Here is a 70950-nt window from a genome sequence, read left to right as displayed (position 1 = left end):
TACTTACCAACGTGCAGCAACTGCCTTACTCCATGACATGATGCACAAAGAAGTCGAAGTATATGTCGACGACATGATCGTAAAATCAAAAGACCGTCCAGGCCATCAAGTAGCCTTAAGGAAATTTTTCGAAAGGCTAAGAAAATATAACATGAGGTTGAATCCATCAAAATGTGCTTTTGGAGTCACCTCAGGCAAACTCTTGGGATACGTCATAAGCTCTAGAGGAATAGAGGTAGATCCAACCAAGATTAAAGCAATCATGTCAATGCCACCGCCCAAGACTGAGAAACAGATTCGAGGATTTATTGGCCGGTTACAATACATAAGTAGGTTCATATCAAAACTGACGACAATATGTGAACCAATCTTCAAGAAGCTCAAAAAGAATGTACCAGTAATATGGGATGACGAGTGTCAAAAAGCTCAAGACTGAGAAACAGATTCGAGGATTTATGAAGCTCAAAACTGACGACAATATGTGAACCAATCTTCGAGTGTCAAAAAGCTTCAAGAAGCCCCAGACTGAGAAACAGATTCGAGGATTTATTGGCCGGTTACAATACATAAGTAGGTTCATATCAAAACTGACGACAATATGTGAACCAATCTTCAAGAAGCTCAAAAAGAATGTACCAGCAATATGGGATGACGAGTGTCAAAAGGCCTTTGAAAAGATCAAAGCCTATCTCGCAAATCCTCCCGTATTAGCACCAGCACTCCCCGGAATACCTCTTAGGTTATATTTGACGGTTACGAAAGAGACAATGGGAGCCATGCTAGCACAAGAAATAGAAGGCAAAGAGAACGCAATCTATTACCTAAGTAAAAAGATGCTCGAATACGAAACACGCTATACACCGCTCGAGAATTTGTGCCTCGCCTTGGTGTGGGCCACAACTAAGTTAAGACATTACATGTTGGTGCATACCGTTTTCGTAGTCTCCCGATTAGATCCACTCAAGTATCTATTTGAGAAATCTACACTCAATGGACGCATATCAAGATGGATAGTCAATCTAGCCCAGTTACGTTCGATGTAAGGTTTATGCCACAAAAAGCTATTAAAGGATCTGTGGTGTCAGACTTTCTAGCAGACTTTCCAATAGAAGACTCGACGCCAATGCAAGATAATGAATTTCCAGATGAAGACCTAATGGTCACTGAAGATGATACTTGGACCTTGTATTTCGACGGAGCCTTAAACCAAAAGGGATGTGGCGTTGGAGTACTACTAGTATCACCTAAAGAGGAGCATGTTCCAATCTCCATAAAGCTTAATTTCGACGTTACCAACAATGCTGCTGAATATGAAGCATGCACGGTAGGCCTTAAAACAGCTTTGGCATTGGGAGTAAAGAAGTTAAGGATATTCGGAGACTCTTCTTTGATCATCAATCAGATATCTAAAAGGTGGAAAGTAAGGAGCGAAAGCCTAGCCCCTTACCAAACCTATCTGGAAACTCTTATCGATCAGTTAGAGAAGGTAGAATATACATATCTACCTAGAGAGGAAAACCAATTTGCCGATGCCTTGGCAAGATTAGCCTCAATGGTTAGGATTTCCACAGAAATCGAGCAAATGCCTCTAACTATCGAAAAAAGGCACAAACCAACATATATCCAGGCTATAGAAGACGACCACTTAGTCCAAGAAGAAGAAGAAGAACCGTGGTACACGGACATACTCAACTATGTCACCAATGGAGAATACCCTCCTCATGCTGACAAAAGAGCAAAGCGAGCATTAAGACTTTTGGCTTCTCAATATGTACTCATAGACAACGAGCTACATAAAAGGGTACCTAAAGGTCGAGCTCTCCTATGCGTAGGAAAGAAGGATGCACAAAGATTAATGAGAATAGTTCACGAAGGAATCTGTGGCACTCATGTAAACGGCAAAATGTTAGTCCAAAAAATAATGCGAGAAGGATATTATTGGACTACAATGAATAGGGATTGCTATCAATACGTAAAAAGATGCCCTAAGTGCCAAATTTATGCCAATTTACAACATGTCCCTCCATCTTTGCTATACACCTACACATCGCCATGGCCATTCTCTACATGGGGAATTGACATCATTGGCAAAATCACTCCCCCAGGAACAGGAGGCCACGAATTTATTCTAATAGCAATCGATTACTTCACAAGGTGGGTCGAAGCGCAATCATACGCCAAACTCACTGCAAAACATGTAGCACTCTTTATCGAAAGAAATATTATTTGTCGATATGGAGTCCCACATGAAATGATAAGTGATAATGGAACTCACTTTCAAGCTGAATGTGAAGAATTGCTACAAAAATACGGCATTCAACATCATCATTCTTCCCCTTACAGACCTCAAGCAAATGGATCAGTCGAGGCAGCTAATAAAAATCTAAAGACTATCATCGAGAAAATGACGGAAAATTATAAGGATTGGCCTGACAAGCTTCACTTCGCATTGTGGGGTTATCGCACGTCAATCCGTACATCAACAGGAAATACGCCATTTTCCTTGGTATATGGAATGGATGCCGTACAACCTGTCGAACTAGAAATACCATCTCTACGCATCGCGTTAGAGAGTAAACTCGATGAAGTCGAATGGACTAGGGCAAGATACGAAGAATTGATTCTACTCGATGAAAAATGACTAGAAGCTCTACATCACACTCAGTGTTACCAAACTCGTATGGCTAGGTATTTTAATAAGAAGGTCAAGACAAGAAATATCAAAGTAGGAGATTTGGTATTAAAAGCACTAAGGAAAAATGTTTTAGACCCAAGGGGTAAATTTAGACCTAATTGGTTTGGACCCTACATTGTCAAAACAATCCTGTCAGGAGGTGCAGCAAAACTAATTGATATGGATAGCAATGAATTCTCGAACATGACAAATCTTGACCAACTTAAGAAATACTACCCATAAGTACTTGAGTAGGATACTCAAGAGAGCTACGTTCGGCCTGATTCCTTAAGAAAGGATACGTAGGCAACCCTTTACGGGTGCGACCACTTTATTTTTCGACATCTCCGCGTTCCAGAATTGATTAAAAATTCAACAGAAAATCGGCGAATTATTGGCGTCGCATAACAGAACCTGGCGCCAGACAGAAGTCATCAGCGCCAGCCGTTGGAATTGGCGCCTGGCGCCAGACTTCAATGGCAGGCGCCAAATGCCAATAACTGGCGCCAATCTAGAAATAAGCTCTGGGCGAATTTCGGTGTTTTTCGGAAAATTTTCGACTTCCGTACTCGAAGAATTTCTGGACAATTAATTTTTTTCGATTTTCATTGCTTTAATAAAATAAATTTAAAGTGAATAATTTAATTGAAAGCTGAAATTTCATTAATAAAATAAACTTACATTGTTGATGGAATTTTAATAAAGCTGAAATAAATTAACTTTAAATAAAAATAACAATCTAAGTCTAATAAATCTAAAGCTAAGCAATGCTCTTAATCTTTTTTTTCCTTTCTAGCTCTTTTCCAATTCTTGTCTGCTTCCTCCTCTTCATCCATAACTTTAGCTAGTAGGCATCCTTTAGAGGACCTACATTCAATTTTGGAGTAGATGGTCTCCCCTTCAGCTACCACTCCATGCTTCTTTTCCACCCAAGCTTTTTTATCTGTGGTGTTAGCTTTCCTTTTTCCCTTTGTCTTTGGTAGCACCTTTCTTCCTAGGCATTGCAGGTGTTTTGAATTCAATTCTTGCACCTAAGCGTTCCTTGGCAGGAATCACCCTGTCACCTAGACGATTCTTCACATCGGTTCTACCCTGATCAGTCGAAGATTTCTTCAGCAACCACTTCTTTACATCATTGGGCAAAGAAGGAGGAACCTTTTGGGTAATCACTTCCCATAAAGGTCTAGCACCCCAGTAAGCATCGAATCTATCTACTTCTTGAGATACAGGGTACTCATAGGGAGGACGAAGATCCCCGGAAGGAATATTCTGAAGCAGGCCGTATTGTCTTTTTACCCTGCAGGGGTAATAATAAGTTACACGAGATAAGCTTGGAAGACGGCAGAAAGGTTGCTTGTTAACACCAACCATCCTTTCTATTTTCCACCATGGGACGACCCACTTGATAGCAAAATCACGTGATTCGAAGACTTTTCTCCACCCACGGCGCCCAATTTTAGGAATGCGTTTCTTCCTTCTCACGAAGCAATTGGGAGTATATTTCTCAATATCGTCCGGAGGGCTAATTAATCCTAGCCTCTCCATTAGCCACATCTGTTAAAAAATTGCAATGCAAATAAATTATTATTACACTACAAAAATATAATTTTTTATTTCTGTAATTAAAAATATTATTTTTCTAACTGTAATAAAATTGGAGAGCCGCGAAGAGGCACTTTTGGGTCTCTTTTCAATTCATCTAGACTAATCATAGTCTCTCCAACTATTAATGGCATTGGATTTCTCCCTGATTCAATTTGTTCTAAAACAGTGGTTGTAATTGATTGGCCCTCATTATTTTTACCACTACTAAGAAAAAATTGATTAAGCATGCAAAATAGGAACGCCCTTCTTCTATATATATGAAAAGATTCAGAAAGAGGTTTATCAAAATGATGGCGTGCAAATTCTTTCAAATTAACTATGTTGACATCTACTATTTTTGATAAATCCCTTTCCTTCAAATTAAAGAAGCGCTCAAAATCCTTTTAATAGTATGCGTCTACTCTAGGGATTGCTATAAGGTCTATTGCAGGGAAGCCTAAGATAGCACCAAATTCGTCCGGCAAAGGGCTAATCTCATCATACCCTATTCTGAAACAATGAGTATCAACATTCCAAAATTCTAAAGCGGTATATATGAAGTCTAGGTCAAGATCTACCCCTTTGATGCCATAAATTCCCCCCAGGTGAAATAAATCTAATTCTTTTCTCTCCCTCGCATTAAGAGATCGACACCATTCAGGAGTGTATTGGGTGAAGGTTTTGGTAGCTAAAGACATAATTATTTTTTTTATATAGAAGAGAATTATTTATTCGCTGGAATTATGAGAAGAATCGGCTGGGAAGGGGGATTTTTATACAGAAATTGCGAGGAATTTTAATCAGATTAAAATACAGCATCAGCGTCAATTGGCGCCAGCCGCCAGCGCTTGGCGCCACACGCTAATTGTAGCGCTTGGCGTCACGCGCCATAGTGTGGCGCCAGCTGGCGCCAAGTTGCCAAACCAGTCGCGCGTGCTCAACTTGCGTTTTTAATATTAAACTCGAGTCGGTTAATGACTTTATGGCTCCGTTTATTTTTCCTAAACATCTTTTTTTATCCTTTTTCTTAATTAATTAAATATAGCTATTATTTTTAATTTATATTATTCTTTTTGGACTTTATTTTAAATTCCAAACACCCGACATTTTATTGGATTTTTTTCCTTTTTTATTTTTTCTTTTTTTGGGGGAGAGAGTCGGATACCCTCCATCAATAATGAAAATGACGGAATTTTTGCGCAAAATTGTTGTCACACTTTTCTTGCACACACTAACATACACATAATAATAATAAACTCATAATAACATAAATATACAAAATGTGTCTATAAATAATGAGTCTAAGGCAAAGTTCTATAAAAAAAGTCAAAATAAAATATGCACAGGAACAAACTACGGCGCTGGAGGACGTAGGCCCATCATATCATAAAATTGTGTTGTACGAGGAGTCACCTCTCCACCAACTCCAGCTCCAGCTTCAGTCTCCGTAGGAGGAGGAAGACTCAATATAGGACCACTCCAGCCAAGATCAACCTGAGGCTGAGGCCGCGGAGTCTGATGCGATGACGAGCCAACCTCGTACATCCCACCACCTCTGAAAGCCGAGGTAGCCTCTCCTACTGGTGCAGCATGAGCACCCTCAGAGGAAGATCCCGAGCCCTCTGCAACGTCAGCTCGAGCAGCCTCAGAGCGACCGCCTCTACCCCCTGACGAAGTGCGACGACGTCTCGAACTGGACCTCGCCGGATCCCTCCGCCCCTTAGGTCTCGTGCGGGTGTGAGAAGCAATAGGCTGGCCCTGCAAAAAGAATTAAATAAAAAACAAAATAAAATTGAAGCAGCAATGCAAAAATAATGAGTAAAGAAAGGCTACCTCTCAGACGACGTCATCCCGACGGCAAGTGGCCGCGTTCCTCATCTGGACGAGCTGGCTCCGGAAGGCATCTATGCATCGTGCCATAGCCGAAACCACCTCGCGTGAAAACTGTCAGAAAAATAAGTCAGTAAATATGCATGATATATGAACACAAAAGTCTGAAAAAACTAGGCTTACTCGAGTCTGGTGGCGAGGAATCGACCGCTCTACGAAGCGCTCGCCCTCGGGAGCCGGAGAAATCATCTCCTCGATCGGCCCGTACATCCCCTGGTAGTGGGTGGACATACGGGGTGGCACGAACTCAGCAGCACCGTCCTGATAAAACAAAAAGGTCAGTAAAACATTACTTGGGGGCTACTTAGTGGAAAGTAAAGCTAAGAAAATCTTACCCTCACATCCTCAGCCGGTATGGGGGCTGGAGCTAACAAAGGTAGTAGCTCCTCAGCATAACACCGCCCGAGGATCACATAGGACCGCCAAGGGGTACCAGCTCCCTCAGACATGCTCGACAACCGCGCCTCGTCGAACATATGACGTGGTGGAGCAGCAGGAACAACGAAGACATCAGAAGAATGCTGTCTAGCAACCCTCTCCCCTAAGTACGCGACCGCTCCATAAGTCCCCAGGAAATAGCGACGCTCAGTAGAATATTGTGCGGCTAACCCAGGGACTGTCCAACCGCCCCACGGCCGGTATACCACCTCGGGTCCCTATAAAAAGCATCAATCAGGCAAGAATAAGTCTAAAACACCGCGGAAAAGCAAGATAAACAATAAAAATCGTACCGAGATGATCCGGTTCTGGACATGTGTAGTAGACATATCCACATGATGACCGCCCTAAGAGGCGCTCACTGGAAATCCTCGCGGCAATGGTCTCGCCGGCGCAACAGAAGGAAAGTACTCGTAGAACCAGATCTACAAAGAGCTAAAGTGTGAGTAAATGCTAACTAATATGTAGAGCTAAACTTTATAGGGAGTAAATGTTTACCTCTACGACCTTCCAAAAGGCAGACAAAGCAACGTTCGTCCCAAAGGACCGGTGTCGACACGAGTCCCTCAGCGCACGAACAAAGTCAGCATAGGCCAAGCTGGCCCAGTCATAAGTCCCGATCCGGTGAAGATCACGGACAACAGGAAGATAGTAAAGCAACGCTCTACTACCCTTATCAGGGGAGAATGTCCCTGACAACAACATCAGCACAAAGATGCGCACCCGCTGCTCTCGGGTGGTCGCATCGTCATCAAGAGCCGCTGCCAGCGTCGAGCGGCGAATTCCTCTAGCACTAAAATGAGTCGTCTCGACCTCAGCTCGGGCCCGAATAGCGATCGGCCCCAACAGCTCCTCGACCTCCGAAGAGAAGACGTCGATTCCACTGTCAAACGGCAGTGGCACAGAAGTGAACTCCAGTCCTGTGATGAGACTGAAGTCCGTAGGGGTGACCATCATCTCGCCCCAGGGGAAATGGAAGGTGTTGGTGGTATCCCAGAAGAAATAATTACCTAATAAAAAATAATTACCTAGCCTCAGAGGTCTCGAACAGAGTAGCTAGCCCGCAAGACTCCTGACAGGGTAAAGTCGTATCCCCTAATAAAAAATAATTACCTAAATCACTAACTACAGTAGATAGGGAAGTAGGGTCGAACTCCACAGGGAAACAAGTCTTTTTAATTCTAATTAATTATTATAATCTAAATTATCCAAGTAACCAATATTTTTAGGTATGAATTCTATACTACGAAGAATAAGTTTAGGGAGAAAAGAATCAATAATAAGGAAACCTAGGGTCACAGGTTCACCAATAATTAATATTCCGGGATAAACGAAGTAATTAATAATTAACAATGCACAGATAACACGATTAACAGGCTCTCGCAATTTATTAATCAACATAGATCTAACAAGCTCTCGCAATTTACTAGACCTAAGTTCCTATTAAAATTAGCCTTTAATATTAAATCAACATCTACTCGATTCATCAATTCAATATTGCTAAACATTCACAATCAAATTACATCTGCTCGATTCATAATCTAATTGCAAAGAATTAAAACAATTCAATAGGAAATTATCATGCAATATCAATAATCAATAATAACAAACTATCCCTTCATATTAATTATGAATCCCCATAAACCCTAGAATGGAACTACTCACTAATCATCATAACTAAGCCAATCAAGTAAATAATTAAAAGCATAATCAAGAAAACAATTAAAATAGCTGAAATTAAAAAGGGAAGAAATTGTACCAAAAATAAATCTGGAATTAAAGGAAATATTAAGAACAAAAGTTTAGAGAGAATTTAAGAGAGAGAAAAATACTAAGTAGAGAGAGAAAGTCTAAGAAAGAAGGTGACTAATAATTCCGTACAAAAACATATTTAAACCTCTCCTAAAACAAGAATTAAAACTAAACTAATCAGCTTCTAAGAAAACACGCGCCCGATCAGGCGAAGGGCCGCCCGATCGGGCCCGCCTTTTTTACAGTGCCCTTTACTGATGTGCCGCGCCCGATCGATCTTAGCTCACCCGATCGGGCGCGCCTCTTCCTTGAGGGTCCTTATGCGCGCAGCCGCCCGATCGGGCGTATGCTTGCCCGATCGGGCCCGGTCTTCTTCTTCGAGGCTTGAACTTCGATTGGGCTAGATTTCTCGGCCCAATCCGGATTTCCTCTCGGGTCTCGAATACTTGGTCCAAATGCCTCGTGATCCCAATTACCGAGCCCTTAATCACCGGCTCTCACCGATCCTGGGCTCCAAAAGTGGTCGTGTCCTTCTAGCTTCCGTAGTCGATCCAATAAAGCCCGGGAAAATGCTCCAAGAGTGCAATTTCCTGTAAAATACAACTAAAACTACGAAAACACTAGAACACACAAATTAGTAATAAAAGTGGCCCGAAAGAGCCAAAAACACTACTAATAACGACCAAGGGACGGGGATAAAACACTATATAAACTAGACATATCAAACTCCCCCAAGCCAAACCTTTGCTTGTCCCTAAGCAAAGAGCTCATCAATGAACACATAAAACATACTTCACCCCAATAATCAAATCAAAAACCAACGATTCAAGGCAAATCTAGTGAACACGCTTCAACATCAATCAATCTTATTCATCTAATCACCCTTCCTCCCCAACAATTGTCAAGTAGAGCAAACCACAAGAGCATATAGAATTCAAGACTAGTGCTCACACACTCAACTCTCATTTATGTGGCGAGTAAAGAATGTACTCGATCGCTCTCCAACCAACCCCTTTAATGTGAACAATGCCCTCCCAACTCACACTCTCGTGTGTATAAAAACATTGAACGCTCATCCTACTAGTCGACTCGAAATATGCCAAGTCATAACTTGCATTGATAAACAACACTTTCACATTTACATAACTTCTATGCACAAGGTCGGAAGGTCTTTTAAGCTTGTAATGTAAGGCTAGGGGAAAGGTAGGATAAATTTGGGATTATGTGAGAGAAAAGCTATGCTAAAAGGGAGCCAAATCCTAATAAACCCATGATAAAAAATAATGATCATACACATCTCCAACATAACCAACTCCAAACAACAATCCACCAAATATACTCCAAACAATATAAACAATCCCAACACTTACAATTTCACTCATAAGAATATAATAATATGGAATAGAGTGAATTGAAACAAACTTTGAACCACTTATTCTTTTTCTTTCTTTTCTTTTGATTAACCTTCACTTAGAACATTTGAACATCAAACATTTTTTTCTTTTTTTTTCTTTCTTAGAAGTTCACCTTTTTTTTTCAAATTTCTCACTTTTTTTTTTGAACTTCTTTTTTTCATCACACTTTTTTTTTTCTCAAAAATATACAACTTTTAAACTCAACAAAACAAAAATATGATCAAGAATGAATTACTTCTCAAAACCCACCCAAATTGTGCAAATAATGTGCACACTACAAACTCCCTCACCTCACTCACTAATAGCTCCCCCAAGCCAAGCTTGGGACTAGTAACCAATGGGGCTCATGTAGGCTTGTAATGTGGCTAAATAAACAATAAAAGGGCACAAGCAACAACATGGGTAACAAGAAGGGAACAAATGTATCCAATACTCTGAAGGCTACCTAAAAGAATGAACGCCTTCGTCCTCCTCACGTGCATAATAATAAGTCATGAAACACTACTCATAGTTGCAAATCAATACTCAAATTCATTGACATACCAGGAATTATGGAACTATCACACATTTCCTAACCAAATCAACTAGTCAAGCACTATATTCACAAGTAGTTGGACAAAATTGACGCATGTTTAGGAATCCAAGTAATCAAACTTCAAATCATGACCAACAAATCCAAAATATTCATCATCAAATACCAAGAATCAAAACAATTTTTCTCAAGTACGGGGCACAGGGAAGCATGATTTACAATTCATTGGAACGTATTTTTGAATTTTTTTATTTTTGAATTTTTTTTTATTTTTCATATATAAGAAAGCAATAAAAACTACACTAGGAAAGCAAATAAAAACTATACTAGAAAGCAAATAAAGAGAGAAAAGGAAGAGAATTACCAAGTGAAAGAACACCCCCCCAAGCCAAATCAAGCAATGCCCTCATTGACTTGGGAGAGTAGCCTACTCCTCATCCTCATCCATCCTCGAATAGCCCCCGCCGTGGCTAGAACCGGCTCCTCCGTGGCTAGAGCCACCACCTCCATACCCCGAACCACCTGCATAGTAGTTAGGGTCCACATTCCCACCCATACCCCCAAAAGGAGCATCACCCCCATATCCGTGGACCGAAGAGTAGTCCACATAAGTACCATATGCACCGGGGTGAGAATACCCTCCTTGGGGGTATTGGAACCAATCGGGAGTAAGTGAATCGGGAGGAATAGCCCCCCGACGGGCGTAATCATCATACATGGGATAAAGGCCCCTCCCTAGGTTCCTCTCTATGTAACCAACCCGCCCATCTAAGGTGCTTAACCTAGAGTCTAGGTTTCGCATCATACCCTCAACTCTCCCTTGCCCCGTCTCTATGCGGTCTAATTGGCTCCTAAAAGCCGAAAAGTCATATGGGGCATTGGGGTCGACGTTGTAATCGACCGAGGAAGTGGGCATGCCATAGGTGAAGGGTGGAGGTGGTTGGTAGTGTGGTGAGTGGTGAATGGGGGAATGGTGGGGTTGTGGTGAGGGGTGAAGTGGTTGAACCTCACCTTGACCATTTATCTCGAAAGTATAAGAGGGCTTCCCCCTCTCAAATTTGGTCAAGGCGGGGTTGGGTAAGGTAAAGGCTTAGTCTCTCCTACCCGATTGTCGGTGGACTATCCACCAAGTATCACTCCCCACAGGTTGCACCCAGTTCAAACTCCCTAAATAGGGTAGGTCCATGAGGTTCGATCCCACAAATTTCCTATGCCCATCCGGCTTCCAACCTAGGTGTTTCCTAGCAATGTGGGTCACTAACCCCCCAAAGTAAATAGGTGCCCTAGACCTACTAGCCTCGGCCGCATTGGCCGCCCTTTGGAAGTGATTGGCTATCCTATGGGGTATGTTCAATTTTTCAGCAGTAGGAATTATATAGGATGCCAATAGTTCCAATTCATCTCTCCTAACATTTGTCGGTTTATGCCTCCCAAAAATAGTGAGGCCGGCAAATCTTTGCCAAAGTTTTGGGACGGGATGTTGAATCCACGTCCCTTTGGCATGCTGGAGGTTCACTAAATCCTCCCCAGTTAGCCTCTTATAGACCACGGCGGTGTGGTCTTGAGAGGGTTCAATAGGTTTATCCGATTTTAAATCAAACAACTTTCCAAATTCTTTAAGAGTTAGTCTCACATCGTTGTTTAATAATCGGAATTGTACATGAGTAATTAGTGCATTCATTTTAATAACATTAAAACTTGAGATAAATTCCAATGTTAAGTAATCATATGTATCATGGCACATTTGAAAAAAACCACTCATGCCTATACCTTTGAACAATTTTTCCACATATTTATCTAGGCCTAACCTAACTAATGTGGGATGATGAATAAAACGGGTAGAGATTACCTGACGATCGATGAGGTTGACCATCCTAACCCGTTGCTCCTCCGAGGTAATGACAACCTCCTCCCATCCCGGAATTTGAAGATTTAGGTTGATTGTTGGTTGTGGTGCCCTCGAACTCTCACCCCTTTGGTTCCTTGAACGCTTTGAGGCCATCTTCTTGTAAAATAGTGGCAAATTGAAGGTTTCTCTCTCTTAGGGTTTGAGAAAATTTGAGAGAAAATAGGGGAAAATTAGTGTAGATTGTAGAGGAGGATGAGGGGAGATGGAATATGTAAGAATTTTTGAGTTTGGATGGAAGAATTAGAGGAGATCTTGGATTGAAGTGTAGGTTGGAGGTTTGAAAATGGAGGTTTTAGAGAGAGAAAGTGAAATGAAGAAGATGAAATAAGGAGAAAGTGAGGAAAGAAAGAAGAGAAAAGAAGATAAAGGGGGACGGGCTGATGGCGCGCCCGATCGGGCGAAGGGTGGAATTTCCAATACTCAAGTTGCGCGCCCGATCGGGCGCGAACGCAAAGAGAATTTTCTCCCTTTGGTCGCCCGATCGGGCGAGCTTCGCCCGACATATCTTTTCCTTCTCACTCGATTTTCCACAAAAAGTGCCCGATCGGGCAAGCTTCGCCCGATCGGGCGAAAATGCCTCTGAATTCAACCCTGTTTGCGCGCCCGATCAGGCGAAAATAGGTCCGATTTCAAGCTTTCTTGCGCGCCCGATCGGGCTGCGTCGCCCGATCGGGCGAATTTGCGGCTGAATTCAACCCTGCTTGCGCGCCCGATCGGGCGAGCCTCGCCCGATCGGGCCCGAGCAGCCCTTTTTCTCTGATTTCTATTCTTCTTCAAATTTTTCTAAGTCTTTATACCTGTCAAATTCATACCTGTACAACAACACTTATAACTGGTGAAATATCACTCTCCTCGCCTCTCTAAAATAAAAATCAAAAATAAGGAAAAGGGAAACTAGCCTAGAAAGCATGAAATACGGGTTGCCTCCCGTAAAGCGCTGGTTTATCTAGGTCCCGCACGACCTTCTTACCAAGTACGATATCTAGGACCCTTGGCCTAACGCTTGATCGGGTGGTTTCTCACCCGGTCTAGCGGTGTTCAGGCTGTGATTCAGCTTTCTGACATACCCTGTGGGACGCCTAACCACCTTATCTGGTGGATCCTCTTTGACTTGGATTGGGGGATCTTCGATGCTACGCACTAAAAATCCTTCTTCGATCGAGTGTTGCTTCAAATTGTCGTTGCGTTCAACACTTGCAACTCGATCTGGCGGAACACTTACCGTAGGCTCGATTCGCACAACTTGCTTTAACGGTTCCACCTTTTCACCCTCAAAACCAAGACCAACATTGTAGAGTGCTCTTTCTATTGCATCGACTTCCTTCTGCCATGTGTCTATCTCATCTGAAAAGGATGCGACACAAGATACCGCCTCCAAGGGATCTTTTTCAAGAGCTTGGGGCTTATTAGAATAATTTACAACCACATTAACACTGAAACATTTCTCCTCAGTCATGGAGCTTTTAGGGGCATTATTCAGATTAAAAATAATTTTATCATCCCCTACTGATAGTGTTAACTTACCACTTCGTACATCTATGACTGCTCCTGCAGTGTTAAGGAATGGTCTACCCAAAATAATTGGGGTTTGCATATCCTCAGCCATGTCAAGAACAACAAAGTCTACAGGTATATAAAATTTACCTACTCTAACGGGGACATCCTCTAAAACACCTAAGGGGTATTTGAAAGAGCGGTCGGCCATTTGTAGAGTTATATTGGTGGCTTTTAATTTACCCATATTCAACTTAGAACACACAGATAATGGCATGACGCTAACACTAGCACCCAAATCACATAATGCATCATCAATCAAGAGATTGCCAATATGACAAGGGATAGAAAAACTACCCGGATCTTTTAATTTAGGTGGAGACTTATTCTGAAGTACGGCACTACACTCTGCAGTGAAGGCTACTGTATCTACCTCACTAATAGACCTTTTTCTCGTCAATATTTCTTTCATAAATTTTGCATATGAGGGGATTTGTGTGATCAATTCAGTTAAGGGAACTGTTACCTTTAAATCTTTTACCACCTCCAGGAACTTACCAAACTGCTTATCCAAGTTTGTCTTCAATTGACGATTGGGGAAAGGAAGTTTGATAATTAGCTTTGGAACATTATTATTCTTGTTTGGAGTAGCCACCTTCTCTAGAGTTATACCTTGCAATGTAGAATTAGATATGTTAGTATTATCCTTTAGCCCTGCAGGGCTATCAACTACATTGTTTGGTTTAATGGAATCAAGATTAGCATTATTTGATAAAATAGGTTCATCAACTTTGGGCATAGAGGGCCCTTCATAGTTTGAACCACTCCTTAGAGTAATTGCAAATGCTTGATCCGTAGGCCTAGTAGGTTGTGCCGGCAAGGCTCCCTGTTGGCGGGCTTGTAGAGTAGCGGAGAGTTGCGCAATTTGATTATCCATAATTTTATTATGCGCTATAATTTGTTCAATTGTCGCATCTCTGATCTCCATGTGCTTTTGCATATTAGCCAACATTGCTCTAATTTCCACCAGAGAAGGGTCAGAAGATGGGGAGGGTTGTTGTGGCTGGTTCTTCTGGCTAGCGTTGGGATGATAATATTTTTTATGCTGTTGTTGTGGCGCCTGTGGTTCTTGTGGTGGTGGATTTTGAACATTAGTGCTTCGGTAAGAAAGGTATGGATGATTCCGATACCCAAGATTGTAAGTGTTGGAGTATGGGTTATTCTGCCTGTAAGCTTGGAAGGCATTAACTTGCTCCACGGAACTCCTGCAATCCTGCTCCCAATGACCTACAATACCACAATTTTCACAGAAAGCCTAATTAGAATTATTACTAATCGCAGAAACATTAGCTACATTAGCAGTGCTCAGATTATCTAATTTTTGGCAAATAGAGGTTAGTTGAGCTTGCAAAAAGGATACAGAGTCGACACTATGCTTCCCCTTGTTAGCAAATCCTCTGGGATTCCCATATTGGGAATTTTGTATCGCCATATCTTCAATAACCTGACCTGCATCATCAACATTAAGATTCATGAATCTCCCACTAGCTGCAGAGTCTAAAATTATTCTAGAGGAATTTCCAATGCCGTTATAAAAGGCTTGGATTAACTGCCATTGCGCTAAATTATGGTGAGGGCATTCTCTTTGTAAGTCCTTGAACCTCTCCCAAGCCTCATATAAAGACTCATCGGCTTCTTGGGCAAAGTTCTGAATCGCACTCCGTAGTACTGATGTTCTCTCTGCAGGATAATACTTGTTATAAAAATTCAACACAAGAGTTTCCCAGTCAGTTATACCAAGTGTAGTTCTATTTGAGCCATTAAACCACAATTTAGCCTTTCCAGTTAGAGAGAAGGGAAAGAGAATCTCCCTGATTTGGTCCTGAGTGACCCCGGCTTGCCTGATGATGTTGCAATATTGACAATAGTCGGCAATGTGAAGATTCGAGTCTTCACCCTTGGCTCCACTGAATTGCTTCCTCTCTATCATCGTTATAAATTGAGGTTTTATTTCAAATTGAACCCCATCAAGAGCCGGAGTAGGGGTGAGATGTGGAAAATCCGTAAGCTTTGGTTGTGAATAATCACTAAGCTTCTTTAGAGTCGTCATCTCTGATTCTGCGTCTGATGATGCCTCTAAATCGCTAGAATCAGTTGGAGGATCGCGGTAATTATTGTTATTATCACCAGAATCCGCCAGGATTTGCTTGTAGAGATTTTTCTGTTTATGGAAGGAACGTTCGATCTCAGGATCGAATGGGATATAACCTGATCTGGAACACCTGGGCATAAACAAAAACTAGAAGCAAATGTGAGATTTGTCTCAGAGAACTATCGCTCTCTGAGACAAAAAGGGAAATAATCTAGACTACAAAAACAATTAGAAATAAAAATAAAACCGTTTCCCCGGCAACGGCGACAAATTTTGACAGGGTAAAGTCGTATCCCCTAATAAAAAATAATTACCTAAATCACTAACTACAGTAGATAGGGAAGTAGGTTCGAACTCCACAGGGAAACAAGTCTTTTTAATTCTAATTAATTATTATAATCTAAATTATCCAAGTAACCAATATTTTTAGGTATGAATTCTATACTACAAAGAATAAGTTTAGGGAGAAAAGAATCAATAATATGGAAACCTAGGGTCACAGGTTCACCAATAATTAATATTTCGGGATAAACGAAGTAATTAATAATTAACAATGCACAGATAACACAATTAACAGGCTCTCGCAATTTATTAATCAACATAGATCTAACAGGCTCTCGCAATTTACTAGACCTAAGTTCCTATTAAAATTAGCCTTTAATATTAAATCAACATCTGCTCGATTCATCAATTCAATATTGCTAAACATTCACAATCAAATTACATCTGCTCGATTCATAATCTAATTGCAAAGAATTAAAACAATTCAATAGGAAATTATCATGCAATATCAATAATCAATAATAACAAACTATCCCTTCATATTAATTATGGATCCCCATAAACCCTAGAATGGAACTACTCACTAATCATCATAACTAAGCCAATCAAGTAAATAATTAAAAGCATAATCAAGAAAACAATTAAAATAGCTGAAATTAAAAAGGGAAGAAATTGTACCAAAAATAAATATGGAATTAAAGGAAGTATTAAGAACAAAAGTTTAGAGAGAATTTAAGAGAGAGAAAAATACTAAGTAGAGAGAGAAAGTCTAAGAAAGAAGGTGACTAATAATTCCGTACAAAAACGTATTTAAACCTCTCCTAAAACAAGAATTAAAACTAAACTAATCAGCTTCTAAGAAAACACGCGCCCGATCGGGCGAAGGGCCGCCCGATCGGGCCCGCCTTTTTTATAGTGCCCTTTACTGATGTGCCGCGCCCGATCGAGCTTAGCTCACCCGATCGGGCGCGACTCTTCCTTGAGGGTCCTTATGCGCGCAGCCGCCCGATCGGGCGTATGCTTGCCCGATCGGGCCCGGTCTTCTTCTTCGAGGCTTGAACTTCGATTGGGCTAGATTTCTCGGCCCAATCCGGATTTCCTCTCGGGTCTCGAATACTTGGTCCAAATGCCTTGTGATCCCAATTACCGAGCCCTTAATCACCGGCTCTCACCGATCCTGGGCTCCAAAAGTGGTCGTGTCCTTCTAGCTTCCGTAGTCGATCCAATAAAGCCCGGGAAAATGCTCCAAGAGTGCAATTTCCTGTAAAATACAACTAAAACTACGAAAACACTAGAACACACAAATTAGTAATAAAAGTGGCCCGAAAGAGCCAAAAACACTACTAATAACGACCAAGGGACGGGGATAAAACACTATATAAACTAGACATATCAACTCCCATAGGAGTCTCGTCTCAAGATCCCTGGCAATGTACATCCTGTACAAATCGCCTAAACCATCACAGCCAGAGCCGTGATGCCGTGTCCTCCCGGGCTCGGTGCCCAGTCTCACCCTCTCAGAAATATGGTGGACAGGGGCGAAGAACAGGGTCCGCTCATCCCACTCCGGAAGCCGACCAAGTGAAGTGGAAGGCGTGATGTCATCCTCTACGGGCTCATGCTCCCGTCTAGTGTTTCGGGACCGTGAACCCGAGCCTCGTTGTCTAGCCATGATACATTGTGCAAAATTATCATGAATTAAGGTTCTATAGTATCTAAGGTTCGCCTAGCCACATGATACTATGTTCGCAAAAACAGAGTACGCAGTACTAAAACAGAGCACAAATTCAAATTGAGCATGACAGCATTTTTCAAGCAATTAAACAATTTCTTGCAACACTATAGTGATTATTGTGACAAATTGGACAAGAATTGCTAGCAAAAACATCAAGAACGAGTCGCATTGTTCTTCACGACCTTAAGAGGTCCAACAATGGCAAATTGCTCATTTCTTCACCAAATTGAGTCAAACAAGTCTCAAATTACTCCCAAAGCAATATATAAACATAATCAAGCAATTTCATGGCATAAAACTTGACAAACAAAGCAAATTGAGCATTATAAGTTTTGAATTTTCATGAAATTCGTGAATAAACATGCCAAAAATTCATAAAAACTGATGTGAGTTTGAAGAAAACTTACATAGATCAGGAAAATAGATGAAAAGAGCTTTGATTTGCAACAAATTTGAGCGAATTCGATTGAGAAACGAGCAAGCAATGAGCAATTGAAGCTTTCGGGTTTCTTCGAGCAGTTTCGCGACGAACAAAGCAGCGAAATGAAGAGGAAAGGGGTATTTAAGGAAATCCCCGTGCTGGCGCCAGGCCCTATGCATTGGCGTCACAAATTTGGCTTGGCGCCTGGCGCCAATATCAGAGCCTGGCGCTAACGCTAATAAGGTGGCGCTGATGGTTTTTCAGCGACGCCAAAGCACCCAGCCACCTGATGAGGTTGAGCTAGCCTTCTGCAACATATTTTTTGGTTCCTTGGTACGCCAGTTAGCCCCTCTAAGCAATTTGACATGATTTAGTAATCGGCTTGATTATATAAAGTGATCGACCTGATCGTCTCACTTAGCTTAAAGCGCCTAAGCATTGGCTCATTAGCAAAAAGCACCGACATATAAGTTCAAGAACAAAAGAGCACCGACGTACAGGTTCAAAATAACAGAAGCGCCGACGTACAGGCATAGCGGAAGCAAAGTTCAGGCGAACTTTTAAAGATCGACAGGCGTGGATCTTCGGTAATTTCCTTTGGAAAATTATCGCATCAAATGAGGATGACTTCAAGAGAAGATGTCTTCGACATCATTCCCTAGCTTGCGGAGAGTTGTCACAAACAACTGGAGGTAATTTCGAGCGAAGTTGTCTTCGGTCATATTCCCTTAGGCATGGAAGATGATCATAATGCAGATGAGGATTATTTCAAGAGAAATAATCTTCGATGGTGTTCCCTAGGATGTGGAATGTTATCAATGTGGATGAGGATTATTTCAAGAGAAATAATCTTCGATCATATTCCCTAGGATGTGGAATATTATCAATGCGGATGAGGATTGTTTCAAGAGAAATAATCTTCGATAGTATTCCCTTGGACGTGGAATATTATCATTGCGGGGAGGATAGTTTCAGGCGAAGCAATCTTCTAATTTGGAAGCAGTTACAGGCGTAGCGGTTTTCAAGCGGGATGACATTCTCTAGCTTGCAGGAGGTCATCAAAACAGATCGGTTACTTTCAGAGACGTGTGCTCGACGGTGCAAGATACGCGTTTCTTAACTCTTTTATCTGTTTAACTAACGTTAGTTTGCAAGTATCGGCGTTACAAGATTGGTTTAGGATCGCAGAACGTTCTGAATCATTCTCCGTCCCTATCGCTACTTTGGCTTTCGTTTTTCGAAACTTGCGTTTCTCCAAACTCAGTCAAAGTGGGGGCTTCTGTAGACACCCATTTGTGTCTCCCCAAAACCAAACCCAGTGATTAGTACCTTTCACGTTGAATTATAATCGAATGAAACGAAAGTGTGGAAAGTCTAGTGTTGCGGAAAGTTTTAATTTCTTTTCTCTTCTTTCTGTTTTTGAAAACTTATTTTTAAGAAAACAGCCAATCCAGTTTGGTTGGTCCATGATATGGGTCCAATAGTAGTGTAGTTGGATGGGGCTTTCAAAGACCTTTCCAACGATATATTATAAGCCCAATTCCGATGAATATTGAGGAAGTTATGGCCAATTTACTAAACTGAGCCCGGTTTGAGCTTTATGTACGGCCCAATGATCTAGGGGAGGGCTTAATATGATTTATCATTCCTAATGCAATTAGGAATGGTTTTAGTCTTCTAGAATCTTCTAGAAGGTTCTTTTCATTCCTAATTCAATTAGCATTGATAAATTGACTTTTGTTGACTTTTCAGAGTTTTAATCAAAATCAAATAGCATTTTTGAGGAAATTATAAGATTTTATCCTCCAGTACGGTAAACTTATCGGATTTTCGAAAACGCGTTAAATTTAAGCTTGGCGCCTAACCCCAGGCCTTGGCGCCTGGAACCAGGCCTGGCGCCTGGCGCTAGTGTTGGTGCCTAGCGCCAGCTAGCCACGGTTGGCGCCAGCTCTGTTTTCTGAGCGTCAGACTCTATTTTGTTTAATTTATCTTTTTGTCTGATTTTCTTTATAAATATCGTATTAAAAACTCCGTTTTATTCATTCATTCATCACCTATTTGTAGGGGATTATAGGTACTACGCAGCGGAAATAATCATGAATCATATTCATATAGCACCTAACCAAGGATCTCATGCATAACACATAACGAGTAAGAATTATACCTTTGAAGCGTGATTCCACTAGCAATCGAGCAAGAACAAGGGAGACAAAGAACCTCAAACGTGATTCCTCTACTTGGTCCACAGGCACAGATTAAGACCTCCACTAATGCTAGTTAGTCGCGATCGAACTCTTCAATCGACCTTCTACGGAGAGGTATGAGCAACGAACTAGTCACGAACCACCACGAACCACCGCAAACACCACCAGGGGTGGTCGGCCGCAAGTCCAAGGGGGGGGGGGGAGAGGGGTGCCGTGAGAGAGAGAGGGAGGTGAGGGTATTGGGATTTGGTTGCCTTGATTCAAAATTCACTGTAAGTTGATTGTGTCTCTTATATTATGCAACCCTAGGCATAGATCTTATTTATAGATCATATCCATAAATAAGAGTCCATGACCAAGCCCAATTCCTAATCCCAATCAAACTACACTAGCCCAATCCTATTCATGATCAGTTAAATACTCATAAGGCCCAATAATGGGCCTCTTACTTGCTTAACCCAATACCTTTGTGTGTGACCTCATAGGATCCATTCTAGCGGGCTTTGGGCTATTTTACTAGCCCAAAGATCATCTCTCATAGTCTAGCAACAGATGATGACGCCCCAAGAGAACGAACTTATTATCTCCATAATAGTGATCCTTGATATATCTAGTAATTGCACTTATCGAAGACATAACTCCTTCAATCTCCCACTTGTCTGAGACAAGTACGCAATATTCAAATTCCTTAAGTCAATGTGTACCGATTTGATAATATGATTGCATCTCATGTCGTGATCATATTAGTCCACAAATCTTTTCTTGAAAACTGAGTGAGAATTACAAAACAAATGATTACTGTGTAATCCATTTGAGCACGGCCATGCATTTTCTGAATTCTCCCTCTTCAAGGGGCCAAGACACATTCCTAATTAAATAGGTAGACTCAATCCAATCTTGTGGCAACCAAAGCTCCCACTCAATTTCAGAAATAACCGGGAAACACCCTTTATAATCTCCAGTTACGGGCAGACGTTAGAGTGTACCACAACCATAACATCCATTGAATGAAATCAATGTTCCACTCATGTCAAAGGAATCCACTAATATATCCGGAAGTTCTATACTTGAACTTCAAAGTAGGTCTATAGTTCGATCATGCATCATTCATGCATATCCATGTGATTGACCGAGCCTCACTATGCTCCTATAGCCCATGAAACTGCGCTATCCAATCAATCTTACATGCTAGTCCATTATTAGAAAACATTTATGTCCAATTTAATGATTCTGAACTAGGAACTTAAATAATATATGGATTTTGTTCACCTGTGGGGTTTCATTCACCAGGTCATCAACCTGATGAGCCCATCAATCCATAATTATTTTGGACATTTTATTTAATATTGAAAACCATCATTAAATAAGAGAAATAATAAAATTTCTAATTAAACATAATTCTGTAAATGAGTGTATTACATATGTAACTTATTTTTCTCTAAAAATAAATACAACTTCTAATTACATCATTTGCTTCAATCCAACTTCACTAGCATGTTTCTCATGCTTAGGTAGTGGAAGGGGTTTATTAAGAGGATCAGCGATATTCTCATCCGTATGAACTTTGCACATCTTCACATCTCCTCTGTTAACGATTTCTCGAATGAGGTGATACTTCCTCTCAACATGTTTGGATTTGAAATGTGACCTAGGCTCCTTTGATTGAGCAATGGTGCCATTGTTGTCACAATACAATTCAATTCCATTTTGAGCACTTGGTACGATATCCAGCTCAGTTAGGAACTTCTTTATCCAAACTGCTTCTTTGGCTGCCTCAACTGCAGCCAAATATTCTGATTCTATTGTAGAGTCTGCGACAGTGCTTTGCTTCGAACTCTTCCAGCTCACTGCTCCTCCATTCAGATAGAAAATGTACCCAGACTGTGATCTAAAGTCATCCCTGTCCGTTTGGAAACTTGCATCCGTATAACCTTTGACAACCAACTCATCTTTGCCACCATAAACTAGAAACATTCCTTTCGTCCTTCTCAAGTACTTAAGGATGTTCTTGGCAGCTGTCCAGTGTGCATCACCTGGATTTGCCTGAAACCTGCTACACATGCTTAGAGCAAATGCAACATCCGGCCTCGTACAAATCATGGCATACATTATCGATCCTATTGCAGAAGCATAAGGAGTGATAGCCATACGTCTCATCTCATCCGGAATAACCGGACATTGAGATTTACTGAGCGTAATGCCATGAGACATGGGGAGAAATCCTCTCTTGGAGTTTGTCATCTCAAACCTGTCAAGAACCTTATCAATATAAGTCTCTTGACTTAGTCCAATCATCCTTCGAGACCTGTCTCGATGGATCTTGATTCCCAAAATGTACTCGGCGTTACCCAAGTCCTTCATGGAAAAACAACTCTTCAACCATTCCTTGACTGACTCAAGCATTGGTATGTCATTTCCCATGAGTAGTATGTCATCTACATACAAGACTAGGAAAACTATGCTGCTCCCACTAGACTTCTTGTATACACAAGGTTCCTCTTCACTTTTGAGAAAATCAAACTGTTTGATTGCTTCATCAAAACGAAGATTCCAACTCCTGGATGCTTGCTTCAATCCATAAATGGATTTCTGAAGTTTGCATACCTTACTAGGATTTTCTGGATCCTCAAAACCCTCAGGTTGTGTCATATACACTTCCTCCGTCAAGAACCCATTCAAGAAGGCGGTTTTGACATCCATCTGCCAAATTTCGTAATCGAAAAATGCAGCAATCGCTAGAAGTATCCGAATGGACTTAAGCATGGCTACTGGGGAAAAGGTCTCATCATAGTCAATACCATGAATTTTTCTGTATCCTTTCGCAACCAGTCTTGCTTTATGGATGTAGGCATTTCCATCCTTGTCTGTTTTAATTTTGTAAACCCATTTGCAACCAATAGGTTTTACCCCATCAGGCAAGTCAACTAGGGTCCACACTTCATTTTCAGACATTGATTCCATTTCGGACTTCATGGCCTCAAGCCATTTATCTGAGTTGGGGCTCGCCAAAGCTTGCTTGTAGGTAGTAGGTTCTTCATTCTCCAGTAAGAAGATTTCAGAATCCTCAATTATCAGAACCTCAACAAACTGTTTGTTTCTGATTCTGGCAGACCTACGTGGGGTAGGAGCAACAATAGAAATATTCTCTCCAACTCTTTGAAGATTTTCGCAAGAACTAGGTTCAAGTGGGACGATAGGAGTCTTGCTAGTCGAATTAGCTTGCTCTGACGCATGATTAATCGACTCATCCGCCCTCGCCTCTGATGTGGTGTTATCCACATCCATTTGTTGCTCGTCTCGAATTTCTTCGAGAACCACTTTACTCCCACTTGGCTTTCTAGATAGGAATTCCTTTTCTAGAAATACACCATCGCGAGCAACAAACACTTTGTTATCTTCGCGATTGTAGAAGTAATACCCTTTTGTTTCTTTTGGATAGCCCACAAAGAAACACTTGTCTGATTTAGGTTGTAGTTTATCACCTTGTAAACGTTTTACATAGGCTTCACAACCCCAAATCTTGAGATAAGACAACTTTGGAACTTTTCCAGTCCATATCTCATATGGTGTCTTCTCAACTGCTTTGGACGGGCTTCTGTTTAGTACTCTGGCAGCTGTTTCTAATGCATATCCCCAAAATGATATGTGAAGATCAGTAAAGCTCATCATGGACCTCACCATATCAAGTAAAGTCCTGTTCCTCCTTTCTGATACACCATTCAACTGTGGCGTTCCTGGAGGAGTTAATTGTGAAATTATTCCACAATTAATCAGATGTTCATCAAATTCTTGGGTTAAATATTCACCACCATGATCTGATCGTAATGCTTTAATCGTCTTCCCAAGTTGGTTTTGTACCTCATTCTGGAATTCTTTGAACTTTTCAAAGGATTCCGATTTGTTCTTCATTAAGTAGACATAACCATATCTACTTAAATCATCAGTAAAAGTAATGAAGTAGTTAAACCCACCCCTTGCTTTTGAACTCATTGGTCCACACACATCCGTATGTATGAGTCCCAAAAGATCACTAGCTCTTTCACCTATACCCGTGAAGGGTGACTTAGTCATTTTCCCAAGCAAGCATGACTCACAATTTTCAAATGATTCATAATCAAATGAAGAAAGAAGTCCATCCTTGTGTAATTTATGGATGCGCTTTTGGTTGATGTGACCAAGCCTACAATGCCATAGGTAAGTTGGGTTTGAACCATCTGTTTTCTGCCTTTTATGATCAATATTGTAGACATGGGTTGTATATTCTAACACATACAAACCATTAATTAATTTGGCGTTAGCATATAACATATTTTCTTTCGAAATAAAACAACACTTGTCTCTTATTTCAAATGAAAATCCTTCATAATCTAAAACAGGAACTGAAATAATGTTTTTAGTTATTGTTGGTACATAATAACAGTTATTAAGCACCAAAATAAGTCCAGAAGGAAGTCTCAAATGATAGCTTCCAATAGCAAGTGCAGCAACTTTTGCTCCATTTCCTACTCAAAGCGTTACTTCCCCTTTTGCTAACTTCTTACTTTCTTTCAAGCCCTGCACGTTATTAACAATATGAGCACCACATCCGGTATCAAATACCCAAGTGGAAGATGAAGTAAGATTAATTTCTACAACGAAAACATCAAGTAACTCTTTACCTTCAGTTTTCACTGGTGTATAGTGGGGACACCCTGGTGTATGGCATGGCCAACTACCGCAAAAGAAGCATTCGCTTCCTCTCCTCTTCAGGAACTCCTCAGCATGGTTAAGCAACAGATTGATCAATGTCACCGAAGATCCCTCATCATTATGAGTGAGCTTGACAATGTCAAAACCATCATGGAGTGAGAACAAAATAATATCATGAGCAGAGTCATCATCGATCGGTTTCCCAAGGACATTCATTTGATTGAACATTTCAATCAATTCCCTTACATGGGCCCTTACTGACTGACCAGGCATGAGTCTTTTAGCCATTATTTTATAATGGACATTGTAAGCCTCATACCTTACACTGTCAGTCCAGGAATAGTAAATCTGAGGGATCGAGTTAACGACCTCTCTTACATTTTGATCATTTATGCCTCCACTACCTAGTGCTCCTATGCCACCTCGACAGATAGCACGAAGACATTTGTACAATATGGTTAGCTCATAGTGCCTGAATCTTCTTTTCCAACAAGTTGGAATAGATTCTAAAATGAGCTCTCTGATTTTCTCTGCAGCTGAAACAATTTCAGCATGCCTTTCAGCTCCATACTTTTCTGTGTATTTGCTCTCAACAGGAATGTATAAACGAGATTCAAGCCCATGGCTTGTGAGAACATTTCTCAACTCCTTTTCCCATTCCCTAAGTTTCTGAGATTCAGCCTTAAGTTAAGTTTCATTGGTAAAATTGTGTTGTCGTATAAGTTATTCATCTACAAACAAAAACAAACGAGGAAAAGTTCAATAATTATGTTTAATAAACTTTTAAAGTACCATAAGCGATTATAATACTGGTAAATTTAAAACATTCATTCAATTTAATTGATCCCTATTGAATAGAATGATTCCAAGATCCTTTATTTGTGCAATAATTGACCGGACTTTGGCCCTACCATCAACTATTACATTTTCAAGGTGAGTAAACTCTTTACTGATTACAACTCTTTGTAATTCTTGGTTGAATAATTAACCATCACATGTTTAATTATTACCCTTAGCTTCAAGGTTCTAAACTCTTTAGGTAACCTTGTTGAGTGTAACCAATCAAAAGTGTAAAATTTGTTTTACCCCCACTCCCCTAAGATATAATATGACACCCTGCTTTGGCATGACCCATCATAAATATCAAAGGTTTCATCGGGTTTTTGATTGGAAAAGCTACCTCAATATTACTGGGACCTAGATTTATTATGTTGTGATTATTTAGTGAACTCTAGCGCATCATCAAACAACATAAATAAAATCTAACATGCATAATCTACTAATGCATAAATAAAACATGACATAGTATGGCCCCTTAATCCTAAGAAAACTAATAAAGCAAAAGCTCCCACTTGAACCTTCATGGATCTCATCCATCTTGCTCCTTTGGGCCTCCACTCCATGGATTCTTGGATTAACTGCAACCTGTAATTCTATTCTATTCTATCTACTACTTAAATAAAATAAAATAAATTACAAAAATACTTAACGGTACGCAGACCGTATTTAGATTACAAAAATACGAAACGATGCGCAGATCGTATTTAGAATCTATGGGCCATACTAGTCTATATAGAAATATATAACATCATATATTATAAAATGTCATATAATAAATCACTCATCATGCTTTCCTAAACTACAACATCGAATGTTCACATTAAAGGAAACATGGCTCCTAAAATATTTCATATTTTAATTAATTACTGTAATTAGATAATATCATATATTATTCATAACCAATTATAAAATATCATATATTTTAATTTAGGTATGAGATAGAATCAAATCTCATTTTAATTATGGAAGATAAATCATATTTATTTTCCATGATTATCCTAACCTTTAGGAGATTCTATCCTAATTACTTGCCAATCACATACTTTAAATCAATTAATATCCTAAAATAATTATGGGATAATCATATTATTTAATCAATTATTATCCAAATAGAATCTTTTGCTCCATAATTATCCTATCTTAACAAAATTAACAACTTTAATTTTGTTAATTATCTTTTCAAAATCAAAACTTATCTTTTAATTTTAATTTTGAAAACTGATTTTATTCAAAATAAAATAAAATAAAATATTTTTTTTTTGAAAATTCGCGTCAGCCACCGTGGTGTGGCCAGCCGAAGCCGGCCACGGTGGCCGCACACCTTGCGGTGTGCGCTGCTCCTGCAGCGACGCGCGGACAGCAGCAGCAGCACACCTATCGGGGTGGTGCACTGTTGCGCTGCCCCTTAGACTGACCCGTGCCCAGCCCACCCTCCCTCTTGGACCACCACCGGTGCGGCAGTTGCCATGGCTGCGCCACCCAGCCGCGGCTGCCGCACCTCAATTCCCTTTTTTTTTTTTATATTTAATTTAAAACAAAACATTTTTATTAAAATTAATGTGGTCCATTCAATTTTAAAATTAGGGTTCTTCATGAATTTAATCCCAATTCGATTTAACTTTTAAATTAAATAGGTTGATCATGAAAAATTCATAATTTGTCATGAAATCAATTAGATTAAATTCTTTAAACTTAAAATTTCGAATTAAATCAAAATCAAAAACACAAATTTCACAAATTAGGGTTAATGATTTCGAAAATTTCGAAATTATTAAGGGGGGGTCGAATTTTCGAATATTATAGGGCAATTTTCGAATCAAATTAGGGCTAATATGGAGCAAATTAAACAACTTTAATGATTCTATATTGTTAAATCACATTTAATATAATAATTGACCCATAATTAAATTATTCTCCCTCCTAATTGAATTAAAATTGTGGATCAACAAAGGTTTAATACTCAATATATGTAATTGCAAGAGGCTAACTGATACCACTGTAGGGGATTATAGGTACTATGCAGCGGAAATAATCATGAATCATATTCATATAGCACCTAACCAAGGATCTCACGCATAACACATAACGAGTAAGAATTATACCTTTGAAGCGTGATTCCACTAGCAATCGAGCAAGAACAAGGGAGACAAAGAACCTCAAACGTGATTCCTCTACTTGGTCCACGGGCACAGATTAAGACCTCCACTAATGCTAGTTACTCGCGATCGAACTCTTCAATCGACCTTCTACGAAAAGGTATGAGCAACGAACTAGTCACGAACCACCACGAACCACCGCGAACACCACCAGGGGTGGTCGGCCGCAAGTCCAGGGGGGGGAGAGGGGTGCCGTGAGAGAGAGAGAGAGGGAGGTGAGGGTATTGGGATTTGGTTGCCTTGATTCACAATTCACTATAAGTTGATTGTGTCTCTTATATTATGCAACCCTAGGCATAGATCTTATTTATAGATCATATCCATAAATAAGAGTCCATGACCAAGCCCAATTCCTAATCCCAATCAAACTACACTAGCCCAATCCTATTCATGATCAGTTAAATACTCATAAGGCCCAATAATGGGCCTCTTACTTGCTTAACCCAATACCTTTGTGTGTGACCTCATAGGATCCATTCTAGCGGGCTTTGGGCTATTTTACTAGCCCAAAGATCATCTCTCATAGTCTAGCAACAGATGATGACGCCCCAAGAGAACGAACTTATTATCTCCATAATAGTGATCCTTGATATATCTAGTAATTGCACTTATCGAAGACATAACTCCTTCACTATTCTCTCTAATCATTCACCAATTCTCATCATTCACAAGTTCTACAATTAGTTTTAATTAGCATTCTTCATTCATCGTTCTTCTTACTTTGCTTTTTCGTACAAAATTCCGCATTCACAAGATCTAGAAACACCTAGCCATATTCGAAGTTGCCTTCGCCCTAGACGTGAAAGGTTTTAATTTCTGAGGGTTTGGTCCCAAATCTCTATTTCAATTATTTAATTTAATTGTTTGATTATTATTTTCCTTGAAGTTACTAACGTGTGTATTTTGTTATTAGAAAGAGGTACAAGGCATCAAAGTAAGTGCTTTAATGGTTTTAATTGATGTTATGATGTAGAAATCATGTTTAGATTGTTATTATGATATTCCTAGTGTCATGTCTAGGGTAACTTTAATATTAAATATGATTCCTGCGATGCCTTTTATGTTCTTCCTAATATTTATGATTGTTAGTATCATGTTAGGGCTAAAGATTTGATTTTTAATGCTTAGTGACATGCTAGGGTTTGTTATTAATCTTGTTAGTATCATGCCTAGGATCTTGCTATTATTATTATGCTTTAATATTAACATGAACATGATTATGATTATAATTGTTATAATTTATGATGATTATGAATATTATTATTATTATCTTGATGATGATTATAATTTTATTGTTGTGATGTTGATTATTATTATGTTGCTTGATATTTTATTGCTCGATCACACCTTTTATGCATGTTTAAAGGGAATTGGTACTTGTAATCATGCTTAATAAGATATTAATAATCTTGTTTAGGGTTAATTGTGATTATATTTCAAGTGATCGCCAATAATAGATTTATTTGTGCATTATATTCAACCAACATAGATAAACAGGTTTAGGGTTAATCCTATTGATTGCATGTTAGTCAAAAAGCGCACATGAATACGATCTGAATAAAGTAGAGGTCTATTATTAGGGCAGGTTCAATCTCTTTTAGGTTGGATTTGTACCTTCATCCCCGAACCCTTATTTGGTTCTAGACCTTATGGAGTTGACGATCTCTTGGATCGTTAAAGGGTGTAACCTTCACCTCGTGAACGGTTTACAAGTTCCTAAAACTTGTTGGCGACTCTTTTGCTCTATCTTTTTCCCTTTTGGACGCCACCGTACTTTAGTGTATGATCACAGTGGGGTTCGAGCTAGTGGGATTAAAGCTTGAAATCTATTCCCTACACACCCCATTCATAATCCATGAGATTACTAACTCCATATGGTTCGGAACCACGAAAGGAGGATCGGGGATGATGGTACGAAGTGAGTCATGGAGTCATATTCGCCCGTATTGGCCTCTACTCGATTCTTGTAGTGAAAAGTGATTCCTGCGATCTCAAAGGCATACAAACAAAAATTCAATTTGCTCCAAACTATTATTAAGCTAAATTGGTTGAATATTAATGCAACACATAATTCTTAAATATTGTGATCACTTCAATTAACAACAAGATTAAAAGGAACCTAAACCGGTTGTCCAAATTATCTTATTAGGCGTGATTTTCAATTACATTTTCCCTTTAAACATGCAATATGGTGATCATAAAAATAATAATAGAATAAACATTAATATTGGAAGCAATTCAACAATAATAGCGTTAGTCAAATTAAATACAAAATAACCTAATCATGATACTAGCAATAAGAAAATAAAATAAGAGTAATTAAATTAATTAATTACTCACATTCCGCGCGTTCCTTTAAATTGCTACATCATGAATAAACTGTTAGTAACTTCAATAAAAAATATAAAGTAAATGGAAATTAAATTAAATTAAAAGTAGAGTTGATTTGGTCCAAACCCTCAGTTATTTGTACCTTTCACGCCTTGGTTTAAGGACGGAACCTCGGGTTAAGTATAGACTCCTTGGAGTGCTTAGGGGAATTATTATGGAAGAATAAGGAGGCTAGAAATTAGGTTAAAGAGGGAGAAGAGAATGATTTTTGGTGTAAGGTGAGAGAGAATGATTATTGGTGCCCCGTACATCAAAAATGAGGGGGTATTTATAGAGAAAATGTGCTGAGGGAGCACACGGAACCTTAAAATGATAAAAACCCTAAAAAAGTATCCCGTGACACGACAAACTGTACCGTGACACAGGAAGTCCCACCGTCAGACGGCAAACTTTCCCGCGACACGGTACATTTTTAGTGTGACGCGGGAAATTTTCAAAAAACGGGAAAGAAAACGCGTTAAGGGTTTATGCGGAAAAGACACGGAATGTCCCGTGACACGGCACAGGTACCGTGAAACGGCAGTATCCACCGTGACACGGTACATTACACCGTGTCACGGTATGGGAGACGCGGAAATTACACGGAAACAGCTCCGTGTCACGGGGAATCCCACCGTCAGACGGTGTAAATTCCCGTGACACGGTGGAAAATGCTGTGACGCGGGATTTGTTTAGGTACGAAGAACGCAAATAGGACACGGGATAGCCCCGCGTCACAGCAAGGGAACCGTGTCACGGGGATTCCCACCGTTAGACGGTGCAATTTCCCGTGACACGGTGGAATTGCACTGTGCGCGGTGATTCCAGGTTTTTATCCTTTTTAAAACCATCATAACTTTTGATCCGTAACTCAAAATAAGGCATATAATATATCATTGGAAATATTATCAAGTCTACTTTCCAACCCAATTAAAATCAAGTCAAAATGATATGTAGATTTTAAGATATGGTCGTTTTAGTGGAAGGGTGTCGGTTTTAGGCCGAGTTTGGTGTTTTGCTCATATCTTTTTCGTTATAGCTCGGAATTGGGCTTATGATATATGGTTGGAAAGCTTATTTAAAGGCCTATCCAAAAAAATAATAATTGGATCAAAATTGTATAGCCATAAAATCAGTTTCTCTCAGTGGACACGAAAAGTGGAAAATAGGTTATGGTTTAGGGAAATGAGCTAGAAATTGGATTGGTTCATGAAATATATTGGATAGAACATGTATTTAAGCACTCCAAAGATTAAATACTCAACTCGACCAATAATGGCGGTGAAAGGTGTTCATCAATGGGTTTGGTTTTGGGGAGACATTTTTAGGTGTCTACAGTAGCGAAAGCCCTTTATAATCTGATTAACCAATGCTTGATGATTGCTTATTATGATTTGCCCTGGAATATTGTTTATTAGTAAACCTATGCCCTAGGCCTTTTAATATTTGATTTTCTCCCTACTTTATTTCCTTCGACCTTATTCTCCGTAGTTTAGATTTTATTCATAACAATATTGGTTACTTAGATAATTTAGATTATATTAATTAATTAGAAGTAAAAAGACCTGTTTCCCTGGGGAGTTCGACCCTACTTCCCTATCTACCTTAGTTAGAGGATTTAGGTAATTATTTTTGATTAGGGGATACGACTTTACCCTGTCAGTCATATGACTTTTTATTTATGAATCAATTTTATTTCAAAAAAAAATATACAAGTATATAAGTATGCTGGTATTCTAAAAGTATATATATCTAGATAAACCTTAGAAAATCATACTTCGCAACATTTTTTGGTAATGTATTATGAGTACAAACTATTGTGAAAGGTACAATAATTTATTTTGACAAATTGTGAAGAAGCACATGGATAAATTAATATTATTATTTTGTGTCACTCAAGTTATATACTTATGAAGTAAATAGAATGGATATGTGCTTTATTAATTGGTTTATTGAACACAACAACGTTATTTGGCCATTACGGAGTATTAGTTGTTAATTGATTGTATTAGTTTCGATGATGAGATGATGACTTAATGAGTTCTTGATTTAATGATAAATACTAAGGGCTTATGTACGATAAATCACAAGTTCAAATCTCCCTTTTGTATTTATTTATAAGACTTTATTTTTCCCGACTTGATCTATAAAAAAAAATTGCACATAGTGAATATACTACTATAAGATATGATCTAAATTTAATTTTTCTAATCTAAATCTATATTTTTTTTATCTGACCTAAACAAATAATTATAAAGTGAACTAAACATATTAACATAGCTTAAGTTGACAAAGTTGTACTAAAGTTGAATAGGTACTCTGTAATCTTTATACAGCTAACTATGTTTACAATTCTCTCTTTGAAATTCATCGTACATCAATCATTTTGGAATCAAACCTCTCTTTCAAATCTCTCATTTTCTTTAATCAAACACTTAGGGCATGTTCTCATTGACTGAACTTAGCTGAACTGAAATGAATTGAGCTGAAATGAACTGAACTGAATATTTTATAAGAGAAGGAATTTAGGAGCTGAGCTGAACTGAACTGAACTGAACTGAGTTGAACTGAACTGAGCTGAACTGAGCTGAACTGAACTGAACTGAGCTGAATTGAACTGAACTGAATTGAATTTCAACGTAAGAGAGCAGGCCCTTAGTCACTTAATGACTAATTAAACCTCTATCCCTACCTTCTTAACTAACTTAAACATTTTTTTTTTACACAACTAACTTAAACATAATTAACCATCAAATACGATTTATTTTTTTCATCGATATTAATTGGGTGTTGTTATTCGTCGCTCCCATTTTACCGGGTAACGCTCCCTTTTTGACTTGAAATTCCAATTTTACCCCTAACATTTAAATACGGTTTTTTCCACTTCCCGGCCAACATTTCTCACTTTCTTACTTCTCTCTCTAACTCTCTTACTCTCTAAAACACTCTAAAAATCTGGAAAAAAAAATTTCCAAATTTTTTTCTTCATTTTTAAAAAAACAACAATCATCAAAAACACAAAAAAAATGGGTGATTCGAGGCGGATAAGGCTGAAATTCGGAGGGAGGAGCTTTGGCGGCGGCGGAGGCGGCGGCAACGGAGGCGAGCAGGTGAATTTTTTTTGTTAATTACGGATCGTGGAACTTCCGCCCAAAAAATCTAGAAGTTCCATGGAGGATCCGCCTGGAATTTCCGGATCCTCCTTGGAACTTCCAGATTTTTTGGGCGGAAGTTCCAATTTTTTTTTTTTTGTTTTATTTTTTTTCCCGTTAATAATATGGTTTTGTAATTTTTTATTGTTAATTTAAATTTTTTTTTTTTTGGATTTTGTTATTTTTGTTGTTATTTTGAAGTGTTATGGTTAGTATTATTATTATTGATAATATTTTTATTATTGTTGTTATTATTATGGTTAGTATATTTTGTAGTGTTATTATTTTTAAAAATATGATAAGTATTATTATTTTGTTGATATTAGGGTTTTTATTATTATTGTTATTATGGTTATTGTTGTTGTTGTTAATTTTATTTTTATTTTTTATTTTTTTGGATTTTGTTATTTTTGTTGTTATTTTGAAGTGTTATGGTTAGTATTATTATTATTGTTGTTGATATTATTATTATTATTGTTATTATTATGGTTAGCATATTTTGTAGTGTTATTATTTTTAAAAATATGATTAGTATTATTATTAAACTAAGTTGATATTAGGGTTTTTATGGTTATTGTTGTTGTTTAATTTATTTTTTGTTGTTGTTGTTGTTGTTGTTGTTGTTGTTGTTATAATAATATTATTATTATTGTTATTAGTAGTACTATTATTAATATTTTTAATTATGATTAGTATTATTGTTGTTGATATTACTGTTATTATTATTGTTATCATGGTTATTGTTGTTGTTGTTAATTTGTATTTGTTGTTGTTGTTGTTGTTGTTATTGTTATTATTATTGTTATTATGGTTATTGTTGTTGTTGTTAATTTTATTTGTTGTTGTTGTTGTTATTATTCTTGGCCTTCTATGGTTATTGTTGTTGTTGTTGTTAATTTTAATTTTTTTTTGTTGTTGTTATTACGATTATGATTGTTGGTGTTGTTGTTTTGATTATTGTTTATTATTATTATTATTAGTATTATTATTATTATTATTATTATTATTATTATTATTATTATTACTACTACTACTACTAAAATCGGATTTTTTTCTTATTTTATGTAGATCGAGGGTTCTGGTGCTCGACATGCAATATCACGACGTCTGAATGCGTCTGTTAGGAGACAGACATCTCGTTCAGCACCGCTTCAGCCCGAGCAGCAGCAATACGGGTCTACTAGTGGTTGGACGGGAGACCAACAGTCTAGTAGTAGTCGGCCCTTGTACTCTGCAAGTGGAGCACCCATATCTGACGAGGAAGATGAATGTTCGGCTAGTCATGCTGGTGACCGGGATGAAGAACAGGACCCTCAGGATTACCATATGGTATATAGGGGTCAGTTTGGGAGATTTGTTGGTAGTGGATCGAGTCAGCCTACTTCCAGCTCTGCAGAGGCATGGTTAGTGCAGGAACCGATGCCGGGTGGGCCTGAGGATGGGTATGTTATCCCTAGTTTTGGCGGTCACGAGGCACGGTATATCTGGATCGAGCAGGAGCGTAGTGTTTTGCGCTGTTTGAGTAGGACAAAGTTACGTTCTGACTTGTTCACTTGGCGAGGTCGTTAATCTGTGGAGGACCTCGCGGCGATTGATGCTAGTTGGTTGTCTCACTTGCCCGGCCTGATGTTTAAAAGACTTGATTGGCCGTTGATTTCTGCTTTTGTTGAGAGGTGGCAGCCTGATACGAACACCTTTCACATGCCATTTGGGGAGATTACGATCTTGTTGCACGACGTGTACAACATACTTGGGTTACGGGTCGTAGGTAATATGGTCACCAATACTCCTAGCACGGACGTGTTACGGGACGCGTGCTCGATCACCATGGATATGACTCCAGATGATCTGTCTGAGATTTGCGGCACAAAGACCATTTGGCAGGGTAGTGGGGTGTTGACTGATAAGATTTTTGAGTCGACATTGGCGGTTGACCGGGAGTTTAGTGATCAGCTTGATGGATACTTGTGGTTAGTGCTTGGAGGTACACTGTTTGTAGACAAGAGTGGTAACCGTACGCATCCTTCCTTCCTCCACGAGCTATGTTACATGGATGTCCCTATTAACGAGTATGCTTGGGGAACAGCTGCACTGGCCTACTTGTATCGGCAACTGGGCACGGCATCACGGAAAGGTGCTTATTCGATTGCTGGTTGTCTCACGCTTCTACAAGCGTGATTTACGAGTACTTTCGGTGCTTTCGGCCACAACAGGGTACCTTGACCCGGGACCTTCAAATGCCTCATGCGTCTGCTTGGGATGTTGGAGCGGGATGTCCTAGCAAGAACCTGGAGCGCCTGTTACCTTTTCGTACTAGAATTGATGCGCTTACTGATAGAGAGGTGAACTGGCTACCATACGGAGCTGATCCTGCATTACGAGTGCCCCCCACTTTATTCATTGGCTGCATCCAGTACCGTAACATCATTGAGTCGTACATGCCTGATAGAGTGGTGCGCCAGCTTGGTTTCGTGCAAGGCATTCCCCGCGAGATCATCAGGCTAGAGAAGGCCAAGAGGCCGACTAACTTGAAGATGTATCGGGTAGACTTCCCGATCGAGGTGACAGATGTGATGTGGAAGAGGTTTGTCCCTGGGGTATCTCAGAGTGTAGTTTTAGGTGCCCTCACCAGGCTTAGTGCTGCAGCTCCTTCGGTTACGCCTGGTTACATGCAGTGACTGTACAGGTTTTCTCACCCGCGGGTATCTCCAGGTGCAGGAGTTACAAGCAACCTGCCTGAGCGGACTAACACTGATTATGTAAGTATTTATGCTTATTATTATATTAACAATGACTTATATGAATTTTTGTGTTTATAATATGTTATTGTTTGATTTGCAGTGGATGGGTCGGTCCATGGAGATTCACCAAAGAGCACTGGCTGAGTATCCTGAAAATTCTGGTTTTTCGGTGTCACACCTACTATCTCAAAGAAAGGCATGTTATATCGATTGGTCTTGTAAGTAGAATCCATACCTATGACATGTGGGTATGTGCGGAGTATGTTGACCATGATCGGGTGCACCATAAATGCATGTTGCAAAACGTTGTGATCATCGTTTGTGACCTAGTAAATGTATTTACTCTCTCTCGCCAGATGAAGAAATTGCTGAACAACTCCTCTTCCTTCGGACATCTCCATCCTGAAGTCATTTCGGCAATTGTAAATGTGTCGGATGTTTGGATGATCATCAGGAAATTGCTCGGCAATAGTGGACATGATGTTACAGGGAACAACCTTGGACTTTGTCATGTCCCGCACAACCTGTTTTGCACCCGGACTCAATCCGCTCACTTTACGGTGACCCTCTTGGTACACAATCATTGGGTGGTTATGTGTCCTGGTGTGATCGTTTTTCGCAATGATCTTTCAACTGTCGGTGCTGACTTCATAATATATCTTGATGTAGAATGGACAACCATTAGCTTTGGTTTTAGTGTCCTTCTGTATCGCGTTCTCCAAATCTCTCGGCTTGCTCCTTCGTGACCGATCACATCGCAAATACCGATACGGCCGACCATCTCTGGTTTTGTTATAAGACGATTTCACCAATATACACTACTACAAAAAATGGAATAGAGAACTGTTGAAATAGGCCTTATAGAACGCTTTAGAGGCGATCTTCTGCTAAGCGATGTGTAAAGTTTACAGAACGGGTATAGGAGGCGTTCTATATGCAAGGGAAAAGAGAACGGGTACAAGAGGCGTTCTATATGCAAGACATAACCGTTCTCTTTCCCCTTTTTTATGCTTATAAAAAATAAATAAAAGAGAACGGTTAACACTGATAACAGTTCTCTTTGTTGTATTGTTTTTTTTTTAAAAAATTATAAATTTTGGGAGATAGCATATATACTAATATACATCAGTAATCCGGAATCAATAAATCAAATTGAATTGATGTTGTAAAAGTTGATATCAAATGCCAAATTAAAACAAACTTTATTATCATAATCAATTAATAACATCTCATGCCTAAAAAAAAAAAATTACATCTCAAGTACTAGTACTGTTTCCCCTAAAAAAATTAATAACTATCAATGTACTAGTATTGTTTCCCCTAAAAAAATAAACAAATCAATTTTAGGCGTCATTGAAGGAAAAAAATAAACTTTATTATCATATTCAATGTACTGATGCAGGTTGCGCTTTCACCAGCCTCAACAACCGCAGCCCGTTCCACAACCTCAACCACCGCAGCGCCTCCACCAACCTCAACCGCTGAAGCTCCTCCACCAATAGTGCACGCAAATAGTGAAGCCGCACCAAACACCCAAAATCATAGATGAAAAATCAGAATTTACCAAATCATAACATTAAAATCAATTGATAAAAAAATTAACAATTGAGAATTAAACAACTTGCGACCATAAACAAAGCACAAACAGAGATTCAATGGTTCGATCTTTTACACTAGACTTTCGCGCAGCGATTGTATCGAAGTTGGGGTTGGAAAACAAGGCTTGGAAAACAAGGCTCGTTGTTCTTCATAACATTAGCGGCGATGTGACGATATGGATTGGACACTTGTAAATAAAGGAAGACGACGACAGAGATGAGGTTAATCGGATGTCGGCTTGGAAGTTTTTAGGCGCCATTGAAGGATGAAGGTAGAAGAGAAAGGAGTTAGAGGTTCTTTTTTTTTTTTTTTTTTTGAAAAGAAAGAGTTAAAGTTTCAGAGGAGGAAAGAAGTGAAAGAAGAGGGGAACTTATGGATGAAGAATGATAGGTTGACGGCTTTAAGAAGAAAGAGGAGGGTTAGAATTTTGGGCTTTTCATATGTTAGATTATTCTTTTTTTATTTTTAAAAAATTAATATTAAGCATATAGAACGGTAAACTAAGAGGAGCGATCTATATTGTAATTGTAAAATATTTGGATATATCAAATAGAACGGTTAACTAAGAAATGCGTTCTATAAAATAAATTCACAATTTAATAAATATATTAAATAAATCAAATAGAATGGTTAACTTAGATAGACGTTCTATATTCTTCTGGAGAACGCCTACCTTTGGTAACCGTTCTATATTTTGCGATCTCTAATCTAGTTTTTGGTGTAGTGATAAATCCCAATTTTATGGAAACACCATCAGCCCATGTAACTGCATCGTCAAATGTAGGAAAAAACGTGTCCGTGACAAAATTCCCACTATAATTCACACCGTCACCGCCTTTCTCAGATTCCATATCCTATACAAATTAAAAAAAACCATGGTTTCTGTCAAAATAATAATAATAAAAACAATAATAATAATAATAATAATAATAATAATAATAATAATAATAACAATACTAATAATAATAATAATAATAATAATAATAATAATAATAACAATACTAATAATAATAATAATAACAACAAATACAAAACAATAACAATATTAATAATAATATTAAAAATAATAATAAACAATTATAACAACAAATACAAAACAATAATACCATAACATTAATTACTAAATAATAATAATAATAATAATAATAATAATAATAATAATATTTTCAATAATAATAATAATATAAATAATAATAATAATGTAACAAAAAAAATCATATTACTAATAATCATATTAATACAAAAAAATTACATTAATTATCAAATACTAAATCACAACAATAATCACAAGACCACGAAAAAAAAAAAAAAAAACTTAATTAACATTAAAAAAAAAAAATAAACGTACTTAACATTTTAAAAAAATATATATATATAAACAGGGACATCCGCCTAAAATATCCGGATGTCCCTAGGTACTTCCGCCTAAAATTTCCGGATGTACCATGGAAGATCCGGATTTTTCAGGCGGATCCCTACTTCCGCTTGAAATTTTCGGATGTTCCATGGTACATCCGGAAATTTTAGGCGGATGTCCTATTTGCAGGAAAAAAAAAAAAAAAACTACAGAATGTTCCGACGCATTCTCCGGCGTACGAATGTTCCACTCGCCGTCCATGACCCAAGACCCGTCGGAAAATTTCACGATTAATTATTTTTTTTAAAAAAAAAAATTAAGGTGATCGTGGGGACCGATTTGGTTTTAAGGTCGTGGGGACCGATTTTGGAAGGCTCGGGATAGCAAGGTCGTAATGTGAGGGGATCGTTTCATGTAATGTGTCCAAATGGGGAATAAGGTCCTTTTTATAACACAAATTGCATAAAGGGCATAGTTGTCCATTCAAGTCAAAAAGGGAGCGTTACCCGGTAAAATGGGAGCGACGAATAGCAGTTCAGTATTAATTGTGTTAATTGAACAGGCAATACACGTCCCACCAGGCTAATAAAATAAAGTAATGAGGCACCATTCACATGCAGTTCTAGTCACTGGTTGGTCCGACCCATTTTTACCAAAAGAATATTACTTGTACGGAGTAGTATTATTGCTATGCAGTATGCACTAGTATGGTATTACATCCACTACTTTACCTTAACATATCTATTGGCAATTTGGCACAGTCACAAACACTATCTATTCCATTATTAGACAATGAAAAAGTAGTATCATCCCTGATTTTTATTAGTTACAACTTTGGAATATTTTATATCTCACGAATAATAGCCTAAAGTTGTAACTAATAAAAGTCGGAGGTAGTATATATTTCCATAGTTGTTAGAATCCCGATCCGGATATTACGATCCTACGATTCTACGATCCAAATTTGCGTTATCGATCCGGATCTTTGGTAGGATCTTACGATCATACTCTGATATTAATTATGAGTGGTAGGATCACAACACAAACCTGTGATTTTATTACGATCCTACGATCCGATCCAACATTTCACTGTAATATTACTTTAATTTATTTTTACATATTTTTTTATTACTCAATAAGTTGTATGCACCTAAATTTAATGTATTCAATAATTTTCGTTAATAAATTAGCTAATCCGAGACAATAATATGATTTTATCAATTGACAACTTGCAATTGTCACAGTTAAGGTGTCTTCTTGACAAATTTGCACATAATTTATCAATTTAAACTTGTGTTATTAATCTTCTAACTACCATACAGACAAAGCTAAATGAAGATCGACATTTCTTAAGCAAACCAATGTCATTTAGCATTGAAACCCCTTAAAAGAAATGTTTTTAAGTCAATTTATAGCAAAATATATAATATTATTCGTCATTAAGTAGGACCTTACGATCCTACGATCCGATTCTATCGATTCGATCCCACCCCCTCATCGATCCAAGGTAAGATCCCGATCCTAACAACCTTGTATATTTCCGTCACTCAAAGTTACATTGATCATTTTGATATGTATCCATGTACTATATAGTTTTGTACTTATGTTACTTATGTATAAGACAAAGGGAAAACTCACCCAATTAAAATTGACTTGACCCAAAAGATATGACTCGAATTAGAAATTGGATGATGTATGTGATAATTTTCTGACCTTAAATTGACGTGAATTGAACTCGAACAATACTCAAAATCGGATGACTAGAAGTAATCCATCATGAACAAAAAATGGCTGAGATTAAATATAGTTATATACTACTATATTGCTTTGCTTTTTTTCTTTTTTCTTTTTTCTTTTTTCTCCATCAATAAGCTAATTTTAATAGGCTCGAAATTGACCTAACTTCAAAAAATTTGTGCTTAATGTCAAAATTTCCTTGCTCGATCCGAAGGTTTCCTTAGTTGATTATGACTTATTGGACTAGATTTGAATATGCATCAAAGAATTCATTTACCACCTCCATTACCATATTGATCACACAATATGAACATTTCTATGTAAGATTGCACAATTTATATTATATCAGTATAAGAGTTACTCAAGTTCAAATTACGACTAATATAATTAAGTTTTGATAAGGTTTTACAAATTCAACTCACTTCAGGTAAAGGCAAATAAGTTCTTGTAAAAAAAAAAAAAGTCAAATAAGTTAAATAACTCCTTTCGTTTCGTAATAATCGCAACACTAGATATTGCACAAAGTTTTAGGAGAATTATATGGTGGAATAAAAAGGTGAATTTTACTATATAAAGTATAGTTAGTTGGTCTTGTCAAAAAAAAAAAAAAAAAAAAAAAAAAAAAAAAAAAACCCTATAGTTAAGGCCCTGTTAACTTCACCTTAAAAAATAATATCTGGTAAAAATAATTTCAGTTTGGTAAAATTAATTTCAGTAAACTCAAAGAATAAGGCCCTGTTTGATTCACCTTAATTTTGCTGAACTGAAATTATTTATACTGAACTGAACTTATTTTTACTGAACTGAACTTATTTTTACTGAACTGAACTTAATTTTACTGAATTGAAATTATTTTTACTGAACTTATATTATTTTTACTGAACTGAAATTATTTTTACTGATTTTCTATTATAATTCTTCTTTAAGAAAACTGAATTTTACTGAACTGAACTTATTTTTACTGAACTGAAATTAATTTTACTGAACTGAACTTATTTTTACTGAACTGAAATTATTTTTACTTAATATTATTTTTTTAAGGTGAAGAGAACAGGGCCTAAGTATAATAGAAAATCAGTAAAAATAATTTCAGTTCAGCAAAAATAATTTCAGATCAGTTAAATTAATTTCAGTTCAGTAAAAATAATTTAAGTTCGGCAAAATTAATTCCAGTTCAGCAAAAATAAGGTGAAGTGAACGGAGCCTTAGTGGGATATATCTAATCATTATTAGGATTTAGGAGAGATAAATTATTAAAAAAAAAAAAAGTAATGTAAATGGGGTTGGTAGGAGAGACAAAATAATAAAATTGTACGAGTAGTGAGTATTTAACAAATAAATAAGTATTACAATTATTACGAAACAAAGGGAGTAAAAAAATACATGTGATGAGGTGAATATATAAAACACACCTTTTAAATAAGGGTATGTTCACTTCAGCTTAATTTTAGTTTAGTTCAGCTTCAATCAGTTTAGTTCAGCTTAATTCAACTTCAGTTCAGTCAGTTCAGTTTAGCTCCTAATTTTCTTTTCTCATAAAATATTCATTTCAGCTCTATAAAAAAATTTCATAGTACTAACTCCTTTTTTTTTTTTTTTTTTTTTGTGTTCCATCCGGTTCACCCTTTGGGCTAATCCGGATTCGGGGATCAGTTCTTGGTGGTTAGGTTGCAGTCCCCTCCCGATTGTTGTTGCGGGGGATCGAACACGGGTCCTCCCTACCAAGTGTAGTCCCAATCACCACTACACCAACAACCAATTGGTACTAACTCCTTATTATCGTATATATAAAGGCGAACATTTCTCCCATAAACCAACTTTAGCATCGTAAAGGATATGCTTAATAAATTAACCACATTGTCATTCATCCCCTTCAACTCATTCACACGTCATACAAATTACATCATATCATATATCAATATCTTTATAATTCATCATCATATTTTTCTTACATAAAAAAACCCTAAATATACTTGACAATTATCCAAGATCTAGCCATTCATCACCATTTTACTTATAAATTTATCCACAAATTATTTGCTAATTTTGTAAAAAAAAACAAAAAAAAATTAAAAAAAAAGCTTGAAATTTCATCAATGGCTACTTACACACCTCAAAAGTTCTCAACCCTTCAAACCAAATTCATTAACAAATCACCCCTTATCCCTAAAACCACCACACTCCTTTCTCTTTCGTCTTTGAAACCCACCTTTTCTTTACTCTCTTTAACCACCACCACCGTCGCCGTAAAATGCGCCGTCACACCGTCGCCGGCGCCGGAGTCTCGCCGGATACCGGAGTACATCCCGTGCAAAATCGCCGACCCGACTTACGTCCGAATATTCGACACCACCCTCCGGGACGACGAGCAGTCGCCGGGGGCCGCCATGACGCCGGTACAAATGCTCGAGATAGCGAGGCAGCTCGCCTCACTCGGGGTGGACATCATCGAGGCGGGGTTTCCCGCCTCCTCGAAAGTGGACCTAGAGGCCGTAAAATCGATCGCTATGGAGGTAAGGAGAAAAACCTTGACTGTACCTCCACGGCTCCATCCTCATGGTTTTTTTGATCCGATATTTGTAGGTCATACACTTTGAGAGTGACAATCTTACCACTAGGGTACCTCTTAGTTGAATGTTGCTTGATAATCAATTAGGGCATTAAAACAATGTTATACTTTGTATATGAGAAATTCTTAGAAAATGTAGAAAAACATATCTTTAACGTTTATACAACTTTATATTTACAATGCACTCTTTCAAAATCCTCCTACATCAAGTATTTAAGAATCAAACCTCTCTCATTTTCTGTAATTAAACACATATATTTGTGAGTTGGACTATTTAAACCTCTATTTAATCCCCAACTTTTATAACTATAAACATCTTAACATGATTATAAAAATAAATACTCCATACTACATAAAAACAAAGGGAGCATATTTTCGTGGATATAATTGTGTTAATTGAACACGCATTACACGCCCCACGGCCCCAAGCTAATAAAGTAATGACTAATGAGGCACGATCCACATACGGTGCTAGACTGCTAGTCAGTACTCAGTGGTCACTGGTTGCTACTTGCTCGGACCCATTTTGCCAAAAGAATTATTCGTAGTTCCTTTCCTAAAATCATTGCTATGCACTATTACCAAGTAGGAGCATTTTATATCCACTACTTTTTTTTCGGTTAAAATATCTATTGGTACAAATACTATTTATTCCTTTTGTTTGAAAATAACCAATAGACTTCACCTTTTCTACCGAGTTACTGTTCTTACTGATGTTTGGGGTGTAAAGGTTAATCGTGAACTGAATATTTGCACAGTCAACATAAATAAGCTAATTCGGGGGTTTATTCCAGAATAACATTCAGATGCTAAAGTCAGTAACAGATTGAGTAAGAGAAGAGGCGAGATGTAGTTTTTAGAGAGAGAGAGATTAAATCGATTGTACCTTAAGAATGAGTTATGCTTGGGTATTTTTAAAAATTCCCAATCTGATGTCACGTGGCGACTATGTCAAGTGAGCGGTGGATGTCAAAAACAGCTCTCCACGTGGCTGACTTAAGAGGCCAATATGGATAATAAAATTTATCTTTCTTAAACTTATCTTATTTTTAATTGAAATTGGATGAATAAAACACAATGACCTTAAAATGAGTAAAATTATTATTATTACTCCGTAGTATTATTATTACTTGTAGTACATAAATATGAATTATTCTAACCCCTTCTTATTGTCGTTTATAGAAAAGTGGACCATTCTCCCATATACTAACTTTAGCATCATACGGAGTAAAGGATATGCTTAACAAGTTAATATTGATAAATTAGCCACATTTTGTCATTTTCAATTCATCTCCCTTCAACTCATTCACACGTCATACAAATTACATCATATCATATATCAATATCTTTAAATCTATTATCAATCATCATCAAAATTTTCTTACATAAAAAAAGACCGCAAATATATTTGAAAACTATCTAATATTTAGCTATTCATCCTCATTTTACTTATAAATTCATCCACAAATTATTTGCTAATTTTTGTAAAAAAAACAAAAAAAAAAATAAAGCTCGACATTTCATCAATGGCTACTTACACACCTCAAAAAATTTCAACCCTTCAAACCAAATTCATTAACAAATCACCCCTTATCCCTAAAACCACCACACTCCTTTCTCTTTCGTCTTCGAAATCCACCTTTTCTTTACTCTCTTTTACCACCACCACCGCCGCCGTAAAATGCGCCGTCACACCGTCGCCGGCGCCGGAATATCGCCGGAGACCGGAGTACATCCCGTACAAAATCGCCGACCCGACTTACGTCCGAATCTTCGACACCACCCTCCGGGACGGCGAGCAGTCGCCGGGGGCCGCCATGACGCCGGTACAAAAGCTCGAGATAGCGAGGCAGCTCGCCTCACTCGGGGTGGACATCATCGAGGCGGGGTTTCCCGCCTCCTCGAAAGCGGACCTAGAGGCCGTAAAATCGATTGCTATGGAAGTGGGTAATGCCGTTGATGAGGAGGGGTATGTGCCGGTGATATGTGGGCTTTCGAGGTGTAATAAGGCGGATATCGAGGCGGCGTGGGAGGCGGTGAAGTACGCGAGGCGGCCGAGGATACATACGTTTATTGCAACGAGTGAGATACATATGGAGCATAAGTTGAATAAGAGTAAGGAAGAAGTGGTTGAAATTGCAAGGAGCATGGTTAGTTATGCTAGGAGTTTGGGGTGTGATGATGTTGAGTTTAGCCCTGAAGATGCTGGCAGGTAAATGTTTAAACTTTTTTACCGCCCTTTTTTAAATCGAATGAATTTTACTTGATTTAACACTATCTCTGTTAAATGTTATGTGCGACTTGAGACTATTTTATATCTCACAAATAATACCCCAAAGGTGCACGTAACATTTAACGGAGGTAGTAGGTAATTTACTCATTTTAAAAGTATTATGCTATGTGTATATGTCATTACGATTGTAAGTATATGATTATAAAATATACACTAAGTAAGACTTCGCTCACTTATGGTAAGACAATTTACCTTTTTTATGGTTAAGATCCTTTTTAGTTTTTGCAACACAAAGTGGAACAAATTTTATAGGAAGCATTCAATTAGGAATATTGGTATTCATTGGCAACAATAATACGGAGTAGTTGATAAGTTTATTAGTAATCAATCAGGCATGTGGTGTATAGACAAAAATTGTACTCTATAAAAATGTAATGTAAAAGTTGGTAACACATCATTATCAAAGAACCCTTTTATTTATTCATTTACTATTGTGACTTATGAAGTTATGAGTCAAGTGAGGAGGGGTATCAAAGGATATGCATAAAATACGGCGAATAATGCAAAAGCCTAAACTTAGATTAAGTACTAATGTAGCCTATGTAGGAATGATTGGGTTTGGTATAATTTATAGTTTTATCACATAGTATAAGATAATTAGTTGACTAGATAATAGATATGCAATATTAAACATCTCAACTTTCATAACAAATGCAATAAGATTTAAGAAATAAACAAGGATACATAAGTTACATGGTTCACTATCGATCAGTTAGCTATGTCCATAACATGTTAGTGGAGAGTTTTATAAATCTAGAGAAAAGTACAAATTACAAAATAGTGGTCAAGTTAAACCCCAAAGGAGTTTCATACTTTCATGTCATAGTATCGAAGGGACTAACTGATTCAAGGCATACTCTAACATTACCCATTTTTCTAACCTTTTTTTTTTTTTTTTTTTTGTTGAATGAGATAAATATACAATTAAGTCTGATTTAGTCATTTGAAGGGGCTATCTAAATACATTTTTCATTATATTTATCAAGATAATGCCTTAAATATCAAATTAAGCTTGAATAGTCTGATACAGACATACATTGTTAACTTTCCGAACCGTCAAAATAACCTACTCATCTATACGGTGAGTTTTAACGAGAAATGAAATGACTCCATCTCCATACCATAAATTTTATGATCCATGAAAGCATTGGTGAATCCACACTTCCCTCATTGAGCTCAAAATCTAAACCCCAAATCTATTAAACCTTGACTAGTCAACAAGCCACGTAAGACCTAACAAGTTTATTCACAAATCCAGTAAAATCAAACACCATTTCTTCATTGTTCATATTTCAGCCGCCTTGCTCATCTTCTTCCATTAAAACCTCTGCAAAAACCATCAATCACCTTCATCAATGGCGACTCTAACAACCTCAAATCTTTCTCTCTCCTCCACCACAATCTCAAAACCCCTTTTCCCCAAAACCCCATTTACAACCCTCCTTTCTCTCTCCTCCCCAAAACCATCTTTCTCTCTCTTCAAACCCACCAACAAACCCACCTCTCGTTTTGCCTCCATAACTCGATGCTCCGCAACCCCACCTCGTACCCGACCCGATTACATCCCGGGAAGAATCTCCGACCCGAATTATGTCAGAATCTTTGATACTACCCTTCGAGATGGCGAGCAATCTCCGGGAGCATCAATGACTCCAAAACAAAAATTGGAGATTGCTCGCCAGCTCGCCCGCCTCGGTGTTGATATCATCGAGGCGGGGTTTCCAGCGGCCTCCAATGCGGACTTGGAGGCCGTGAAAACAATTGCCCTTGAAGTGGGCAATGCTGTTGATGAACAGGGGTATGTGCCTGTCATTTGCGGGCTTTCGCGGTGTAATAAGGCTGACATTGATGCTGCTTGGGCTGCAGTGAAGTATGCGAAGCGGCCGAGGATTCATACATTCATTGCAACGAGTGAAATACATATGGAGCATAAATTGAACAAGACTAGACAAGAAGTTGTTGAAATTGCTAGGAATATGGTTAGTTATGCTAGGAGTTTAGGGTGTGAGGATGTTGAATTTAGCCCTGAGGATGCTGGCAGGTATTGTGGATATAATATAACTTTTTGTTGAATGTTAATTGATATGTGTAATTTGTTGAATTAGCTATAAAATTAATATATAAGCTTTATGATTTTAGAATATTTTATGAAAGTTGTGAATGCATTAGTATGTTTGTTGGGATTTTGTATTAGAAATGGTTTTAGAGGTTGAGTTGTTACTTGTTGGTATATTAATCTTTGCAGATTGTGATTGAATTAATGTGATAGTTAAGGTTCGCCGTAGTGTCATAGTTGTGATTATTTTAGGGGCTTAGCACAAGCAAACTTAAGCAGAACCAAATTATGTTAGTCTTAGGAAAGCTGCCAATGCACAACTTTGTTTTGCTGGGATTGAGTTATTAAACTATTAGACAATAAAACCCTTGCAGACTGTCATTGAATCAATATATTGAACGAGTCACATAGTAGCGCTACAATTTTTGTTACTGATAGGCATTATGATTATATAAGATTTAGCCCTAGTTATGTTTGTTAAGGTCTTAAGGACATGGAACCAAAGACAAAATTGAGAGGTCAGAGGCATTGATCAAGTTGTCAAGCACCTTAAGTCAGTATAGACGTTGATCAAAAGTCAAAACCCTAAGGACCTAATGTGCTAGTCAGAAGTTGCACTTTTATCATTTCTTCTACAAAGTATGTAGAAGAATAATATGGACTTTTGTCTCACATAAATTTGGTTGTATACTGTTTTGTAATTGATATATTCTTTGGCTTTGTTTCTTCACAGATCAGATAGAGAGTTTCTTTATCAGATTTTAGGAGAAGTTATTAAGGCTGGAGCAACCACTCTAAACATTCCTGATACTGTGGGTTATACAGTCCCTAGTGAGTTTGGGCAATTAATTGCTGATATAAAGGCTAATACACCTGGAGTCGAGAATGTGATCATCTCTACACATTGTCAGAATGATCTTGGGCTTTCTAGTGCTAATACAGTAGCTGTATGTTATTAATTTTTACTTATGTAATTTGCGTTACTATAAGGAACATATATATATATATTTTTTTAAAAAGGGACCTCACATTGTATTGAAATTCAGGGAGCGTGTGCAGGTGCAAGGCAATTGGAGGTAACAATTAACGGAATTGGTGAAAGAGCTGGAAATGCTTCATTGGAAGAGGTGTGCCTTTAATGAATGAGAATTAAACTTTCTTCCTCTTGATTTAGATGACTGTGACTTGGATTAAGGTTTATGTCATGCATATAATTTAATTTAATTATCTTCATTTGTTGTCATTCATCATTTTTAAAAGTAGGTTGTCATGACCATTAAATGTCGTGGGGAATCATTGGGTGGTCTTTACACTGGGATTCAGACAGAACACATTGTGAAGGCCAGCAAGATGGTACTTTCTCAACTTAACTCTATAATAACTTATCTTCACTATTGAATGCAGCTTGCATATAGTTTTAGCTCTCCCTTTTTTTATTTTTTTTTAGGTGGCGGAGTATTCAGGACTGCTTGTACAGCCTCACAAGGCTATAGTTGGAGCTAATGCTTTTAAGCATGAAAGTGGAATTCATCAGGTTCGTTACGGTTCATATGGCTAGCAACTCATAACATTCTTATGGAAGCTGCACTTAAATTATAAAGAATTTTGTCTACTGAAGCCCACCTGTTATAAATTTCTTCTATATCCATTGTTTAGCTTAACATAAATTGTTTCTTCTCTACATCTTCTACTATAATTTTTGGTTCCTGTTAAGGCTGTGAAAGCTATGGGGTAAGCTATGGAGTTTATAAAACTACTCATGTACGTACTCCTCTATATGCAGTAATGTGCCGCTAATTGAAATACTAAAGATTACTCAACAGTAATTTGCCACTAATCCAAATACTGAAGCTAATTCAGCAGTAATATGCTACTGATTACACACACACACACACACACAAAAAAAAAAAAAAAAAAAAAAAAAAAAAAAAAAAAGCCACTGATTAGAATACTGAAGCTAATAGTTGAATAATTCACCTTCTATTTTACCTGAGCTCATTTCCAAATATTGCTGCGATGTGCCCTTGATTAAAATCCTGTAATTATTTCAGCAGCTCTTTTGCCCCATTCATCTTTATCTTCTTTACCTTCTCGATACTTTAGCTCTTTTAATTGAACCCTCACTAGTTGAGTACTTGAGATGTTCTTTTCTTAAGCCTCCTTCACAATATAAAGAGTAGCCATAATATCTTAGTATTGAATATCCATGTCCTTTTGATTTTATCTTGTTCAGTTGGATACATGGTGAATTAATTTATACTGTATATTAATTGAGGTTTTTTTATGATATTGTAGCACGGAATGCTAAAACACAAAGGCACTTATGAAATCATGTCTCCAGAAGATATAGGGCTTCAGCGAGCTGATGAATCTGGTCTTGTTCTTGGAAAGCTTAGGTATGTAGTATTATGTGTGGCTATTTTCTCTTGAGGTCAAATTCATTTACTAGTAGTATCACATTCCTACAATTATTCATCTTATCTGAGTGTCGTATTCATCTTTAGAGTGCATATTATCCTCTTACCTGTGTATTGTATTCATGTATTCATCTGTTCTCTAGTCATAGGCCTGTTCAAGTTAACAAAAATGAATACTAGGATTTTTATCAATGCTTATGTTGGCCCTAAGGGCAACAACTCCTTGAGTCTGTGATGAAATTGATACTCTTTTATAAAGATACATCTTTAAGATTACTTAGAGACTGGTGGAGTAAAGGCTATTTAAGGAGCATAGATTATCTGATTTGTTCGATTGTAAGCTTTTGCTATGTTTTTCTTCTTGTTATGAATCTTAATGAAGGAACAAAGGCGTGTGGAGTTGTATGCTTTATGCTTAACTTGATTTCTTGTGCATTTTTCCCCCCATTTTCCATTACTATTTTTACAGTAATAAGAGATTATTGATTGATTTATATGATTGTGACAGTGGACGTCATGCATTGCAAAAAAGACTTGAGCAGGTAAGTGGTTATTTAGCCACTTTGTCTACTGAACTTCAGTTTACTTATGCCTATAAGTGTCTGACGGGTTTCCTATTTCTTCCAGATGGGATACTCTTTTGAAGGCAAGGAACTTGATGACGTCTTTTGGCGCTTTAAATCAGTTGCTGAGAAGAAAAAGGTAAATAGGATTGTTTCTTTCTCATAAAATTTTATGACGCTACCTGTTCCTTGGTCTTTGACACGTTGCTGCAAGCTGTTGGTGGACAATTTGTGGAAATTTCTTAGAAGCTTAGGTTGCAAAATTTTCATTGGTTTTCTGAAAATCATTCCATAGATGACACTGTCTTTTTTACATTTCAATTCACCAGCATGTCTTGGATGAGGACATTGAAGCCTTGGTAATCGATGAACTTTTCCAGCCGGAATCAGTTTGGTCACTTGGGGATCTCCAGGTAATTTGTTGATACATATATATGGCTCTTTGTTTTGTTTAATTTCCTTTTTTATTCTATGATTCTTGATGAGCTCCTTAATTTGGATTTTCCTTGGGTTTTGGGCAGGTTACATGTGGAACTCTTGGACTTTCTACAGCAACTGTTAAGCTCATTGATGCTGATGGGATGGAACATGTTGCTTGTTCAGTTGGAACTGGACCAGTTGATTCTGCATATAAGGCTGTTGATTCAATAGTCAAGGTTTGTAGCAGAGAATATCATACGCTAATCTACTACAGTAGTATTTTAGCTAGCTCACCGGGGATTCATAATTTTTATTTGAAGTTTCTTCTGTTACCTTTGATTATGGTATCAAAGCTAGCTAATTTGTCAACTGAACATGTTGATTGTTCAATAATTTTTAAGAAAGAAAAGGCGTATAAATACCTGGTTTATCAATATTATCTTCAATCTTAAAGAAAGCTGGAAGCGCATTTTATCTCTCTTCTTTTTTCCCTCAAAAAGATGGTTAATTAACAAAATGTTTAAACTAGAAGGTTTCCTTAGGGGTGGCTTGCAGTTTAACAATAGAGCTCTCTTTTTAAACAGGTACCTGTGACTCTACTTGAGTACTCACTGACAGGTGTGACAGAAGGTATAGATGCAATAGCTACCACCAGAGTATTAATACGTGGGGATAATGGTTTCACAACTACACAAGCTACTACTGGGGAGCAAATTCGTCGAACATTCAGGTATGAAATTGTAATTTGTTCATTCTTTTTGGTGACTTATAATGCTTTTTTTTTTTTTTTTTGGTCGTCATTATTAAACTTGTACTCTTGACTGCAGTGGGAGTGGATCTGAAATGGATATTGTTGTCTCAAGTGTCCGAGCTTATGTTAGTGCACTGAATAAGATGCTAGCATACAAGAATAAACCTAATCGAAAAGTCTCGGTGGAGAATTCTCACGTTCCTGCCTCAGATGCTGTCCCTGCTGGTAGTGCTTGAAGAGTTTAAGATCTTGATCTCACTTAGTTTCTGTATAAATGTGGGATGTGAGCCTGCTTTTTTCTACGTTGCCATGGAATGTTGTCACCCAGTGATTTTTACTGTGAATATCGAGCATTTGGTCTTTGTTACAGAGAAGAAACCTCCTAGAAAGGTCCTTGACTCCTTGGGGACGGCATAGGTCATTCACTCGTTCATCTGTTTGCCCCTCAGTGTAAACTGTAATCGCCCCTCCTGCAGTCTGTAACTTCTATTTTTGTAGACTTGTAGACTGTAATATGTAACTCGAGATTGCACTTAAGGTGGTTTTATGCAGAGGATTGTCAGAATTTTGAATTTCATTTCTAAGAATAAAATCAAGTATATTGCTTTCTACTTTGTCATCTACCCACCCCTTCTCAACTCCCAAGTTTTATGTGCAGCTTTGATATAGAATGGAGCAATACATCACCAGGTTTCTTGCCTCCGCTTCTTTATGTTGCATCTATGAGAGGCTGAGAGCCAAAATTCTAACTTTATTTAAGTTACAAAAATCTGGACAACTAAATAAGGCGTATAAGTTGGAATAACTGGATAAGAGCCATATTAAGACGAAAAAAGATAAAGTTTAAAATTACTTTGTTAAATGTTATTGTTACAAAAGCAGTATGTAATACATTTTCCCCCAAAACCCACCATTAAAAATAACGAAAGAAGATTAAGGCTGACTTCAAAAGTACAATTGAAATTGGCTTTTCAAACAAGCCAAGAGATACATTGTATAGGTTCAGGTGGTATTTTTCATGATCAAGTACAACTTCTTGGACCGAGTAATTCACTAAGACAGAAATGTACTCTTCCAAGTTATACTCTCACCAGGAGAAAGCAGGTACAACATAGGTGGGATAAGCGCCACATTTGGATGCCAGCTCTTGCACTTTTGAAGCTTCAGCTACTTCACCAAACTGGTGAAGTCCAAGCTCATCCGCATGGATGCCTCCTGTGATGAATACAGACTGCATTCCAGCGACATTTGCACCCATTATGTCATGGTGCAGTGAGTCTCCTACAGCAATGCATTCTGGTGCATCCACACCTGCCATGGCCATGGCTGATTCGTAGATAATCTGTCCAAGTATGTTCAACCTCAGATTTTAGTTTTTAAGGCAGTGAACAAGGGTGATCAACTGTGACAAACATCTCAATTTTATTTGTCCATGGGAATAGGAAAATTTGCCAATTACTACCGCAAGTTAATACTACTTTGTAAATTACTACCGCAAATTTAAAAAGTTGTGAATTACTACCGCAAAAAATTTTAAGATGTTGCGATTACTACCAAACCCCCATTAAACCCAACTATGACGTCATTATATCACTTTAACCCTGGTTAAAGCCCTTAACCATGACGTCATTATATCCCTAAACCATTTTCTTTTTTGGGGGGGGGCTGGTTAAAGCCCTTAACCATGGTCAAACACGGGTTAAAGGGATATAATGACGTCATAGTTGGGCTTAATGGGGTTTTGGTAGTAATCGCAACATCTTAAAATTTTTTACGGTACAACTTTTTTAATTTGCGGTAGTAATTTACAAAGTGTTATTAACTTGCGGTAGTAATTGGCAAATTATCCATGGGAATATATAAGCATTGTAATTGAAAAGATTTGTACTTTGTATCACCAATAGAAATGTTTAGTCCTATATCGTGTCTCATGTATATGTTCTGCTGTCCCTGAACCCACCACACCATCAACATTCACCGTTAATTTAAACTACCCAATTTTTAAGGTGTGAAATTTAAATAGGTGGGACACAAGAACAAACACCAATCCCCAATTACGGGATAACAGGACAATTACATCAGAATTCAGTGCAAACATCTCAAGACATCAACTGGATGGATGACGACATTAATGATTACCTCATTTCATAGGATACTAGTACTTCTAGATGAATGACACATTATAGTTGATCTCTTAAACACGACGATATTCAATCTACCAAGATGGCCATGAGGATAGAATGGCATGATTTTACCTTTCCAGGCTTTCCCATCCACTTGACTTCTCCACCAAGCTGCTCATATTTTGCTGCAAGCGTTCCTATGAATGAAATCATAGCAGGGAAACAATACATAAGAATTTAGGCAAAGGAGCAAGCGGACAGCTAGCAAATCAGATATTTTATTGGGAATGCTAACAGTTCAACACATTATACTCAGTTCAAACATGGGTTTTTTTAGCTAGATGTTGACATGTTGCATAAAGCAGTTAACAGTGCAAATTTGTTACATTTGAAATGTAACCTACCAGGCATAACTCGAAGTGCTCTGGCCTCAACAGTTACATAGTCTGGATTGGCCACCACCATAGGGATTTTTCTTAAAGCACATTGTTCCAATATTTTTTCAAGCTCTTCCAGTTGCTTAGGAACAGCAGATCCAGAAGAAAGCCCCAGTGCTTCAGTGCCGTGGACCAAAATAAATTCAGCCTCTTCAACATTATCCACAACTTTCAGGTCTAGACCCTGAAAAAGTAGCAGACAGGAAAGTGATCAGAATTATAGGGAACCATTTTTTATTTTTAACCTAGCTGAGTAGAAAAAAGATATCTACAATTCTGCATAAATACCTATCTATATCCATTCAATAAGTAGGAAGCTGAGGTTATGCCAAGATAGAAAATTGACATAAGGAATTTGACAATCTATTCTTTCTCGGCTATACTTGGAAATAAAATCAATTCATCCTACAAGAAACATCTCAGCAAGAAGATAGGAAAAGGAAAATAGATTTCGGTGAACAGAAAGAAAAGACTAAATGCTCCACTCCAAATTCTCTCTAATTGTATGAAATTAAGAGTTGGTCTTTTAATTTTAAGGGTGAGTGGGGGAAACAGGAATAGAAGATCAAATATGCAACATACATCAAGAGATATGGCACCCCGGTCACCCCAGGTCAAGTGGATGCATGACTTTCCAAGCGCTGCAAACCAAGGATCATCTCGCCTGTCCACAGTGACAAAGAAGGGATATTTCAAACCAGAGATTACACTTCAGAGGATGATCATAATGGTTGAAAGTACAAAAATAAAGCAGCCATTAGCAAAACCAATGTACTCCTGATCACCAGTAAAAAAGAAAACACCACAATGGAAACATGATTAGAAAACACCTTTGCCAAGAAATGGAAGAAACGCATGCAACTAGTAAACTGCAATGAACAGGCATAATGGGGAAGTGCAGCGTAGGCAATGCTTGATAAGTTGTTAAAATAAGCTTGAAGAGGAAGGGAGTCAGTTAGACTTAGAGATGCTATATACAGATCAGTGAGAGAGAAAGTGGAATGAATATTATTGATTGTTTCCTATACACTTTGGGAGAGAATAAGCCTCTGGAAAGTTTTTGTGTACCAGTCTCTTGTTTAATTTCCAGAACATCAATCTAAATGAACTTCTTACTTTAAATTCTTCTATTAAACCCTGTCCAGCTATATCAATTCATAGCACGCACCTGCATAAGAAGCACAAGTTGCACAACACCAGGCGTAAAGGAGCACAGACAATTTTCGTATAAAATTCTTCTTATTTATTTTACATAGGATGATTGTGGTTAAGTTGACCAAGCAACAGTGATAGTTTCCACGCCCAAGAGACCATATTATCCACGTGTCTCCATACTACACATGTACAATAATAACATTTTATGCCTCCAAATTTAATTACAAAAAACCCATAAGTAAATCTTGTAACTACATGAACTTTCATGTGCATGTTTCCATGTTACAATAAGCTGGTTAAGTAGTTTTTGAGGATACATCTATACGATAGCTTCAAAGAAGTTCTACAGACTAGACTGCAAGGTACAGTGCGTAACGTAGAAACACTCTTTGATGCTAATGGATGAAAAAGTGTAATGAATGCCATAAGTCAATGATCCCATCATCTTCTACTTGCAAATTATTAAGGGACATCAATCTTTTATTTGTTCTACTGGTGTATGATTAGAGCAGTAAGATAAAGGTTGAGTAAGATAAAGTAATACTCAACCTTTCAAGGTATTGATGCGTCAATTCTCCACTGGTGATGGAACCTAAAAAAAGGTTAGGATCAAATCCCAAATTTCTCAATTTCTCAGTTGTCACAGATGCTCGTCTTGACGAGTTACTTATAACCACCATCTTAGCCCCAGTTTTGGCTAGCTTTTCCACTGTTTCCAAACAAGTTATTTTAAGCTTCAATCCATACCAACTTCACAAAATGAGTGCACAGATAAAAAAAAAAACACTTGCTTACCAAATACTTACAAAAGTAACCAATCATAACATACATGTTGATATAGCACCTGGGTACGGCTTTTTTCCATCATGAAGAACTCCAAATTGATCTAGAAACCATGCCTGCAAGTACATCAACAAAATCAATTTTTTTTCAACTATTAATAGTATCTGTCAGCTATCCATGCACTTAGACTTCAAAGACACTTAAAAGTTAAGAAAACGCTATGCTACATGAATCGGACAGTTTCAGCAATTTCCATCACTTTCAAATCAGTTCTATAATCGAAATCATTAGTACCTTGATTCTAACAAGCCTAAACTGGTTCTATTCTATATCCTCTATTGCAAATGATTGACATATTTTGACATAGTAAAAGAGTAATGCAAGACCCACAAGCAATTTTCGAAAAGGAGTGGAAACCTATTATTTATCTTTGAAAAGGAGTTGTTTTCTTCAACTAACAAAAACTTCTCCATTAATGATTGGCTTGCAACTCGAGACGACTTCATAAAATCGGGTATAAAAATAACAGGATTGTGTAGGCTGGTGTGCAACATGGAATGTACAAAGAAGTTCCAAGCTATTACTTCATAGAAACCAATGGATGCACAAGTATGCAATTCTTACACTACATTTTTAGCCCCTTGATTTAAATTTAATCATCTCATGATTCTCATCAATTAACAAACTAATAATGCTCAAAACTTCTAGATATTGATGCACAAAAGTCACTTGTATTTCAGCAGAATTCTCAATGTATCCATTAATGATTAATCAAAATTTCCCATATTGAGATTGTAGAAACAAAATGTGAATTACCCTTAAAAGAAAATGTGCATATTATCAAAATTAATCCAATAATCTATATTTAATTATCAGAGATAAAATGTAAATTACCCACATAATTATAAAAAAAGGATGATAAAAAGAACCAAATTTGCATAATACAGAAATCCAAATTAATTTGGCAATCTTATTATTAAATTCACATATTCAAATTTAAAGGGTTAAACATACAACTTAATTAAATTCTGGGCAAATGGGCAGTGAAATTAGTATTTAGATTAGAGATTAGCAAAATAATAAGAGTGAATAATGATGAAGTAAGTACCTTGAAAGGACGAGTTTCAGCAAGGTGTTGAATACCAGAGAAGAACTGAAGATCGTTTGCTGAAATGCTTACCATCTTCTCCAATTCAAGCCACCACCTGAATGATACTTTGCAGAGAATACCAAAGAGGGGTAGTGTTGGAAAATTAATAAGCCGAAAGATCGTTTCATTTATATACACTCGGGGTGTACGGTCCACGGTGCACCAAAAGGTATTATTTACTCTTTTCGATGATTATTGTTCATTTTATTATCAAATGAACAAACATAATCAACATATACCCTTGGGTGCATCATTCGCCGGATGTATATAACAATTTCTAGTGTAAGATGACTATATCTTAATTTTATTGTAGGACAATCATTTTGAATCTAACTTTAACTATTTGGATTTTTTTTTTTTGGAAACTTTAACTCCTTAAAGGTCAACTTTAATTTGTCGTTGGTTTGAATCTTATTCTACTAATGTTTAATTTAATATAGATTCACGATTACATACTCTAAAGACTAATATGATTAGTCTAGTACATTATAAGTTTTTTGTAAATAAAATTTGTTTGGGTCCAATTATTCCTGATTGGGCCCGGTCCATAAATGATTCAATCCAAGTCAAGGTTAAGGCCCAAGCCTCCAATCCTGCCAAGTCAATCTCAAGTCAACAGCCCAAGTCATCATGGTCAGCCCATATGACCTCAAGCCCATCTCTTCTCCTTGTCATGCTAAGGTATAAAAGCCTTCAATTACATCATTTATCATTCATTCACATTCAAGCCTCAAGCAATTAATACTCTTGCATAGCTTTCTCTCTCTAAACACTGTTTGATTTCGGCATCGGAGGGGCCTTCCTCGGCACAACCCCCGAGGCCAGTTTACGTGTGTTTGCTGTGCAGGAAACCCTCGGCCCAACATCATTTGGACCGAGTCAGTCTTCATCCACATCTTCGGACCTTCGGCAAGGTCCCATTGTTTTCACCCGAAATAATTTGGCACCGTCTGTGGGGAAGACTTTCAAAAAATCTTTAAGCCAATCTAAATCGTTCTACCAAAATCTTAGTATCAATGGCTAAGAATCGCAAAAACAAGAATAGCGGTGTTTCCCCCTCGAGGAAATGCCGAGCGACGCAGGGAGCGGGTAAGAGGCCCATGGACCCTCCTACTCCTACACCATCACCTTCTCCGGAGCGGAACTCTTCTAAGGGTGCCAGCTCGGGAGGGGCGTATCGGGAGGAGTCTCTTTCTCCCGTAATCCAATCTCAGCACAGGCCGAGTCCCCCTCGGTCCAACGCTGAAAATCAGTCCGATCACAGGACTCAATCAATAATTCGAAGTAAACCTTTGAGCAACCATTCTCGCTCTCAGGGGAGACTGATGAAAGTCTCCGGGATTATCTGACTCGTTTCAGCAACGAGTCATCCAGCGTTTCCTAGCTGGATCAAGGGCTGGCCGTATTTGCCATGCAAAACGGCCTTCAGCCAGGAAAGTTCCTTGACTTCATGGTCATGCATACCCCGCAGACCTTGGAGGAAGCTCAGAACGCTTCGGATAAGTTCATTCGAGCTGAAGAGTGGAACAAAACAAAAACCCAACCTCAAACTAGGGGCGGGAAACAAAAACAACAACCGTCTGAAGGCCAAGGCCAGAAGGCGAAAGGAAAGGCGAAAGCCTCGGAACAATCTTCGGCCAACAAGTCGAAGAAGGAAAAGTCTGATCCCTTCACGGGCAGATACGAATCCTAAACTCCGCTCGCCCTTCCGCGCGCTAAGATCTACAGCGTGACGAAGGAGGAGCAGAGTTACCGAAAGTTGAGGCCACTCCCAGAGTGGTATCAGCGATAAAACAAAGATCAGTGGTGTGAGTTCCACGAGTCGCCGGGACACAACACTGAAGAATGTATCCAGCTGAAGGACCAAATCGAGGATATGGTCCGGAAAAGGTACTTGAAAAAATATATCGCGGATTACCGCGAGAAAAAAGAAGCCGAGAAGTCCGAGAAAGACTCTCGGCAAGAAATTAATTTCCCCCGAAAGAACAACAAAACAGCGGAGGGAAAATTTCCTCCAATCCATGTTATTTCGGGAGGAATATGCTCTCGGAAGGAGCACAAGCGTCACCTTAGGGCTCTGACCCACCAGGTGAACAATGCAAGTATTCAGCCACCCTAGTCACCGGTGCCGAACATGACGTTCACATCCGCTGACTGTCGGGGGGTGACGTACCTTCACGAGGACCCGTTGGTGATCATCGCCACGGTAGCCAACCACGACGTCAGCAAGGTTCTTGTTGATGGTGGTAGCGGAGCAAACATTTTGTTCCGAAAGGCCTACAACCAAATTAAGCTAAAGCCCAAGCAACTCACGCCGGTACCCTACCCGGTATCCGGATTCAACGGGGCCTCAACTTATCCAGATGGGAAGGTGACCCTTCCTGTCACCATCGGCTGCGACGAAGCAGCTAGGAACGTCATGACCGAATTTTTGGTCATCGACGCTCCTTCAGTGTACAACGTGATCATGGGGAGACCTATAATTCACGAGATTAAAGGGGTAGTCTCGACATACCACCAGCTCATGATCTAAGTTTTGGATGCTGGCTACCCCAAAAGAATCGAGGGCAGCCAAAAGGAAGCCCGAAGGTGCAACTACCTCAAGCCATCCACCAGTCGTTCAAAAGATGACGACGAGGATGAGGAGGAGAAAGAAAAAGAGCCAAGTGCGAAGAAGCCAAAAGGCCTAAGTGCTTCGGCCCAAGGTGATCTGGCCAAAGAAAAGGGGCCAGAGAAAGAAAAGGCTAGCTCTTCATCTGAGCCGAAAGACTCAGAGAGCCAGCCGAAGAAGAAAAAGTCTGGGACGCCTGCTGATATAGACAGCAGGCCAGATAGTGAAGAGTCTGGCCCCACAGCAATGGAGCTAGACCAGCAGACTAAAACGGTCGAGTTGACCGAAGGAGACACTGAAAAATGTGTTACAATCGGGCTGGATCTTGATCCGAAAGTTCGCGTTGAGCTCATCCAACTCCTTCGTGACAACCGAGATGTGTTTGCTTTCTCGGAAGCCGATATGCCCGGGATAAGTCCATACCTCATCTCTCACAAGCTTAACGTCGACCCAACGTGTCAGCCAGTTAAGCAAAAGAAGCGGAATTACTCCGCGAATAAGAACCGAGACATTGCAGCCGAAGTTAAAAAGTTGCTGGATGCAGGCTTCATCGAACCCTGTCAGTATCCAGAATGGCTGGCCAATGTGGTGATGGTTCAGAAGGAAAATGGTACCTGGAGAATGTGCGTTGACGTCACAGACCTAAATAAGGCTTGTCCGAAGGATTTCTATCCCTTGTCGAGGATCGGTCAGCTAGTCGACTCGACAAGTGGCCATGCCTTGCTTACTTTCATGGACGCATTCTTGGGGTATCATCAGATCTTCATGCACCCCGACGACCAAGCAAAGACGACATTCATCACGAACGCCGGGGTGTACAATTACAAAATGATGCCCTTCGGATTGAAAAATGCGGGGGCAACTTATCAAAGGCTGGTGGACCAAGTTTTCTCCGATAAAAAAGGCCGAAACATGGAAGTCTACGTCGACAGAAAATCAGCCCATATGTCCCTTGGTAATGGAGGGACATACGGGGTGGCACGAACTCAGTAGCACCGTCCTGATAAACCAAAAAAGTCAGTAAAACATTACTTGGGGGCTACTTAATGGAAAGTAAAAGCTGAAAAATCTTACCCTCACATCCTCAGCCGGTACGGGGGCTGGAGCTAACAACGGCAGTAGCTCCTCTGCATAGCATCGCCAAGGGATCATGCAAGATCGCCAAGGGGGACCAGTTCCCTCTGTTATGCTCAACAACCTCGCGGCACCAGGACACTCAGTTTCTCACTGGGGTTATTCTACCTTTTTGCAACATATTTTCGGGTTCCTTGGTACGCCAGTTAGCCCCTCTAAGCAATTTGACATGATTTTTAGTAATCGGCTTGATTACATAAAGTGGTCGGCCTGATGAAAGATCGTCTCACTTAGCTTAAAGCACCTAAGCATTGGCTCATTAACAAAAGGCACCGACATATTGGTTCATTCGCAAAAAGGCACCGACATACAGGTTCAAAGCAACGGGAGCACCGACGTACAGGTTCAAAGCAACGGAAGCGCCGACATACAGACATAGCGGAAGCAAAGTTCAGGCGAACTTTTAAAGATCAACAAGCGTGGGTCTTCGGTAATTTCCTTTGGAAAATTATCGCATCAAATGAGGATGACTTCAAGCGAGGATATCTTCGACGGCATTCCTTAGCTTGTGGAGTGTTGTCACAAACAACTGAAGGTGATTTCAAGAGAAATAATCTTCGATGGTATTCCCTTGGACGTGGAATATTATCATAGCGGAGGGAGATCGTTTCAGGCGAAGCAATCTTCTAATTTGGAAGCAGTTACGGGCGTAGCGGTTTTCAAGCGGGATGACATTCTCTAGCTTGCAGGAGGTCATAAAAACAAATTGGTTACTTTCAGTGACGTGTGCTCGACGGTGCAAGATACGCGTTTCTTAACTCTTTTATCTGTTTAACTAACGCTAGTTTGCAGGTATCGGCGTTACAAGAGTGGTTTAGGATCGCAGAACGTTCTGAATCATTCTCCGTCCCTACCGATACTTTGACTTTTGTTTTCAAAACTCGCGTTTCTCCAAACTCAGTCAAAGTGGGGGCTTCTGTAGACACCCATTTGTGTCTCCCCAAAACCAAACCCAGTGATGAGTACCTTTCACGTCGAATCATAATCGAATGAAGCGAAAGTGTGGAAAGTCTAGTGTTGCAGATAGTTTTAATTTCTCTTCTCTTCTCTCTGTTTCTGAAAACTTATTTTAAGAAAACAGCCAATCCAGTTTGGTTGGTCCATGATATGGGTCCAATAGTAGTGTAGTTGGATGGGGCTTGACAAGAGCTTTCCAACGATCTATTATAAGCCCAATTCCGATGAATATTGAGGAAGTTATGGCCAATTTACTAAACTGGGCCCGGTTTGAGCTTTATATGCGGCCCAATGATCTAGGGGATGGCCTAATATGATTTATCATTCCTAATGCAATTCGGAATGGTTTTAGTCTTCTAGATTCTTCTAGAAGGTTCTTTTCATTCCTAATTCAATTAGCATTGATAAATTGACTTTTGTCGACTTTTCAGAGTTTTAATTAAAATCAAATAGCATTTTCGAGGAAATTATATGATTTTATCCTCCAGTACGGCAAACTTATCTGATTTTCGAAAACGCGTTAAAAACAGGCTTGGCGCCTGACTCTAGGCATTGGCGCTTGGAACCAGGCCTGGCGCTAGTGTTGGTGCCTGGCGCTAGTTATCCAGGGTTTGCGCCAGCTCTGTTTTTTTGTGCGTCAGACTCTATTTTGTTTATTTTATCTTTTTGGCTGATTTCTCTATAAATAACGTATTAAAAACTCCGTTTTCATTCACCAATTATCATCAACAATCAGTTTTAATTAGCATTCGCCTACAATCAGTTTTCATTCATTAATTCTCTTAATTCCCTTAATCATTCATCTTTCTTTCTCTAAACTTTGTTTTCACATACAAAAATCCGCATTCGCAAGATCTAGAAACACCTAGCCATATTCGAAGTTGCCTTCGCCCTAGACGTGAAAGGTTTAATTTTTGAGGGTTTGGTCCCAAATCTCTATTTCGATTATTTAATTTAATTGTTTGATTATTATTTTTCTTGAAGTTACTAACGTGTGTATTTTGTTATTAGAAAGAGGTACGAGGCATCAAAGTAAGTCCTTTAATTGATTTTATTGATATTATGATGTAGAAATCATGTTTACATTGTTATTATGATATTCCTAGTATCATGTTTAGGGAAAAGGTTATAATATCAAATATGTTTATTATGATTCCTGCGATGCTTCCTATGTTCTTCCTAATATTTATGATTGTTAGTATCATGTTAGGGTTAAAGATTTGATTTTTATTGCTTAGTGACATGCTAGGGTTTGTTATTAATCTTGTTAGTATCATGCCTAGGATCTTGCTATTATTATGCTTTAACATGAATATTATTATTATTATTATTGTTATTATGATTATTATAATTATTATTAATTATGATTGCTATGATTATGATTTTATGATTATAATGTTTATTATAATTTTATTGTCATGATTATCATTATGTTGCTTGATATTTTATTTATTGCTTGATCACACCTTTTATTGCATGTTTAAAGGGAATTTGTACTTGTAATCACGCTTAATAAGATAATTAATAATCTTGTTTAGGGTTAATTTGATTATAATTCAAGTGATCGCCAATAATAGATTTATTTGTGCATTAATATTCAATCAACATAGATAAACAGGTTTAGGGGTAATCCTATTGATTGCATGTTAGTCAAAAAGCGCACATGAGTACGATTAGAATAAAGTAGAGGCCTATTATTAGGGCAGGTTCAATCTCTTTTAGGTTGGATTTGTACCTTCATCCCCGAACCCTTATTTGGTTCCAATTAATTATTATAATCTAAATTATCTAAGTAACCAATATTTATATTCGAATAAGAAACTAAACTACTAAGATTGAGAATAGAGAGAAAACAATATATGAAAGGATCTAGGGCATAGGTTCACCAATAAATAATACTCCAGGGTAAAACATAGTAATCAATCATTGCCATTGCATAAATAACACGATTAACAGGCTCTCGCAATTTATTAATCACCATAGATCTAACAGGCTCTCGCAATTTACTAGATCTAAGTTCTTATTGAAAATAGCCTTTAATATCAAATTAACATATGCTCGATTCATCAATTTAATATTGCTATACTTTTACAAGCCGCAATTGTAAAACGTTAAAACAATTCAATAAGATATTATCATGCAATACCAATAATCAATAATAGTCAATCATCAATGCATCAATTAACCAGATTGTAAAGGGCTTTCGCTACGTATTACAATCACACAATTAATTTACCGGTATTAAATCTCATCTCTCGAATCTCGACTTAACCATTTATAAATTAATCTGCCTATTGAAACTAGACCTAAACATTAATTCTCATCTGTCGAATCTCGAATCAATGTTGTCAAACTCATGCATAAAAGATCTGCGCAAATCTAGTCACAGAGCATTAAATCAATCAATAGGAAATTAATCTAGCATTGATAATTAACAACAACAAATTACCCCTTCATATAAATTATGGATCCCCATAAACCCTAGAAATAAAACTACTCACACATAGCAGAAATTAAACTAATCAAAGTAATAAAGCAAGACATGATAAAAAGAATAAAGTAAATAACTAAGATTAAGAGAAGAGAAACCGTTACCAAAATAAATATGGAATTAAGAGTAGAATTAAGAACAAAGGTTTAAGAGAAAATAAATCTAAGAGAAAAATTAAGAGAGTAAAGAAAGAGTAAAAAGGAGAAGAAAAAAGATCCTAAAATCGTATTACGGAGGAGTATTTATACTCCGTACAAAATCCTAAACTAAAACAAATTAAAACGACGCTAATCGTCTCCTAAGAAATACACGCGCCCGATCGGGCGAGGCACTGCCCGATCGGGCGCGCCTTTTTGCTCATAATAAATAATAATAATCTCGCGCCCGGCCGGGCGCGTCACTGGGCGCCAACCTAAGCTTCTCCCGCCCGGCCGGGCGCCAGCCTCTTTGGCCGGGCGGCTCATTTGGGCCACTATTTGGACTTCGATTGGGCTCCAATTCTTCGGGCCAATCTGGGTTTCCTCTTCCGGTCTTGAATACTCGGTCCAAATGCCCCGGTATCACCTATACCGAGCCCTTAATCACCGGTTCGATGGCTCTAACCGGCCCTGGGATATAGAATCTGGTCGTGCTTCTCCAATGTTCGTGATTGCTCCAAAATATCTCGGGAAAATACTCCAAAAGCATAAATCCCTGCAAAATTCAACCAAATCTACGAAAACACTAGAAAACACCAATTAGTAATAAAAGTGACTCTAAAGAGCCAAAAACACTACTAATTATGACCAAGGGACGGGGGTAAAACACTATATAAAATAGGCACATCAGCAATTCGATAATTTGCCGCTAAGGCGGTACACTGATCAGTTCGGCATCAAGTTGGCATATTTAGCCGTGTGTCACCCACAAAGTACTGGCCAATCCGAAGCTGAAAATAAACAAATCCTCAACGCTTTGAAGAAAAAGGTTGAAGATCAAAAGTCCAAGTGGATAGAGGAACTCCCAGGAACCCTCTGGTCACTTCGGACAACCGAAAAAGAGGCAACGGGCTATTCACCTTTTGAGCTGGTGTATGGTGTCGAAGCCGTCCTTCCAGTGGAAATCGGTTCTGAAAGTCTAAGAGTGCACCACTTCTCGGCTGAGAACGAGCAACTTATGAAGGAATCCCTTAATTTCCTCGATGAAGTAAGAGACTTAGCCCGAGACAGAATGACTGCATACAAGCAGAGAATCAACAAATTTTACAACCGAAGAGTTCATGCGAGGCCTCTCAAAGTTGGAGACCTCGTCCTTCGGAATGCTGCTGCGGTTCAGAAAAGCCGAATCCATGGGAAACTCTCAGCTGCTCGGGAGGGACCCTATGAAATTTATGATGAACTTTAGCAAGTAACATACCGACTTCGGCAGTTGGATGGAACTGAGCTGAAAAATCACTTGAATGCTGATGTACTTAAGAAATATCATGTGTAAACCCTTCGAGGCAGAACAATCTTTGTAAGTACATTCTGAATTATTAATGAAAGGCCCCAGAGCCACTATTTCTACAAATATTTGCAATTTTTACTCTTTCATGTTTTCTTTATTCTATCTACTCTTTAAGGGTTTTCTTCAGCCCCGTCTGATAACTTCGCCTTCAAGGCACCAGGTTTCGGATTGCTGATAAACTCGCCTTTTAAAGAACACTGGTCTTTCAGCTGAGGTGAAAACTTCAGCAAGACCTGTTCTCCAAGGCAATGAGTCCATGGACAAATATGGGATATCGCCTTAATTGAGCCTTGTATCCCAGAGGGCCATTATCTGAAACATTGCCTTCAGTTGGCCCAGTGTTTCAGGTATCCATTCTTTCAGATAGACAGAAAATCAAGAGCAATAGCATAACTGTTAGAAATTTACTTTGCTTCACCCGAAAGCGAAAAAGACAAGAAACCATCTCAGAAATCCGAAGACCAAGTCTTCAAATTTCTGGGGGACAACAGGCACTACAAGTGCAGACAACCCCAGCTGAAACCTTCAAGTCGAAGCTTTTTACTTAGCAAATTATGCGAAGAATTTCAAAATTCAGGAAAGCAAGCATGCAAGTTCAAAGCAAGGCAATAAGAGGAAAATATCAGATTCATAGATGAAAGTTATGCTCGAATCACGAGTGTAGGCGTCGCTCGAAGTGCGCCTACGTAAAAAGCATGTTGTGAATATGCTTGGCACTCATAGGAAGTGGGAATTGACATTACGATTAGGGACAACGATTAGGGACAAATAAAGTAGGGAGCCGCCAACAAGTTTTTAAGGAACTTGTAAACCGTTCACGGATCATAAAAGGAAACCACGATAAGGGACAACGATAGGCAACAACGATTGACCCGTGAAGGTTACACCCCATTCATAATCCATGAGATTACTAACTCCATAGGGTTCGGAACCACGAAAGGAGGATCGGGGATGATGGTACGAAGTGAGTCATGGAGTCACATTCGCTCGTATTGGCCTCTACTCGATTCTTATAGTGAAAAATGATTCCTGCGATCTCAAAGGCATACAAATAAAATATTCAATTTGCTCCAAACTATTATTTAACTAAATTGGTTTAACATTAATGCACACATAATTCTAAAATATTGGTGATCACTTCAATTAATAATAAGATTAAAAAGGATCCTAAACCGGTTGTCCAAATTATCTTATTAGGCGTGATTTTCAATTACATATTCCCTTTAAACATGCAATATGGTGATCATAAATATAATAAAACAACATTAATATTAAAACCAATTTAATCACAATTCCAACAACATAAAATCGTTAGAAAAATAATAAAAATAAAAGGAGCATGATCCTTACTTTGATTCTGTTTGTTTGCAACTACAAAATAATAAACGAGTTAGTAACTTCAAGGAAATAAATAAAACAATAACTAAATTAAATTAAATAAAATAAAGTTGATTTTGGGGCCAAACCCTCAAACAGTTCTACCTTTCACGCCTTGGTTTAAGGACAGAACCTCGAGTAAAATATGGACTCCTTTGAGAGCTTGAAGAAGGAATTTTGAAGTGAAAAGGGTAGGCTAGTGTTTAGGCTAATAGCATAGAAGAGAGAAAATAAAATCAGAAAATTACTCGGTCCCCGTTCATCAGAAATGAGGAGGGTATTTATAGGGAAAATGTGCTGAGGGAGCACACGGAACCCTAAAATGATAAAAACCCTAAAAAGTATCCCGTGACACGGTCAAACTGTCCCGTGTCACGGGAAGTCCCACCGTCAGACGGGAAGGATTCCCGTGACACGGTGGCAGTCTGCCGTGGCGCGGGAATTTCCAGTCCATTTTCCGTCTAAATTCATTTTTAACCCTAATTTCTTTCGGCTTTTTAAGTGCCGATTGATAATTTCGGGCCTTTTCTGGCTTTTATTATTTGGGCTAAAATAAGAAAACAATTAAATAAAAATAAATAATAAAACAATAAAATAAAAAAGGTTTGGGCTTAAAATTAATTAATAAGTTTGGGCTGAAATTAAAACTATGCTTTTACCAAACACCAAGACTGATCCATGGACTGTTCAAAAATATGAATTTAATAAAATACGATTTTTTAAGCACTCTCGGGATTAAATATTAAACCCGACCAATAGTGGCGGTGAAAGGTTGTTCATCATCGGGTTTGGTTTTGGGGAGACATTTTTAGGTGTCTACAGAAGCCCCCACTTTGACTGAGTTTGTAGAAACATCAGTTTCGAAAACGATAGTCAAAGTAGCCGATAGGGACGGAGAATGATTTAAGACGTTTTGCGATCCTAAATCACTCTGCATACGCCGATACCTGCAGAAAAATGTTAATTCCACAGATAAAAGAGTAAAGGGATAGAATACGTATCTGGCACCAGTGTATCGGTGACAAACGAATTTGGCAGCTTCCTAAGCTTGAAGGAATCCACCGAGTGACATTTGTTGAAACGCTTTCCATGCTTGAGAAAAGCCGACTGAAGAGTTTGGTACCTTTTTAAGCCTGAAGAAAGTTACCGGATAATACTTTCCATGCTTGAGGAAAGTCGACGTATGAATTTGGTGTCATTCTATGCTCGAAGAATTCTACCGATAATGCATTCCATGCTTGAGGAAAGCCGACTACTTGGCGGTTTTCTATACTTGAAGAAAAATCCACCGATAACGCTTTCCATGCTTGAGGAAAGCCGACTTGGCGGTTTTCTATACTTGAAGAAAAATCCACCGATAACGCTTTCCAAGCCTGAGGAAAGCCGACTTGGCGGTTTTCTATACTTGAAGAAAAATCCACCGATAACGCTTTCCAAGCCTGAGGAAAGCCGAGGATTGCTGAAATTTGTAAGTCTATGATGGTTCGATTATCCCCGAACGTGGGCCGCAGATGTTTCACAATTTTAAGCCGATTATCCGACCATATTAAGTGCTTAAAATGCCGAAAAATAGACTTTGATGTTTGCTAGGGGTAAAATGGTAATTTTAGTCCCCCTTAAATATCAGTTAGAATTTTCCGCGTAATTCTAGCGAAAAATAATCGCCCAATAAGCTCGAAAAATCATTCAAACTGGTCAAAAATGTCAGGAATATTCGCTGACAATGCACAGAGTCTGCCGTGCCACGTCACCTATTTGCCGTGACACGGGAACTCCTCCCGTCAGACGGGATAAAATTCCGTGTCACGGGAATATTTTTTTCCTTTTTTTTTCATTTTGTTGTTTGAATTGGTCAACGTGAATCAGCGCGCCACGTCAAATTGTACCGTTACACAATAACGGTAACCGTGGCACGGTGAACGGGGTGCGCAACGGTTACCTTTTTTTTGCTTTAAATTCACGCTTTTGCTTCACCATCGCCATTTCATTGCTCATATCCTCTCTCTATCTTCTCCATTTTTACTTCCTTGCTCACACAAATCGCCGCGCCACGGTTAAGAGAATCCGGCGGACGTCCGGCGTCACCGTGACACGGTAACGGCAACCGTGACACGGCGGTTCCGTTTTTTTCTTTCTTCTTTTTATTTTTGCTTCTGCTGCGAGCTGCTGTTACTGTGGTTCACTGCTGTTGCTCGTCGGTGCTGCTGCTGCACAACGAGGCTCCGGCGACGTCTGCTCTTCCCGTTACACGGGACTTGGTCCCCGTGACACGTCTGTTCTCCACTGAGCCGCGACAAAACTCAGCCGTGTCACGGCGGCCGCGCAGTTTTTCGAGGTTCTTCGAGCTTTTGGAGCTCAAATTTCCACCAATTTTGCTCTAATTTCTTGCTATCTTCCTCATTTTCGACCCTCTACAAGCATCCATGTAAGTTTCCTTTGATTTTTGTCTTGAATTTGCTTCAAATAAGTAATTTCATGAAAAAAAACCCTTAAAAATCAATTTGGGGATTTTTGATTTTGAGGTTTTATGGTGAAATTCTTGCTATGATTTTACTTGTATATGTATGTATGTGTGTTTGTGAGAAATTTGAGACAAAAATTACATGATTTGATGGAGAATTGAGTAAATCACATTTTTGGGTACTACTTTGTGAAATGATGTTCATGGTGAAAAAATGGTGGTGAACCTTGTGAAATGATGTGTTGATTCATATTTTGCATATGTACTATATTGTCATGGAGAACATAGTATCATGCGGCTAGGAGAACTGTAGTATTAGTTTGTCATGGAGAAACTAAATACCATAATTTTGCCAATTTTTAGCCTGGAGGTAAAAATTTAGCATATAATTCAATAAATAACTAAATAACTTAGGAAATGATGCTAAGTATTTAGATTTTTATTTTTATAAATATGCAACTTGAATTAAATGTCTTAGGAAATGATGCTAAGCATTTAGATTTTTATAATAGCATGCCTAGGCGACGAGATTGCGATCTTTCTACCCACGGCCGGCGTCGGGCTTTTCGGGAGGACACTCCCACCGTTCCTGAG

At 38.3% G+C, this 70950-nt stretch overlaps 2 protein-coding genes and 1 non-coding gene across 5 annotated transcripts; 2 read left to right on the top strand and 1 right to left on the bottom strand.

Moving 5' to 3' along the window:
• Window positions 1-15310: 15310 nt before the first annotated feature.
• Window positions 15311-15417, top strand: LOC145633386 (small nucleolar RNA R71). The gene has a single exon (XR_014112715.1). It is a non-coding gene; the product is annotated as a small nucleolar RNA R71 (small nucleolar RNA).
• Window positions 15418-45109: 29692 nt separating this feature from the next.
• Window positions 45110-52812, top strand: LOC145631887 (2-isopropylmalate synthase A-like). 2 transcript variants are annotated; one of them, XM_081684109.1, is made up of 12 exons: window positions 45110-45904; window positions 48775-48988; window positions 49088-49168; window positions 49305-49394; window positions 49489-49575; window positions 50337-50437; window positions 50967-51000; window positions 51086-51160; window positions 51351-51434; window positions 51543-51677; window positions 52026-52171; window positions 52269-52812. In XM_081684109.1, the coding sequence occupies exons 1-12, from the start codon at window positions 45219-45221 to the stop codon at window positions 52426-52428; spliced, it is 1893 nt and encodes a 630-aa protein (XP_081540235.1). In that variant the 5' UTR covers window positions 45110-45218; the 3' UTR covers window positions 52429-52812. The 2 variants fall into 2 exon arrangements, with proteins under 2 accessions (XP_081540235.1, XP_081540234.1); XM_081684108.1 differs by lacking the exon at window positions 45110-45904 and adding an exon at window positions 47221-48026.
• A 201-nt stretch (window positions 52813-53013) lies between these two features.
• LOC145630434 (uncharacterized) lies at window positions 53014-57953 on the bottom strand. Of its 2 annotated transcripts, XM_081682690.1 has the most exons (7): window positions 57799-57953; window positions 56737-56806; window positions 56457-56616; window positions 55335-55416; window positions 54720-54936; window positions 54448-54512; window positions 53014-53534 (listed from the first exon to the last, which is right to left on the bottom strand). In XM_081682690.1, the coding sequence occupies exons 1-7, from the start codon at window positions 57871-57873 to the stop codon at window positions 53280-53282; spliced, it is 924 nt and encodes a 307-aa protein (XP_081538816.1). In that variant the 5' UTR covers window positions 57874-57953; the 3' UTR covers window positions 53014-53279. The 2 variants fall into 2 exon arrangements, with proteins under 2 accessions (XP_081538816.1, XP_081538817.1); XM_081682691.1 differs by lacking the exon at window positions 57799-57953 and having other exon boundaries at window positions 56703-56806.
• Window positions 57954-70950: the final 12997 nt, after the last annotated feature.

Source organism: Chenopodium album, chromosome 5, assembly GCF_948465745.1.
Source record: "Chenopodium album chromosome 5, dcCheAlbu1.1, whole genome shotgun sequence".
Lineage (NCBI taxonomy): Eukaryota > Viridiplantae > Streptophyta > Magnoliopsida > Caryophyllales > Amaranthaceae > Chenopodium > Chenopodium album.
The sequence above is the reverse complement of the archived record's forward strand: the minus strand, read 5'-3'. Positions and strand labels throughout refer to the sequence as shown.

Coding starts and splice junctions, on each gene's coding strand:
- LOC145630434 (XM_081682690.1), bottom strand. CDS start 57,873: ATGGTAAGCATTTCAGCAAACGATCTTCAGTTCTTCTCTGGTATTCAA. Junction 55,417..56,456: donor ACGCATCAATACCTTGAAAG/GTTGAGTATTAC, acceptor CACTGTGGACAG/GCGAGATGATCCTTGGTTTG. Junction 54,513..54,719: donor AGCACTTCGAGTTATGCCTG/GTAGGTTACATT, acceptor TTTCATTCATAG/GAACGCTTGCAGCAAAATAT.
- LOC145631887 (XM_081684109.1), top strand. CDS start 45,219: ATGGCTACTTACACACCTCAAAAAATTTCAACCCTTCAAACCAAATTC. Junction 51,001..51,085: donor TGCAAAAAAGACTTGAGCAG/GTAAGTGGTTAT, acceptor TATTTCTTCCAG/ATGGGATACTCTTTTGAAGG. Junction 52,172..52,268: donor CAAATTCGTCGAACATTCAG/GTATGAAATTGT, acceptor TCTTGACTGCAG/TGGGAGTGGATCTGAAATGG.